This window comes from Sciurus carolinensis, chromosome 13 (assembly GCF_902686445.1).
Source record: "Sciurus carolinensis chromosome 13, mSciCar1.2, whole genome shotgun sequence".
Classification (NCBI taxonomy): domain Eukaryota; kingdom Metazoa; phylum Chordata; class Mammalia; order Rodentia; family Sciuridae; genus Sciurus; species Sciurus carolinensis.
In genome coordinates, this window is record NC_062225.1 from 92,025,771 (window position 1) to 92,097,859 (window position 72,089).

Below are 72,089 nucleotides of genomic sequence, written 5' to 3' on the forward strand. Positions count from 1 at the left end.
CCATCTTCTCTGTTTGATCAACATTATTTTCAAGATTAAATATTTTGTCTTCAATGTCTGAGGTTCTGTCTTCCAGGTGTTCTATCCTATTGGTTATGCTTTCTATGGAGTTTTTAATTTGGTTTATTGTTTCCTTCACTTCAAGAATTTCTGTTTGGTTTGTTTTAAGTATCTCTAACTCTTTCTTGAAATGATCTTTTGTTTCCCACATTTGCTCTTTTAACTGTTGAGTGGTGCAATCATTCAAAGCCTGCATTTGCTCTTTCATCTCATCATTTGCTTCTCTGATCATTGTAATTATGTACATTCTGAACTCCTTTTCTGATATTTCTTCTGCTGTGCTCTCATTGGATATTATTGATGTGACATCTAGGGATATTTTCCTCCCTTATTTGGGACATTTTCTTCCCTTGTTTTCTCATATTGGTCAGGTATCTACCCCTTGGGTAGTGAAACTCTGAGATATTGCAAATTTCCTCTATTGACTTATAGTGTCCCTGTAGATTTCCAATAACTCACCTCCTAGCCTTCAGTAGCCTGAAGTCTTGGAGGAACTTGATAATGCAGTGCTCCACAAGGAGGCAGCCCCTGTAAGGGTGGTGGTCTTCAGGTGGGGTATATTCCCTGCTATGGGCAGAGGCACCTCCACTTGTTGACTGATAGTCAGTCAAAGGGGGACTAGACTCTGGGCTGGGGCATGGCTGGTCTGGACCCGTGTCTCTGGTTCTACCTCCGTGGTGGGAAAGCCACAGCCAGCAGGGAAGACTCACCTAGTGGGGAAGTCTCATTGGGCAGCTCTCCTCCGAGAAGTTCCCTTTGTTCCAGAACTACCGCCTGAGCTGGGCAGCCCTCCTCTGTGAGGTTCTCAGGGGTCCAGACCTACCTCCTGGGCCAGGGACCCTTGCCCTATGCCAAAGCCTATCTCTGAGTGGCCCTCCTCTGAGAAGCTGCCTGTGGTCCAGTCCTGCCACCCAGGCCTGGGACCCTCACTCTGTGTCAAAGCCTCTTGCTGTGCGACCCTCCTCTACAACGCTCCTGGTTGTCCAGGTTCACGGCTCCAGTGAGGGAGTCTCGCTGGGCAACTCTACTCCACGAAGTTCCCTGCATTCCAGGACTACTGACCCATCCAGGGAGCTTTGCCCAGTGGGAGAGACTCACCCGGCAGCTCTGAGTTGGTCCCAAGTCTCTCAATACCTCCTCCTCTTGATTCCTGAGTCCTGTCAAAGGTCCTCTGTCCTCCTGTAGGTGTCTCAGGAAGGGAGCTGCCCTTCCAATGATGATGGGCACGCCCTCAGGAATAATTCAAAATGACTGCACCGGCCTCCAAAGAAGCTGGGGAGCCCCAACAAGGGTGCACTGAGTCAGCACAGAGGCAAGTGCAGTGTCCCTCAGCAGTGGGGGGTCAGGCGGGCAGGCTCAGCAATGGCGTCCAACCTCGGTGTGGGGGCCGGGCTTGCTCCATGCAATAGTGTCTGACCTCCTCATTTTTTTCTCTTGCTCTTACTTTTGTATTTTGCTGATTTTGGCACTGTATTAAATCTCCCTCTTGTGCTTATTTTGAGTTAAATTCACTTTTATGTTTCCAGTTATTCAAATTGAAGGTTGATATTGATTTGAATTCTTTCTACTTTGGTAACATAGGTATTTATTATGATTAATTTCTAATTAAATACTGACTTAGTTGCCTATGATGATTTTGATGTATGTGTTTACATTTTATTATTTTCAAAACTTTTTCTGATTTCATTTTTGGGGGCACAGATAATAAAAATGTTATTTAGTTTCTAAAGATTAAGGGATTTTCTACTTTTTCTCTCAGAAATACTTAGTTTAATGCCATTGTGGAAATCAATCATGCAGTAATAACATTCACATGTTCTCTTTTTATATGATGAAAATTTTATTATGCTGCAGAAATATGGTATGTCCTGGTTTAAGCTTGAAAGGACTATGTTTTCTATGGTCATTGCTTTGAATGACCCATAAATGTCTAGTAGGTCAATTTGATTGATAGGTCTATTCAGCTCGTAAATGTCCTTGGCTAATTTATATCTAATTTTTCTATCAATCATTAAGGGAAATATATCAAAATCTCTAATCATGCCTATTTTTTTCTCACTGTTTCTAATATATGTATTTTGAAATTGCTATTAGATGCAGAATAATTACTATAATGTCCTCTTCATGAAGTAACCCTTTTGTCATTCTAAAATAATCATCCATAACATTCTTTGCTTTGAAGCCTAATTTTTCTGGCTGCTATTGCAGCTCAAGTTTTCTTTGGATTTAGGTGAACATGCATGTTTTCATCCATCCTTCTATTCCAACCTATTTGTGACTTCATAGTTCTATGTGATTCTTGAAGATAGCATTGATTTGGATTCTCCACTCCTTTTATTTAATCTGATTATCTCTTCCTTTAAATAGGATGTTTAAAGCATTTAAGCTGAATGTGATTATTTGGTTGTGTTCTTATCTACCATTTTTATTTGTTTATGGGTTTTTTTTTTTTTCCAAAATCCAATCCATGCCCCTTCTTTCTCCAGTCTGTTTGAATTAACTGACTTTTTACGATTCTGCTTTTTTCTGTTGGCTAACAACTTGGCAGAGGAAATTTTTATTCTGGCTCTGCATTTCAGAGGATTCCAAGATGGTCAGCTGGCTCCAGGGCAGAAGCATCATAGCAGAGAGCACGTGGAGGAGGACTTCCCAGCTCATGGCAGCAGGGGAGCAGACGCAGAGGAACTGGGCAGAAATAAGCCCTTCCAGGACACCCCCCCCCCCAGGGACCTGCTACTGCTCAGGAGTCTATTCAGCTGTCCATGCATTAATCCATGAAGTAGAGCCGTGTGAAATCCATCCGATGGATTAATCCAGTGGATCAATCCACTGATGAGGTCAGAGCCCTCATGATGCACTCAGTGCCTAAGAGCCACCTCTGAACCTCGCTGTCCCCAGCCCATGCTCCCACACGTGAGCCTTTGGGACACATTCCCATTCCAAACTACAAGAGTTGTTATGTACAAGTGTCAGTCAGCGGGATGCCCTTAGCAGGTAGTGGGCAATGCCAACTGCATATATCCCGAGAACGTTACAACGGTGCCCTTCTGTTCTCTCCAGACCATCTCCTTCCCGTAGTTTCCAGTTAGATGTCAGCTTCATTCTTTCTTTGTACATGATATTTTCCTCCTTTCCCTAGGGAGTTCTATAAAACTCTTCTTTATCGCTGATTTCAGCAATATGATTACACTGTGTCTTGGGGTGGTTTTCTTTATACTACTTCTCTTTGGAGTTTGTCAAGCTTCTGCTACAGGGGTTTATAATTTGTCTCTTATTTGGAAGAATCATTTATTATGATTTCTTCAGATGATATTCTACTGTTTCCTTCAGTTTTCCCTCTTCTTTAAGGATCTCATTTATGCACATATGTGAGGTCATAATATTTTTCTTCAGCTCATTGGTGCCTTTTTCATCTTTTTCCTCTCTTTGGGTGTTTTCTGTACCTCCAGCTTCACTAATCTGTGATGTTCCTTCAGTCTAGTATTCATCTATCAAGCGTCTTTCTCCTCAGGAACTTTCTGTCCGGAAGCTTCACCTGGGTCTCTCTGTATATCTTCTACATTTCTGACTAGCATAAGTATGTCCTCTACTCTTTGAGCAAATGGAAGATGGGTAACCGCTGAACATCTTTCCTCCTGAAGCGGTGCTGAGTGTGCTACTCTGACTGTTTCTCCTGCTGTGCGTGTTCTGTTCTGCTGGGCCCTTTCCTGGCGTCTTTGGATTCCGTGCACTGTGACTTCCACCCTGTAGTGTGCCAGGTAAGTTTGTATTCCCAGAACTACTTTTGGACTTTATTCTGGAGCAGTTACTGAACAGTTTGATCCATTGGGGTTATTCTTCTGAAATTTCACGTGGCTGGGCTGTGTCAGGACCCCAGCCAGCCCAGGCCAGAGCAGCGGGCCATCACCCGCTGGGCAAGATGCCCCTCGGCTCCCACTCCGCATCCTGCTTTCCAGAGTGCCTGCTGAACGTGGCCTGTGTCCTCACTGAGTTCTGCCCTGTGCACCTCTTTTCATTGTCCCTTTTTTTTTAACTCTGGCTCTGGGGAGTTTGCTCCTCTTGGTACTCAGTTGACTGTGAAGAGGACCCTCTGCTGGCCTCAAGAACTGCCCTCCTCGCTCCTCAGGCAGCTCCCAGCATGGAGGCCTGAGAATGCTGTCCAGGCAGCTACTGATGTGATGCTGTGGTTCAGCAGGCCACCCCTGTGACCCCCGACTCAGCAGGCCACCCCACGCTGACCCCCGGCTCATCAGAGCACCCCATGCTGACTTCCTGATCATCAGGCCACCCCCACGCTGACCCTGGCTCACCATGCCGTCCCCAGGTGGCCTCTTGGGCATTACCTTTTACCCTCTTGTCTAATGTCTGAATAATTTTGATTCATATATTCTTCAATTTTTAATCATTTAATCATCTCAGATGGTAGGCTAAATCTGATTCTTGTTATTTCTGAAATGCAAAGAATTTCAGAAATGTTTTCAGTTTACTTATTTCAAATATATTCATTTTTTGAACTTTTATATCCTCTTAATCCCATGAATATTCATCTGATATTGCATTAGATGTATATCGTAGATGAGGGATCGGCACACAGCTTTCTGTAAGCCACGGTCATTGACCGTTCCAGGGATCCCAAGCCCACACTGTCTATTGCACTTACTCAACTTGGCCACATAGAACAACCTAGAGCGTCCACGCATGGCAAGTGGATGCCACGGGGTCCCTGCAGAGCACGGCCTCAAAACGAGAGCGAGATGGCTCTGCAGTGACGGTCCTGGTGCTATGAGCTCTGATAGAGGCCAAACCAGATTCTTGGAATCTCCTGATCTGGCACTGCTCTTCCCCCTTGCCGGGTGGTGTAATGGGTTCTTTCTCATGTTATTGGTCTTGTTCATCTTGAATAGTTTTGCACTGTGAACTGAATATTGATTGTGTGAGCTGGAATATTTGCAATTTATCAGGATTTTCGTGGTGGTCTAAGGTTTAGTTTTGACTCATGCACATTTCGTTGAAAGGATTTATTTTCTATTATTGGGTTTTGGAGTTCAATTTATGATTATATGACTTACTTTGTTAATTATTCATTTTTCAACAATTTTCATCCTCTTGCGTTCTCTGACAATGGTAGAGGTTTGTTTGAGTCTGTTCTAATGTTGCTCTATTTTTCCTTACGTCTATTGTAGTTTTGGCTTTATAAGTGGTTCACTGTAGAATGTGTCATCATGGTAGCTTACACAACAATTGTGCCTGGCTGTAGCAGCATGACTAGGTGATCTTTTCCATCTTTGTGATGGACTGCGTTTTACACGGACTCCTTCGACACCTTTTCAGTGGGTTTGCTCCTATTAAGTGGCTCATATTAGCCTTTGCTTTTTCAGCCATCTGGAAGTCTTTTATTACAATGGTATCATTGTCATACATAAATTCAGCTGTTTAACACATTTAATTTCGTTCTTCTGCCAACAGTGGACGCCATGCTCATGGTTTTTGTAACACAACAGTTACCCCCTTTTCATGGAACAATCATCTGCTATATCATTACCAATTTTGAAATTGGCTGGTAACGACTTCTCACCTCCTCCTCTCTCCTGCCTGAAGCAGCTAAATTGAAGGAATAACCTTTCCTCCCCATGAAGTCTCATGTGGTAATCAATGCAGCATTTATACCTTGGGCTATGCAGATATGCTCCTTGAACTTCCTGCCTTTTTTTTTTCTATAATAAATAAATTCATTGTCTTACAAAGGTCATTGTCTAGAAATATGAGAATACAAGAAAAGATATTTGCAGTCAGGGGTCTGGTGGTCAAAAGCCAATATAGTTCATACAGGGGGAAATCAAAGATTCTAAACCCATGCGACAAATTATTCCTAACACATGCTTTTAACCCAAATTTTTATGTTTTCAAGCACATTGCAGAGGATCAAGGATTTGTAATTAACATTGGTTTGTCACTGAATGTTAGTAATACCACTTTGACTACAGAGGTACATGAGATGAAAAACTTAACACATTAAATTATTATAGAGGCAAATAATATATTTAATACTGTCTTAGTACTGTAGAATCTAAGACACTTTCTGTAATGTCAGTTTGCTTAACTATCCACCAAAAACAGAATGCTAAGTGTTCATTGTAACATTGTCCAAAAGGAAGGGAAAAGGAAAAATGAAAAAGGATTCACACCCACAAGCATGTCAACATTCAGGCAGATGGAATCTGTCCTAGGGTCCTCTGAACCTCATTGACAAACTTGTAACAAGCCTCGGACACAAAACCAATATTCCTGTTTGGGGCTTGAAGCAGTAACTGAATTTGCAGAGTCAGCCTGACTTCCTGACTCTTGACGTTGTATTTACCTGTCTTAGATAAGAGTGTTTTCTGGTTTTAGAGTTATTCCTTTTCTTGGTTTTGCAGTTTGTCTCCAATGTTTCTTCTAGATGGTTATATTCTAGATTTCTGTTTCCTTCCCCTCTTTATATTAAATATTGCTATTTATTGTTTCCTTGCACATATCGTTGCCATCAAAATTTCTAATGTCAATCAAATCTTCTCCTTATAACTGACTTGGTGTTTTTGTCTCAGATTTCCAAAAGATCTATAATGTAAATACTAATGAAGTAAAGGAATGAAGTAATAATGTATGTATTTAAACTCTAATATTATAAAACGTTGTGAATAATTTTAGTTTGAATGTCCTAGATCTCATAAATTATTCTTTTTTCTTATAATTTTAAGTCTTTTATTTCACTTTATTTCAATAATGTTTTCTTGACATATTTCCTGAGTTACTAAATTGTTTTTTGAATTAGTCCTTCAGTTTTCTCCTTTACTGATTCACATATACACTAGTAATCTCCATGTATCCAAATTTACTTTACAGTTTCAGTTACCTGTGATCAACTGCTATGTGGAAATATTAAATGGGCAATTTGTCAAGTCTTAAATTGCACGCAGTTCTTATTAGTGCGATAAAACCTTGCACCATCTGCCTCCATCCCACCCGAGGCCTGCATCATCCCTTTACCCAGCGCATCCACCTTGTATATGCTACCCAGCTGTCAGTCACTTAGCAGCCCTCTGGTTCTCGGGTCTGCAGTAGTGGTATCCCAGGGCATGTTTTCAGTGTGCCTAATATGGGCCCCAATGTGCAAGGGTACTGAAGCAAGGGAGGCACGGGCATCAGCATGGAAGGACAGATCAACCCCAGTGCTTCCTGCGGAGCAACTCCAGAAGACACACGAGAAAAAACACACTAAATGAAGTGGAGAACAGTCCTATTTGCAGCTTCTGGAATTCTCTGGGTGTCATGAACACATTTCACACACATAAGGGGGTGTGTTCTCTCCCTCTCTCTCTCCCTCTCTCACCCCCCCCCTCTCTCTCTCTCCCTCCCCCATCTTCTCTCTCTCTCTCTCTTTCTTTCCCTCTCTCTCTCTCTCTCTGTGCATGTGTCTGGATTACTTCCTACTTCACTTTTTCATATGCTTCTTATTCTTGATGTCCCTCTTACATTGTTATTTCTATCATCTAATTTTACTGAGACATAGATCATGTCGTTTTCTTATTTATTTACTCGTGATTTCTTTCTATTAATTTATTTTCAAGATAGTTATTATATTTATACATCAGCTGGACTATCACAAATATTTGCAGGTCCAATCATCTGAGTTTTTCAAATCCTCCATAATGCATTCTTACAGATTACACCATTTTCTTAAATTTATTTGGATTAGTTTGAAGTATTTTGAAAAAAGTTTCATCTCTCGTGTCCTGATATGACTTCCAGATCATTTTCTGCCCTATTTGTTGCACAATAATTTTGCATTGACTTTTACCACAATTTATTTTGCTATCAAGTTTATGATTAGTCTTCTTGTACTAACATTTCGAGCTTTGTGGCTCAAAACTCCATTTTCCCTTGATACTGTGAAAAGTTTTAGAGATCAGCTTTCTTTATCTTCTCCTTAATGAAGTCTCCCTTTTTGGAAGGGGGCCTGATAATTCTGGCTACATGCCTTTGCTTACTTTTATCTGTTTCTTCTTTTATTGGCGAGATATGGCAGTTAGTTTTGATAGTTCATGCGCCCAAAATCTTTTAAAGCTACCCAGGCTTTCCTTGACTCACTGTAGAGTATGGACCCTAAAACAAGCCCTCCCAGCTTCAGCTGATATCTTCAGGCGACACCACTGATGTATCCATCGAGGGATGGTAGTCAGGTTTGAAGGTTTTTCTCCTGGATTCAAAGGACCCTGCGCCCCACCTTGGCAAATCTCACCCAGGGCAATTATTTCAATACATTAGTCTGTTAAGGAAACTCTTCTGTGCTTTCAAATAGCCATGCTTGTGGTTGTGGTGTGTTTGTGTACCTGTGTGTGCACTTTAAAATGACTGTTTATGGTAGTCATCTTTTCTTCACTCTGACCAAGATAACCTACAGGAACAACTTAGAGGAGAAGAAGTTTACTGTGAGCTGATGATTTCAATGGTCTCAGTTCATGGTTGGCCAACTCCATCGCTGTGCTTCTGAGGTGAGGTAGAACATCATGACAGGTCATGGTGGAGGAGATACTTAGCTTATAGCACCTGGGAAGGTAAGAGAGAGAGAGAGAGAGCAAACAGGTATGAGATACAACCCTCTAGGGCATTCTCCCAGTGACCTACTTCCTCTAGTCATGCTTCACTTGCCCACCTTTACCACCAAGTCATCCATTCATATTATTAATCCATCAAAAGCATTGACCTGCTGATGAGGTCACAGGGCTGATGACCTAGACGCTTCACTTGAACACTGCTACACTGTCTCATGACAGGGGTCGAACCTGCTATCCAGTCCATAACATGATCTTTGCCAGGAAAAAACTATTTCACCAGTACCAGAAGCAGAACCACCCAATTTCTGAAACTGAATGCTATTTCCTTATAATTAATGGAAGCTACTAGTTTAAATTTTCTTTTAGGTTCTTCATGGAAAAGACTTTCCCTGATATCGAAGCTCAACAAAAACATGTAAATGAGCAGGAAGTTTAGAAGAATTCCTTCCCTTTTGCCTTGGAGGCCTGCAAGGACCGTAATGACAACCCCAACCACAGGTTTGGGTACAACGCAAACACTGTTTTACTCAGAGTGAGCTGCTCATACAGAGAGGAAGACCGGTCACACCCTCAAGGAGCTCAGAGCCGTGACACATCACACAGGTCCAAACCCAGGCTCATGCTTCAGCACAGCCTGAGCTACCAGGACGCTGGAAGGGAGAGAACACAGCTTCACCAGGACAATGAAGTCGCCCTTTGCAAAACATGGCAGAGGTCTGGGCTGTGACGGAGCAGGAATGGCAGTTTGAGAAGAGCAGTCTGGTCAAGTCCCACCAGTTCATGGTGACCGTGGAGCCAAACCTTGAAATAATGCGGAGGAACATCAGATAAACCTGGACTAAAGTCCATGCGTATTTTTTTTTTTCAGTTGACCTTGAAGAATTTGATTAACTTCCAGAATCACCATTTACCTCATGTTAAAATTTTTGATGAAACCTGGGTCTCAGCATTGGTGCCAAGTAAACAAAAGCATGTAAATGTAGGTGGTGCACCACTTTCTGCCCCAGGTCTGAGTCTCCCCAGCACTGTGTGGACATGTGTGCAGCCAGACAGGCGGCAGTACACATTAGGGACCCACAGGCAGCAGTGCACACTCAGACGCTCACAGGCAGCAGTGCACACTCAGACACACACAGGCAGCAGTGCACACTCAGACGCACACAGGCAGCAGTGCACACTCAGACGCACACAGGCAGCAGTGCACACTGGGGGCCCACAGGCAGCAGTGCATACTCAGACACACACAGGCCGCAGTGCACACTCAGACGCACACAGGCAGCAGTGCACACTCAGACGCACACAGGCAGCAGTGCACACTCAGATGCTCACAGGCAGCAGTGCACACTGGGGGCCACAGGCAGCAGTGGACACTCAGATGCACACAGGCAGCAGTGCACACTCAGACGCACACAGGCAGCAGTGCACACTCAGACACACACAGGCAGCAGTGCACACTGGGGCCACACAGGCCACAAGTGCACACTCAGACACAGGCAGCAGTGCACTCTCAGACGCTCACAGGCAGCAGTGCACACTCAGATGCTCACAGGCAGCAGTGCACACTCAGACACACACACGCAGCAGTGCACACTGGGGCCCCACAGGCAACAAGTGCACACTCAGACACACACAGGCAGCAATGCACACTGGGGGTCCACAGGCAGCAGTGCACACTCAGACACTCACAGGCAGCAGTGCACACTGGGGCCACACAGGCCACAAGTGCACACTGGGGGCCCACAGGCAGCAGTGCACACTCAGACGCTCACAGGCAGCAGTGCACACTCAGACGCACACAGGCAGCAGTGCACACTCAGACACACACAGGCAGCAGTACACTGGGGGACCACAGGCAACAAGTGCACACTCAGACACACACAGGCAGCAATGCACACTGGGGGCCACAGGCAGCAGTGCACACTCAGACACACACAGGCAGCAGTGCACACTGGGGGCCACAGGCAGCAGTGCACACTCAGATGCACACAGGCAGCAGTACACTGGGGGCCCACAGGCAACAAGTGCACACTCAGACACACACAGGCAGCAGTGCACACTGGGGCCCCACAGGCAACAAGTGCACACTCAGACACACACAGGCAGCAATGCACACTGGGGGCCACAGGCAGCAGTGCACACTCAGACACACACAGGCAGCAGTGCACACTGGGGGCCACAGGCAGCAGTGCACACTCAGACGCACACAGGCAGCAGTGCACACTTGGGGCCCACAGGCAGCAGTGCACACTCAGATGCACACAGGCAGCAGTGCACACTCAGACGCACACAGGCACAGTGCACACTCAGACGCTCACAGGCAGCAGTGCACACTGGGGGCCCACAGGCAACAAGTGCACACTCAGACACACACAGGCCGCAGTGCACACTGGGGTCCACAGGCAGCAGTGCACACTCAGACGCTCACAGGCAGCAGTGCACACTCAGACGCACACAGGCAGCAGTACACTGGGGGACCACAGGCAGCAGTGCACACTCAGACGCACACAGGCAGCAGTGCACACTCAGATGTGCACAGGCAGCAGTGCACACTCAGGCATGCACAGGCGACAGTGCACACTCAGACGTGCACAGGCAGCAGTGCACACTCAGGCGCGCACACGCTCTTGCAGGAGCAGGAGTGGGGAAGGGGTCGCTGCTGTGGTTTGCTCCCTGACATTCCCTAAACCTAAGCCTCCCAGACTCTGCACCAGCCCCACAGGGCACAGACCAGCTGGTGATGGACAGGTTCGTAGTCACAGCCTGAAATCTGCACCGGGCGGATCTGCCTCTGTGCGGACCCCTCTGCATTACCAAGAGCAGCACGCGAGCCTGCCTGAGGCGGCTGGGCAGCCCGGCTCCCGGCTGGGCAGCGCTCCGGGAAGCCTCTGTTCTCTCCTTCTGCAGGCCACAGGCACCGCTCTCAGCTGGATACCATCATGGAAGACTAATGCCCGGGGACCTGGGGATCGTCACTTGATTTCGTCTACTGTGAAGCTGTGTTGAAATGCTTTGACAGAGGCCTCTTCTCCTGGGGCTCATCAAGTACCGCTGGTGGGTCTGCTCGCTTGAAGCCCTTCTTTCCTAGGTAACCAGGAACACCATGTAATTTGTAATGGTAACTGGGATAATGAATGCACACTGCAGTCAGCTATTACCAGCGGTAATTGGTGCACCTTTCATCTCCCGTCAAGCAGAGTGGTTAGGATTAGGACCAAAAGGCAGCTATCATCTCTCTCATTTCCTGACTCAGACAAAAGGCAAAAGAAGGTGCCTGTCTGTGCTGATAGGTGTCTGATCAAAGCAGCCGAGAGCTGTCAGAAGCCAGCCAGCCTCAGCAACCTGACTGCTCCTTAATGCAGCTCTGCCTTTGATCTGCTGGCAGCCCAACTGGGTTCTATTTATGTACAAAAATAATCATCAGTGTTGTAGGAGAACAGAAGAAAATGCCGTTTTCTATTTTGATGCTACTTTTGCAGTCTGATAAGGCTAGGAAATGTGTGCTAATTCTGTCCTGGGTGTGTGTGTGTGTGTGTGTGTATGTATGCATGCACACTCACACATGCACACAAAGCTTTCTCAATAAAATGCCTTTGAACCTTCATCAAATAAACTTGGCAGTAAGCAGGAGTCAGAATGTTGATAGAAATAAATTATCCTCCTTGGAAGGTTAAACAAAAAGCATAAGTAAAACAATGTTGGCATCTGTATTTTGTCTCTCAGCAAAATTTATAGGTTATAGATTTATGGATGTCAAAAGGTCCTAGGTTTTAAAGATTTGGGGTCAAGCCCAGGTCTTTTGCTCCACCAGGTGAATTCAGGCGCATACTGATCATACGTGCATCTGACGTTCACGCTCCGCAGGAAGGCTGCCTGCATTCCTTTGTGTCCGGGTTACCCTGAGCCCTGAAGATGCCTGCCACTGCTTCTTCTGAACAACTGAGGAAATGTTTGGCCAAAGAGTTAGGAAGACAAGTACCTCCTTTCATCCCTTTGTGCCTGGGTTTCCAAATTTGTGAAAGGAGTATAAGACAGTATTAGTGAGCTTATTACGTGATTGAATTAAAGTTCAAAAGTAATTAGGTCAATGTCCAATCCACTGTAGGAAATCATGAGTGCTCCATGCTTTCTGGTTGCTGCTGTTAGTTACCTCGTAAAAGGGCTTCGAATGCATGCCCTGACCCTTAGGGAACCGTGGCCTGGCGAGCCCCTCAACCAGTGCGGCCAAGGATCTCTCGCCCTGGGGTGAGTCCACTGCCAGCGTGGACGCATGCCTAAGGGCGAGCAGGCACCAGGCGCGTGCGTCTGGCTTGTGGACCCCCTTAGAAGAGGGCGAGTTCCAGCAAAGCCACATCGGCCACCTGAACAGCAGTTGCTGGTGCGGGTTCTCCACTCAGCCTCAGGCAGGAGTGTGCACTCGCACACACAGGTGTGCAGATCTTAACCAACGTCCAAGACCCAGCAGCTTCACATCCCGCAAAACTTCCATTCTTCACCCTCCCAGATGGAAGCCTTAGTCAGGCAGCTTTCAGTGGACTTTGCCCACAGTGTTGGAGATCACTGCATAACCAAGGCGTCTCTTCTGTCCGCCATGAATCAGGGCGTCCGACAGAGGTGGAATCAGAGTCGCAGGCACAGCTGAGACCAGCACCGGACGCTGTTCTAGCACTCCCAGTCAGAGCTTCGGCCCGTCACTCACTCCCTCCAGCAGGGTTCACTACGCACCAGGCTTCCCCCACGGCTCACTCTGCAGGAGCACAAACTCCAGGCCAGCACAGAGGACAGCCTGAGCTCCGGTCAGAGCTCTGCCTTGCAAGGATCTGGCACGCTCCCTGTCTCCTGAGCCGAGACCAAGGCTCCTGCCCTCCACTGTCTGCCCAGCTCCTAGCAGTGTCGGCCAAACAGAAATCACTAGCTGTCCATGACCTCCCCTAAGTAAACACAGGTCCAAAGTGGTAAGTTAAGAAATATAAATTAAGCAATATCAGAGAATTACTGCATAAAACAATAACTAAAATGTATATAATACACAATAAATGTATCACAAGAGAATCAAACATTCTTCCTTAGTATTCTGGAGTAGGGAGGACTCCAATAAAAGAGATTTTATTAGAGTTATTTGGGTTTATCTCTAATCTCTATATTGAAATTATGCTTTTTAATATCAAAAAACCTGAAATTTATACTGTCTGGAGTACTAGGTGTTCAGTCAGTGTCTACAAAGGGAATTCTAATACCCATGAAAGCCACAACTTCTGAGATAAAATTTTCTGTGACACTAAGAGCCTGGTCAACTCTGCTTTGCTATCATGAGGTCCACACACCACCAAAGTTGAATTCAGAAACTTTCATCAACATTCAGTACTGCTCCAGAAAGCCAGTATTACCCGATTTCTTCATTGTGAACAGCGTTATCAATATAAACTTCTGCATCAGCTTGGTTTATTTTCCAGTTGATCCACTAGGACATGTGATCAGTAGCTACGTTCAGCAGAATTTTTGGCTATCTGAGCTTATGGAGAGATTTTAGGCTGATGCAACTCTTGTGTGCATCGTTGCTATCCCAAGGAGTTCAGCTCCACACACCCCACAGGGATCAAGCACAACTGTGAGGAGAGTGTCCCATGGAGGTATTAAGTCCCTGTTCCTAACTATTCTTCTGGCTCCAGACCATCCACAGTGGTACATGAGAGAAGACTCAGCAATAAATCTCTTAGAATTTATTTCTGATATGATTGAGAAGAAAAATGAAACTTTTAGGAATTACCACCATAATACTTTATTGTCTAAAGTTCCATGAGGACACTTAATTTATTGAATGTGTACACATGTGTATACATTTAGAAGAATCATACCACATACACTGTTTGAGGATAACCCCTTATGCATTATGCTAATGATGTTCTATGTGAGAAATTATCACTGACCACAACATATCCTGGATCAGACATCTATTTAATAAAAGTAGCTCCTGAGCTTCTTTGCTTTCTTTTTGTTCTTTGGTTAGTTATTAAGCTAGGGAGGACTTTATTCCAGGGGTAAGAAGCTCATGAGCTCATAGAATTCAAGAGGTGGCATAACAGAGCATGCACACCCCTTCTAAGAACATGCTGCTAGCAGAGTGGGACCATTGCAGCCAGGTCTTTCTCTCCCTTTACCTTCCTCTTGCTTCTTCTCCTCACTGTTACTTCAAAAGGTCACATATCCTAAATATTAATGTAAAATCTGTTTTCTAGATCTCATCAATATTTTTAGTCGTGTAAACAATACTCCTGGGTCAATTAAAACAGCCTTGGCAAGGCAGGTCACGGTAGCCATGGGGTTTGCTTTGCCCCTCTGGTCCTCCCAGTGGCACCAAGCCTTATCCTTCACACTGTCGGAGTGCATGGTGAGTGCCTGGGGGTGCCAGCTTTCTCTGGCGAGTGGCCCTAGCAGATGTCGGCACTAACTGCCACTACTTTGACTGGGGAAGAGGAAAGGCATTTGGTGTGGGGCAGTGATGGGCTCCAACTGGGTAAGCCTTGTTGAATTCATGCCAGAACGCTCGGCATCTGCTTTTCCAGATTTCCTGGCATTTGTATCCACGGGAGGTCATTCGTGGCTCAAGCAGCATTAGATATGGACAGAAAAGACTACTTCTAACTTCTCCTTTTGGTGGAATTGGTTTTTTAAAAGTTCTCTGTTCAGCTTTAGTTTTGTTAGTTGGCTGAGGGTTCTTTTGTTCAATCTGGAGAGAAAGCTCAAATACACAAAATGCAGCTCACTTAGTGTTAGCAGCTCTGACTTTTGAATGGCAGCAGCTCTCAGCTCCTCGTGTTAGCGACTCTCCCCATTACTCTCCTGACAGTTGGAGCTCACAGCTCCTCTGACTAGCTGCTGAATGGCAGCAGCTCTCAGCTCCTCGTGTTAGCGACTCTCCCCATTACTCTCCTGACAGTTGGAGCTCACAGCTCCTCTGACTAGCTGCTGAATGGCAGCAGCTCTCAGCTTCTCGTGTTAGCGGCTCTCCCCATTACTCTCCTGACAGTTGGAGCTCTCACAGCAGCTTCTCCTGACGCTCCAGGCAACTCTCTGCAGTTCTCTGGCTTCTAGCTGTTCTCAGGGTTACCAGTCCTTGGTATTATCATTCCTGGCTGCTGATAACTCTCAGTGACAGCCACCCTCAGGGTTACCATCTCTTAGTACAAGCACTCAGTCAGCTCTACTAGAGATAGAAACAATGAATAGACAGAATAAAATCATTCAAAAGAGGCTTTATTAGGACTTTTCTTGCAGCATAAGGGGAAGACTGATTCAATAAGGTTGAGAAGATGGATGCTTATATAGACAAAAGGTGTGAGCGTATGCATGTGCAGTGTCCTGCACCGGACTCAGCTGAGTCATGTGTGAGGGAGGGCTCCTGGCAGAATGAAATGGGGACAGCTGAAGTGACTGAAGAAGCGCAGAGTCCTCCAGAAAGTCTGCAGAGTGAAGTCATCTAGAATAATTGAGAGGTGTCTGAAAATGCCACGAGTGAAGAAAGTTCCAGAATGGTCTTGGGGCATCTGATGTATTCAGAGAAGAGTCTCCTGGAGGGACAGAAAGGTGTTTGGAGTAGTCACAGCTGTCATGGTGGAAGCCTGACCAGATCCTCAGGAAGTGGTGCCTAGCTGTGCTCCAGGGGGCCCAGCTGCAGCTGAGCAGCCAGACGTGCATGAGGCATGTGATGGATGTCAGCAGAACACTTCTAGTAATCTGCCTGTATAAAGAAGAAACATGAAAAGGGCAGAAAAAACCCCTTCAGGGAAGATCCAGCCTTTCTAATCTATCTCAGTTTCCTTTGTTTATTTGTTTAACTACCTTTTCTTGAGTTCTAAAGTGGGCAACTAAAACTCAAATATCTTCAAAGAGTCCATTGGGGTGACTTTTGGCTGATTACAACTCTCCGTGATTAAAACAAGACAGGATTGTTTTGTAATACTTCCTAGTCCTAATATTATTTGGAATCAGAGAAAAAAATATTGTCTCTGCCCCTGATCCCAAAGAAAAGACTGGATGGAGAAGAGAACAGATGTGTGTGGGGAGGGAGAGAGAGAGAGAGAGAGAGAGAGAGAGAGAGAGAGAGAGAGAGAGAAAGTAAATATCTGTCATAGAAGTGTTGTGATAATGGATTGAAGATGGCTAAAACAATTATTTTGTCATTTGGTATATGATATATATACCAAATATATTTGAAATATTATTCTAATGTTTCTGTGAGGATATTTTTGAATGAAATGTACACTAAATTGGTAGATTTTGAGTAAAGAAGATTGTGCTTTGCAGATCTGCAGATCTCCCCAGTCTCTAGATCACACCAGACAGACAACAGACAGCTCCTTATGTCTCTCTCTCTCTCTCTCTCTCTCTCTCTCTCTCTCTCTCTCTCTCTCTTTCTCACGCACACACACACACACACATACTCCCTGTTGGTTGTTCCTCTGGAGAATCTTGACTAATGCACTGCCCTCTATGTAGAGATTTTGTGCGTTGTTGCTCTGCACACTACCTACACACCATCAGCACAGGAAGTGTCAAAATTTCTTCCAAGATTTGATCTCTGGTCCCTGAGGTAGGGCAGGGTCTCTCTTGTCCCCTGAGTTACTAAATTTCAAGGTCTGTGTTAAGAAACACTATTGCTTGGCTGCCTAGAAGGAGCAGGAAGCAGTAAAAAAGATTGACTAATACCATGGAAACAGGGTTAAGAAATGCTGGGAGAAAATCTTGCAAGTTTACCATTCCAACAAGGTCTGAAGTCAGCTGTCCTATATTTCCCTGTTATGGGGGACAAGCATTTCTTTTTAAAGTTTATTTGCGTTGAATTTCTGGCACATATAAATAATAACAATTATTGTTAGGGATTTTAAAAAGGAGAAAGAACATTTGCTCAGGATGTTAAGAAAGAAGGAACAAGGCATTTTGGATTCAGGTTGGCTTTGCACATTAGAAAGGTCTATCACTGAAGCCATTTGTAGAGGCTCCTAAAAACCAGGTTAGAGAATTTTTTAAATTACATGATGGTAAGGAGAAATTGGCATACCAAAGTTACTTAATTGGACTCATGTTTTGAAGAACTTAACTTTGAAGAAATCTAGAAATTTTTTGCAAGAGGAAAATTAAAGTGAAAATCTTCAACTTAAGTTTCTTCTAATTGACCCAATTTCACTATTTTTGCCACTATGTTTCTTATAGGTGAAGGTCTAAATTTTGAAAGATTGACCCAAAAGGCCCCCAAACACCAGAGACAATCAACTATGAACTACAATCTCCAAAACTGAGATAAACCAGCTGAAATGAACCTTTTCTGTTTGTAAGTTGATAATGTCAGGAATTGGTTAGAGTAACATGAGTATGACTAACACATCCACTCTCTCTGGTATACCTACCCATTCTTTGCTTCTAAGGCTACCTCTAACATACTCTACCTAGCTGACATCCGTCTATACACACACACACACACACACACACACACACACACACACAGCCCTAGCTTAAAAATAGTCCCCATATCCAATTCATTCATTTTCTCTACACACAAGTTCAGGTAATTCAGTTTTTTTAGATATATTTCAAAATTAACTATTTTTCTGTTATAAAATTGATACAATCTTGAAAATATTTTTAACAGTATCTCATAAAGGGAAATATAAATTATACCAGGAAAAAAAGTACTGAGCTGCTTCTCAGTTGCTAAGTTGCTGGCAGTGTTTCCATAACCAAAGATTAAAGAATGATTTGCATTGTCCGGCACCAGACCTCAGCTGGTGACATGAGGACAGCTTATATGCTATCACGGTGCAGTGCACAAGAGTGTCCCCTGTTCCAAATTGATGCTAAGCATGGTCTCTACTTGCAGATGGAGTTGCTAAGCTCCAAGAACCTATGTGGTGTGTTTGAGAATGTGCAGCAAAAGGGCTCCAGAGCCGGGACCTGAGTCCTGACTTCTAGCCATCTCTTCCCACTACCCACTGTGCCGTGAAATCAGAGCCAGGAACGGGTGATTTTCTAGTAGAAGAATCTCACCCATTCTTCTCAACAAGCTGTCATAACACCAAGGTGACTGCTATTAAGGTGTCAGGTGGAAACTATCTTTCCTTCCAATCTGTTTACTCTTCTAGAAATCCAGAGAAGCTACATTATTAGACAACGTTGCAATGTTGAAATGAGTTGGCATAAGGCAAACAAGAGTGTTTGGAGCAAGAACTCAGTCCATGTTGGCTCACCTAAATGAGGCACCCTAGACACCCAGTAACTTCAACTTAGCCAGAGGCCCCGTAATAAACAGGCTGGGAAGGTGGGCTAACAGGAAAATGGGCGTTCGTGTCCAATGCTTGGGATTGGGGCATAAAAGAAGAAGAAGAACTGATATCTGCAGAGGTGATTATAGACCCTCCACGAGCCTCCTTCTGTCCTAAACCACTGGCCTCTGCAACATTTCCTCCAGTAGTATATGTGAAGAAATTAATAGTATTTACCAATGCAGAAGCCTGTGAAATTCCTTTAATTAGCATGTGACCCCAAAGGTGACACATGTTAAAGCTGGAAAGCACACATTGAGATCAACAGGTAAGAAAATGCTACAGTGTGGAACCAAGGCTTTGGGTAGTGGTTTTGACTTCGTGTTTGCAGAATTGGACGTACCTTTGCAGGCATGTCCACGGAGGGAACTCCTCCTGTATTCTGCTCTCGGTTCCTTTCAGTTGGTGCAAAGCACATTCCCTTCCTCGCCCACACTCATGGGCTGTGATCATCGTGGGCCACACAAATTCTTCTAGGTAATTCCTCAAGCCACAGCAAGTCAGTAAGCCTAGAATTAATAGCTCTGAACTTCATAGGAAAATCAGCACTATAGTGCAGAAATTGTCCAGGTTTAGCAATCCATGTTCTTCTGGACATTCTTCCCCCATACCACCAGTCTTCTCTCCAAGCAGTGCATCCTCTCCTCCAACCATCCGCCCTGCTGTCGACACGCAGCACCCCAGGTGCTCTGTGATCTTGGAGACCGTCCTGCTCTAGTCCTGTTTCCTGGCCTCTGGTTAGTGAATGCTGAGCGTGCCTGGTGCCTTGGACATCATACTCTGAACAGCTCGCCCTTCCCTCTTCTCACTTCTTCCACCTCGTCCCCCACCCCATTCTCCCCAGCCCTTCCCTCTTCCATGCTCAGGCTAGGAGACTAATTCCTTCAGCTTCATTTAGTTGGAAAACCCTGAGCCATTGCTGCGATTCAGTGACGATTTTCTCCATAATGTGCTGCAGTCTGCCGCACGCATCCACTAACAGAGACGCTCAGAAGCCGCGTTCACCTGCAGGCTTTTATTTACAAAGGGCATTTTAAAGACCACATCTGGTCCCAGGTCCAGTTCTATCTTGTCCCTTAGCCTAGAGCACTTTACAGTAATTGGCATTTATACTTGGACTCCAAAACCCTGCGCCGCTCGACACAGTCAGGAATGCATCTTGCTGAAGAGGGCTTTGAAATCCGCGCTCGTGGCCGCCTTTCCGTTCTCTGCAGTACTCCAGGTGTAGTTCACCTGCTGCTCTTCACCTGCTTTCCAGGTGATGGCTGAGCGCGCCTCAGCGATACACCGAGGCCATGGTGAGTCTGACGGTTGACGGTAAGTGGGGACCTGGAAGCCACTTGTACGTATGGAAGAGGGTCTGCTTCTTTCAGTTTGGATGTTGGTCTCACCCACAGCCCACTCCTGTCACAGCAGACCAGCCAAAGAAAGTTCCTGGAGACACGTGGGAGACGTGGCTTGTTGAGAAAGCTGACGAGAGGTCAGAGACTGCTCCAATGAGAGGCGGACAACAGCTGGGTCTCCCTGAGTTGCCAAGCAGCACCTCTCCGCCCTGACAGCATTTTGTCCAGTGGTGGCCGGCTGGACGGGCAGCACGGTCCTCTCCACAGCGCCCTCGGGTCCCCACCCACAGAGGGGTTCAAGGGCCAGGCTGCAGCAGTGACCAGCACTAGCTCAGCTTGCTGGCCTAGCCGCATCCCGAGGAGCAACTGACTGTCCTGGTGGACATGCAGGTCGCTTCCTGCAGAGGACTCGGAGGCGCCCTAGTCCCCGAGCGCATTAGGGAAAGTCAAGGATGTGTACCTGACGTTCCACCCCGGCTTGCTCTCACTGTTCCCTACCTTTGAGGCTCTGGGAACAGAAAGGAGGTATTCAGGGACGAGATGTTTTACTGTCCCCCTCTGCTTTAGGGATGATGCACTGCTAACAAAACACACAAAGCGGGCAACTCACAAACAACAGAAACTTGTTTCACACACACAGAGCCTGGGTAGTCTGCCCTTGCAGATTCTAAATGTCAGGCAGGTTTATGTTTGGAGTCTGGTGTTCAGTAAAAGTGATCCCTCCACTCTCTCGATCTCCTGGGGACAATATTGCCCGTTAGGGACAGGCTAGGGAAGTCTCAGACCTTTCCTCCTTCTCTCATCACCTCCAGAGTGCCCAAGAGGCAGTGCCCAAGCACTAGCTTCCCTCGACTTCAGACTAAGTACTCATGAGCAGCAAGTGGTGGCAGGGCCCCAGCCGCGCAGACCTGGCCACCGTGTCCAGGGCCACGCCAGGCTTTGCTGGGAGTGTGTCCCCCCACGGACACACGGAGCTTGGTTTTGTTTTACTACTTATCTGCTGCATGCCTGGGAGACAAAATGTGTGTCAAAACAGGGTTTTTATTTGTCGTTTTACTAAATAACTTCAGGCATTTTGATTCTATGAAGTTTCAGGAGAAATATATAAAGAACCTTCCACCAACGATCAGTTAATCTGCTCCTTTTTCTATCCAGTTCTTCCACCAGTCTTGATGGAGCTCACACTCTCTTGCCTCTGGGGCCTTCATGGTGAACTAAGCATCCACTTCCACAATCTGCTGATGCCCAAATTCCAATAAAGGGAGACCAAAAATAGAAAAGGAAAAGGAAAAAAAATGAGTTTCAGCTCCATCGGCGACAGCTGCCCAGAGCTCTGCCATTCTCCAAGCTCACCCTCATCTTCACACATGGCCTGAGAGCACCCCTGGTGGTGGACAGCTGAGGGCCAGCTGCTGGCGAGCAAGTCTTACCTGTGAGCCGTGGTCAAGCCCTGGGACCATGCCTACCCCACATCCAGGGTAACGCAGGCCTGGTCAACCTGGTCCTCGTGGTTGCCATGCTAACTGTGAGTGTGACCAAGTGGCCATCATGTGGACATCTCCAGTCAGGGAACAGTGTGAACGGTGCTCTGAGAGCCAGGCTTGAAGTGGTCTTGACCCTCAGTGTTCTGCACCTGAGGAACGAAGGCTAGTTTAGGCAAGATTATTATAGACTGTCTGTACTTGGTTTTCCATCTGAAGGAAGAACCATTCAGCACTTGAACTTGCCTGTCATTAAGCAGTCCTGCATCGTTGGTGACGGCAACTTCTCGCCTTTGTTACCACTTCAGAGTCCTGGCCAAAGAACCCAGAAATCAGAAGGAGCATTCCCAAGCAGCTGTTCTTAAAACTCTTCAAAGATAGATGGTGCTTTCTGCGCTTAACAACATTTGACCACTGGTGACTTCTACGAGGCCATCTTAGTTCAAGGACAATGGCATCCAGCATCAACACAGCCACCACACTACCCTGCATCTCTGACGTGGGCCACAGGTTGTAGACAGTTTTCAGAGGTGATTGACAGCCTGGTGGCAGGTGTCTGGTGACAGCTGTTTGCCTCCTTTGCAGTCACTGGAGGATGGAACCAGCTCTGGGTGTTTCCGTCATGGGGTCATATGAGTCTTTACTAATCATACTCTGTGTACACAGGACCGTGCTAGGCCCTGGAGAGGGGCCCGTGTAAACAGAAGTCATTCGGTGTGACCGTCAAACCACTGAGCTGTCTTCCTGCATCCTCACCAGCATCAGGAATGTGACCTCACACACCTCACTGGCTCCCTAAAGCCGCCTACTTCACACTCGGGAGCTGGGGCCATGAGCTGTGCCTGTCAGCAAGCGACTCCTCAGCTCCTCTCTGGACTCTCTCCAAGGACAACAGCTAGTCCACTAGCCATGAAGAGCCTCTCACCCTTTCCGTGGCCACACCCAACTTGCCATCTCTGTTTTGTCCTCTCTGGTTCACAGACAGCACCACATACAGGTCCCCTTACCTGGGCACAGGAAACCCTGCCCACGGTCTCACACTGACAGTCACTGTTGAGGAGTGGCCCTGCCCCTGTGCACTCCCCAACTGTAAATCTAGCACCTGATGCACACCCACTGACCTCTGTTGAGTCCGGCAGGGTGTGAAGGTCTAGTTTGTGAATCCAGCATGATTCATGGTGCAAACAGGAATCAGTGTGTGGGGGATGTCAACTCTGATTGGCTCACAAGGCATGTGGCAGAACTGCATCAGTAAAGACCTTTAGAGCAGACCCTGCCTACACAGGTCCAGACACACCTGCCTACACAGGTGCAGACACACCTGCCTACACAGGTGCAGACACACCTGCCTACACAGGTGAAGACACACCTGCCTACACAGGTCCAGACACACCTGCCTACACAGGTCCTGCCGACACAGGTCCAGACACACCTGCCTACACAGGTCCAGACACATCTACCTGCACAGGTCCAGACACACCTGCCTACACAGGTCCAGGCACACCTGCCTACACAGGTCCAGACACACCTGCCTACACAGGTCCAGACACACCTGCCTACACAGGTCCAGACACACCTGCCTACACAGGTCCAGGCACACCTGCCTACACAGGTCCAGGCACACCTGCCTACACAGGTCCTGCCTGCACAGGTCCAGACACACCTGCCTACACAGGTCCAGACACACCTGCCTACACAGGTCCAGGCACACCTGCCTACACAGGTGCAGACACACCTGCCTACACAGGTGCAGACACACCTGCCTACACAGGTCCAGACACACCTGCCTACACAGGTCCAGACACACCTGCCTACACAGGTCCAGACACACCTGCCTACACAGGTCCAGACACACCTGCCTACACAGGTCCAGGCACACCTGCCTACACAGGTCCAGACACACCTGCCTACACAGGTCCTGCCTGCACAGGTCCAGACACACCTGCCTACACAGGTCCAGACACACCTGCCTACACAGGTCCAGACACACCTGCCTACACAGATCCAGGCACACCTGCCTACTCAGGTCCAGGCACACCTGCCTACACAGGTCCAGGCACACCTGCCTACACAGGTCCAGGCACACCTGCCTATACAGGTCCAGGCACACCTGCCTATAGAGGTCCAGACCTAAATTTTGTATGCCTGTGCAATTGACCAATGGCATTTACTAAGAAGTTATTTTATCCTAACTGCATAATTTTTTAATGGAAATCAGTATATTTATCCTTCCTCTCCTTTTTATGACAATTATCATATGGCTCAAGTGTTAAATTTTTAATCAAAGTCTAATATTTGGACAAAGTCACATTATTTATAATAGATATTTTAATATCATTGCAATGGATGAGCTAACATTTTTGGTTTTTTTTCCTATATTCATGAGAGATACTGTTTCCAATATTGTTTAAAGTCCTTGGAAGAACTGAAATTCAAAATTATATAGTCTTGTGAAAAGGAAAATTGAAAAATATGGGTATATTTAATATTTCTTAAAGGATTTTCCATGAGGAACCAGTTTATTTAAGAATATACACAATTACTAATATTTTCTAGTGTTTGCATTTATGTTTTTATCTGACAATATTTAATTGCTATTATTCCTTATTTTTAATTGAAAAACAAATTGTATATATTTATGGTACACAGCAGAATATTTTCCAATGTGTATTGACTAAATCGAGTTAATCAACATATGCATTATCTCACATACTTACTTTTTATGGCATCAACACTTAAAATCTACTCCCTTAACAATTTTTAAATATATAGCGCATGCTCATTAATGAAAGTGACCATGTTGTGTAATTGCTATCTTAAACATTTTCCTACTGCCTAACTGAAATTGTGTGCCTTTTGACCAACATCTCCCAAAACTCCTACTAATCCCTTGTATTTTGGAATTTATAAATACATTTTTCCATAATAATTATTATCATTTCATTATCTGTAGGGACTGTAGGGACTGTAGTGATGTCTGACTTTGCTTTTCTGTAAATAGTAATTGTGCTTCCAAATTGTTTTTCTTTTAATTGAAGTAAAATTCTTTTAGTATCAAGTTAACCATTTTAGAGTGAACAATTAGTTTTCATTTAAAATATTTGCATGCAGTAGAGTCACAGCATTGTATGACTTTCTTATTGGCAATGTTATTTTGTGTGTGGGTCATGGCATTTTTATGTGAACCTCAGGATTAGTATTTTAATTTCTATGAAAATGCCCCTAGGGCTGACCCAGTCCTTGAGTAATCTTTAGATTGCATTGTGAGTGATTGCCAGACCAGCAATATCAATTCCCCTAATCCAAAAGCACATATTGTCTTTTCATTCGTTTAAATCTCCTTTTATTTATCTCAGCAATATTTTTTTACTTTTCACTGCATACGTACTTAGCCTCTGTAAGTGAACTTATTCCTTGGTATTTGTTGTTCTGGGAACTCCATTTTCATTAGAGTTCATCTTATTGCTCTCTCTTCAAATTGGGTTCCTTTTATTCCTTTATCCTGCCTGATTGTGATGGCAGAATTCCTGGTACAATGTTGAATAGCAGTAACATCATACCTTGTACCTTGTAACATTCCTTATCTTAGGCAGAAGCTGTCTTTCTCTCGTGATGGACTCTGAGGTTAGCTATTGGTTTTTCTCATATGTCCTTTATTGCGTTGAGGAAATTAGTTCCACTCACAGCTCAAACATGTCCACAACATTTTTGCTTGAGATGCTGTATGTTAGTATGTCATAGAAGTGCATATAGACAATTGCAATTCATGAAACAGAGATGAGTAGTCAAGGGCCAAGATTAAACACTGATATTTCACACAAGGTGTATTCTGGAGTGAAGCTGGCTTTCCCTCACCCTGTGAAGAATGTAATGACTTCAGGTACAGTTTGCTACAGCACGTGCTTGTGCTAGGGTGCTTACAGTTTCTCCCGTTTCTGTTTATGTGACAGTATCGAAAATGCCTCCACATTGAAAAAAGCAAATAATAATTTTGTATTATTAGAAAATATTTTTGACTTCTCAGACACTGGATACTCTCAGTGGGACCTAGGTTTCTAGTGACCTGCAGACCACAATTTGAAAACTGCTGTTTTTGCGGACCAAGCCTTGTGATGGCCAAGCGTGTGGGTGATATTTTCTGCATTTGCTCTTTGACTCCAGAGCTCATAAACAAAGAGCATCATTCCAGAACAGCGGTCTTCTGCCTACTCATTTATACTTTTAAAAAAATTTTGTCAGAGACCCAATGGCTGTCTGTAATATCATTAGTTACAAAGCTTGAAAAGTTCACCTGCCAGAGAGAGGAAGCACCACGGCCAACTTCTCCAAGGTATAAATCTATGTTGCAAATAGATTTTTGTTCTTCCTTTTCTTTTGAAAGTACATTTTGCAAAGATGAAAAGAATGGAAAATGTTATAAGGAACTCCAGGGACAAGTCTTACTATTTTCAAAATATGATTGGAAACCATCTCTGTTAACATACACATGAGAACCTAGGATGTGTAGATACTTATTTTCCTCCTGAGAAAATTTCTCAAGGTTTGGTGGAAACTGTTTCCTAGGACTAAACAACCCCCTAATCAGTGACATGTCTTCAGGCACCCAACACAACAGAACACTCTGCTGGCTCAAGTCAAGCTGGATGGCCAACAGGCTAGTCCTAGTTCTAGGAAGGTTTAATAAGTGGTGTGTATTCTGGTAGGAGTTAAGATTGCAGAGGTGAACAAAGCGTGTTTTGCCATTGTGATGTTGTGAAATGTGTGTTTGCTTCTATCCTGTTCCCTGGTGTGGAGATCCTAAATCTTAGACTCTCCAAATTGATGAGTATGTTTTATTTGCTAGAATGACTACTGGAGTCGGGCGGGCTGACAGGTAGCTTCAGGATGGGGACTGGTCACTGAGTACCAGGTGGATGAGGGGAGAGAGTGGACAAAGCTTGAGCTAGTCACCCACGGCTGACGATTCACTCAGTCGCGCCTGTGCAATGAAGCCTCTGGAGGATCTAAAAGGCTGGGTTCAGGAGGCTCCTTGAACCCAGGACACATGGAGGTGCATGGGATGTGGGGCACCAGGAGAGGCAATGGAACCTCTGTGCCCTTTCTCAGCGTCCTGTCCTGTGCGCCTCCTCCATCTGGCTGTCCTCTGCATCCTTTGTAATGTCACTTACAATGAGTGAGGGAACATAAGCAAAGCATCCCCCTGAGCTCTGTGATCTGCTTGAGAAAGTCAATCAAACCAGAGCAAACTTACAGCCAGTCAGTCAGGAGCACCCATCGAACCTGGGCTTATGACTGGCATTTGAGGTGGGGGACCCCCTCCTGGGATTGACCCCTCCACCTGTGGGATCTGATGCTGTCACCAGGTAGGAAGTGACAGAATCGAATGAAAGCAAAGGACGCTCAGCTGGTATCTGCTACAAAACTGATGACTTCGAGTGTGAGGAGGAAGTCACAGGTCCCTGGTGCAGAGGTGCTCTGCTCTGGGGAGAGTGGAGAGGAGGGAAAAGCATGTCCTGCCTCTCACACAGCCTGGGGACAGCTGTGGCCGGCTTGGAAGGACGCACTCAGAGGAACTTCACAAATGTTGAGAGAAGAAACTTCTAGCATTCTTCCTGGGAAGAGCACTGATTTACAGATGAAATACTGGGGACCATGACTTCATTCTGTGGCTTATTCCTTGTAACATTTTAGGTTAAATATGTACTTCTAGTTACTTTATTGAAAAATAAAGATATTAGAGTTTTGCTTATCTATGTTTATTAAATTTTCAGTCATGAACAAGAAATACATATAATTTAAATGCAAGAAATTATATGCTTTTAAGTAGACATATAAAGACTGATGTTAAACTATTACATAAACATCTTTAAATTCCAAATTATTAGATCAGTAATGTTTATTAAATAATCAGGATTTAGACTTATGTCTTTGCCTACCCAAGAATCTATTTGCTAATTCACTCTTACACATATTTTGTTTTTTGTTTGTTTTTGGGGGGGAGTTTTAAGCCTTATTCAAAATAAAAGTGTTTCACAGAATTTCTGGAACTTAAATGTCCGTCTCAGTCTCTGAGCCCTGACTGGGGAACTTGCTGCTGGGAAGGAGCTCCAGGGACACGGGACAGCTCACTCTGACCTTGTCCACCAGCCCTGACCTTGCTGGTGCATTCCTTTGCATCTTTTACTTAATAAAATTAAATTTTAATACAAAATAACTTGAATGGCTATGCCTGTTATTTGGAAAATGATTCTATCCCACCGTTTTCTTGTCGGAATGCAGGTGCTGTGGACGTTGGTGAAGCTCAGATGCAGCATGGCCACGAGCACACAGCGTGCAGTCCTCATGCTCATCGGAACCCTGGGGCAACCGTGTGCCACCTGGTCATGTTCTATGCACTAGCGTCATTCCACGGATACGGACACCCTGGGGCTAGAGCGGAGTCCTGGAATTGCACATGATTCCAGGACAGGCACCCGGGGAGCCGGATGGCAATGTCCGAGCAGGCTCCAGTGCCCGGCCACACTCTCGCTTCACTTAAACCTGCAGTTACTCACCTAGTGCTCTGGTAATCGCTGCTGTGACCACAGTGAAAAACCCAGGAGCGTCCCAGGAACCGCCCTCACACAGTCAGTGCCTGTGGTAGGGAAGGTCCAAAGGGCAGCCAAGGGCAGTGTGCAGGAGGAAGCCAGGTGGGAGCAGCCACAGGGACATCGCACTGCCCAGCAGGAGCATGCGGGCTGCCGTCTCCTGCCTGTCTCTGTAAGCCGGACGTGTCCCTTAGCTTTCCCTTCAAAACAAGTGGTGGACCGAGGCTGGTGAGGCTGTTAGGTGACGTCAAGGACAGTCAGGCCACAACCCTGACTGGCCCCCTCACCCCAGGGCACTGGCACCTCCTTCTGTGTTTGCTCCTTGACCAGCAGGACAAAGGTAAGTTTGCTGTTCTTTGTCAACGCAAGGGAAGGGGTCTCAGAGGCAGGTTCTGCGGCTCCCCGTCGGTTGGTCCTTCCGTTTTTCCTTCCTTCCTTCCTTTTCCGTTTTTCCTTCTTCCTTTCTTTCTGCTTGGGAGCTGGATCCATACCAGATTTCACATCTCTCCCTCCCTTGTTTTAGCTCCTTCTAAAAGAATGGGGAACAGGTAAACGTGTGGCCTCCGCAGGAGCTCAGTGCCTCCCTCTGCATGACTCTGATGGTGCAGAAGGGACAGGGCTCCAGACTCTGACCACACCCGAGTCTGCTCTCTCTTGTCTTACCGTGTACTATTTCCAGTACGAAATTCATTAAGTTTTTTCCCTGTAAGACCTTTAGTGTCTGAGGGGTCAAAACAATTTTAGAAAGTAACAGGGAAACAGACTGGAACAAGCTGTGGCTTTGGGGACCCTCCAAAGACCCAGAGTCCCCTCCTTTGCAGGTGGTCTTTTGGACACACATGATACTAACCCTCTTCCATGGTGGTTTCTAGTTCCTGGAAATACTTTCAAATTGTAGCATTTTGATCATTTTTACTTTTATTTTAAATCTTAATTTAAGCCTGGATTCTCTATAGAGTAATGGAAGAATTTTTTTAAATCATCCCTATTGTGTGTCCCTTGGAAAGTTCCATTAAGGCAGTCACATCCTTCCAAGCCTATTGACAAGAGCTTCTGAACACGGCCCATGAAAAGACCTTTTACACACTAAATTATGATAGTTTTCAAAAAGAAAGAAAAAGCGTGCTATTCTGTGAGCACAGGTGTATTCGCACACACCAGAAAATTGAAATCCAATTCAGAAGGCAATACTGGAAACAATTTGAGCCTGAATCCAATCTGGCCAGGGCTGAAATAGCACAAAAAAATGACTCTGAAGATGATTCTGCCATTCTTTTCAGTTCTTTCTGTATGACTGGAGCCATCAATATGGAATGAACTAGAAACTCACATTAAATTCCAATTTATGTTATTTCAGCCAGATCAGAGGCTGAACATTATTTCCAACAACCCCATTTAAATAAAAAGTCACAAAGTTACAGAATTAAAAGGGAAATAAAATTAAAATGTTCTAGCTTATATAGATATGTAAATCCCCCCAAAAAACACACAAGAATTGTTTACTTTTTCTAAAATAAAGAGTGATTTCTTATTTGAGCACAGTTTAAGCCTTAGACATTCTCTTAGATGGTTGCAATCTACATGTTGATTGTATAGTATGCTCCATTTTATGCCATGATTTTTTTCCTGAAGAGAAATTGTTCTCATTGTTTTGAGGATTGATTTTTCACAAAATGGAATTTGATATACATGCATTAAGTGCAAATATATATATATATATATATATTTAAATTATAATATATATAATACATTATATATATATATGGAAAAAAGAAGAATCCTTTTGGCACATAAATAATCAGTCCCTTTCTGACCCTCAGTGACCTAGACACCAACCAGTTACAAAGCTCAGGTCCTCTAGCCCCTGTTTTGCTTCTGCTCATCTAAACAATTTCAACAAAACTCATCTTTGAGAGGAAGAATTGTCTTAATGCCTGCCTCCTCCCTGCGGCTTAGATTCCTTGCTCATCTTCTGCCTGTGAGGTTGCACTGGATCTGTCCGCCACTCAACGATTCTCCTGTGTTCCTGGCCTCTGGATGCTCACTTTGCTGATCTCACCAAGACTGCAGCCCCCACCCCCCAGGCAGGTGCTATGCCTGTCCATCACGGCCCTGGGCACTACAGTCCTCAGAGCCTGTACCAAGAGGGTGGGAACTTGTTCTGGGGTAGAACACGGCTCGCCCTATGTTTAAAGTTTCCCCTGTGATTTTAATACTCAACCATGATTGAATGTCCCAGTGGAATTCGCTTTGTTATAATTCTTGCAAAATACTCTCTAACCTTCTGGGCAAAAACAAAATTCTGATAAATTGCAAAGCTTGCCTCAGATTTTCTCATTGGTAACAGAAAAGGACCTTTTCTACTCCACTTTGCGGAGGTTCCTCCATCCCAATTAATTTTTATCTCCTAAGCTAAACATCACCAGTATTCTGTTAAAAATACTCTTCTCTAATGATTAAAATTTGTGACAGCAAAATATGACACAAGGTGTCATGTGTATGCTAATAGTCTTTGCAGAGAAAGACCCTTTCTCACTCCCAGGCTCCCTGTTCTCCCCTTGCCAGCACCTTGGATGGGTGTGACCTGTCAATTAACATCAAAAAGCAGCTGTTGGCTAGGGTTGCTGAAGGGATGAAATACTGTTGATTCACACTAAGATAATAAGCAACAAACCTATAGTTGTCTTTGAGTTTTAAACTAAATGTAACCCTTGAGAAGTAGAAGGTTCAAGAGAATCGAAGGACTTGTAGTTTTAAGATGACATTTTCTCAGTTTTGCGGTGTGGTGGACCATGGTGAGCTCTTTACCTAGGTTTCTTCACTCTCTCGCCTCCCAGTGAAGTGACTTAGAACACATCCATGACGCCTTGTGCTTTCTTCCTTAATAACTGTATGTGGTTTTGATAGGAACTGAATTGACCTGAATCGATGTAAAATGTATATAATTTGTAATCTGTGCAGCCCATTCCAGTCATGAACGTGAGTCTTGGTATCTAGGATGCTCAAGGGCTTGGAAGTTGAACGCCATCCTTCGAGAAGATGGCCCCAGAGAGTACAAGACAGCCTTCCTGATTCATTTTAAGTTACAGACTGCTAGGGGTTGGATTTGGGAGGGCATTGGAGAAAGGACCTCCACTTTAGACCTATTTTTGAAACGTATCTGTGTTGGAGTCAGGCTTGGTAGGGACCCAACTTCTCCCAACGTTCCTGGTTTGGGAAGAGGTTTCCTTCAGAGACCGACTCCAGGGCTTACCTGTATTTAATGTCCAAGAAACTTTCTCAGTGGAGGGAAGGGGCCTAGGGGACTGTGTACCTGGGACTTACAGGTGGCAATGGGCATTTCTGGGGCAGACTCTGCAGACCTCTTTTGAACTTTGACCTATAGAGATGTAAAATGATGCACTTGTGTGTTTAAACTATCAAGTTTTGGGAAACACATACGGTAACATCTTCCTTGAGATTGGAGTTGCAGCATCTGTCTTCAGCATATGCATGGATAAATGCACACACACTACATTTTGTAAACAATTTTTGGTATATTCTCATATCTAAAATACTTACATACAGCTATAAATTCGGATATAGGTTGTTTAAAACAAATCGGAGTGAAATACAAACATGCCAGATGTGAAAGCAGAATCTTTCAGGACAGGACACGCTGGCCACCACTGCCAGAAGCACCAGCTACAGAAAAGAGGGAGCCCACCCGACAGGCACCGGCTGCTTGTGTACATCAGTGTACTGTGTACACTGTGTACTGTGTATTTGTGTACACAGTATGTACTTGTGTACATACTGCAAAAGGTGATAAGGGAGGAAAAAGCTCAGTGGTGAGGCGAAGCCTCTGACAAGGTACGGGAAGCCCAAGAGGTGCGGGAGCTCCCAGAAGGAATCGGAAGCTAGTGGACGTGTGGCTAGAGGGAGGAAGACCCCGCCCACGGGCAGATGCACTGAAGTGGGGTCGCCCCTCTGCTGCTGGAACAGGGCCTTGCCCGAGTGAGGGCGGCCTTCTTCTCTCAGGTACTGTGCACTTTTAAATTTTTTCTTAGTATTTGGCAGGAGTGTCCCAATTTCAAGGTCAAACTCAGCAGTTTAGTGAGACCCTGCCTCAAAATTAAAAGGGCTGGGGCTGTTGCTCAGTAGTAGAAAGGAAGGAAGAAGGGGGAGGGAAGGAAGTAGGGAGTGAGGGAGGGAAAGCAGGTAAAAGGAGGGTGGGACCCTATGATTGGCTCCTTCCAACTCACCTCACATCTGAGTGAGGGTGGGTGAGTCCAGTCTCAGCACAGGAGAGGGAACATTCTAGAAGGCTCCCAACACCACGCCTTGCACTGTGCAGAGCAGATGAAGCTCTCTCAGAGTGCGCCACCCCCTCGAGTGCGCCTCTAACAGGCCTCAGATCTCCCTCTGCAGGAGCGTCTCCCAGCAGAGCCGAGGACTGAGCAAGGCTGGCCCAGCTCCTCTGGCGGAGCCCAGGTCCCAGGTGCAGCCCTCCCACCCTGCCTGCCTTCCTGGAGATCAGCCATTTCTCGTTCTCTTGAAAATTTTCCGATCTTCAATTTTCCTAAGATTCAGATTTCTGGAAATAATTATTATAGGCACTTTCTCGGTGTTCATTTTCATCGAGCGTCATGCACCATCTTTCCCTTGACTGTAAAATCCAAGAGCGTGAGTTCTCCCTGCAGTAACGCGGGTCTCTCTGGCCGTGCTTCCTCACCTCCACGCCCGGTCTGTGGAAGTTCAGTCCTGGATTTGTGGTTGAATCTCCGAATTATCTAGATGCCTCTCTCCTCTTGCACACAAAATACAAATAAGACATGAACGACAATACCTATAATTTTTTGAATGCTCTCTAATAAGGACATTTAGAAACTTCTCAGGAACAGGTCTGTCTTCATGAGTTCCGCTTGCTGCCTCCTCCTGGGCGGAACTAGTGGGAGCGGCCGTGTTCTCTTCAGTTCTCTGCATTTGGCGAGGAGTCAGTGTCGGAACCTATCTGTCTTTGTTTTCTTTGCATCTTTCATGGATGGCTGAAGGCTGTCTGGTCACCACAGAGCCTCCATGACTCCGCGGTAGCTTCAGGGGGCATGTATTCATTTCCACTTCTCTCACTCCAGATTTCACTCTTCACCCAAGGGTTCTGAAAATGGGCACAACCCTGGTCTGTGGCTTTTTCTGGAGGACTACAAATTGTGTTAGGCGTTGTTGTTTTCCTTCCTCTGCCAAATGGCTGATTTATTTGAAAAGCATTTGTTTAAAAGAGTGGGTGATTGACAGGTCTTGCGTGGTGACCCAGTGGGATGTGATTTTCTCATCCTTAGTGCTGACGCTCAGTGCTCCTAGGCTGCAAGGATGTGAGCAGATTCCTCCAGAAAACTCAAGAGCGCCTCACATTTGAACTAGAATTTCCACGTATATGTTGTGGTGAAATACGTGGTTATCCAGCAGTTGACTGTAGTTTCTCTCAGCATGCTCTCTCTAGAGAAGAGCAAGTTGCTGAATGATGTTGAAGCTTGTTGTGAGAACTGTGTAAGAAGATGGTGAGAGAAGTGTCACTGGGCTGCCATCACCCAGCCAGACGACCCCCTCAGGCTCTTACTTAGGGAGTGAACCTCCTAGATAAGCGATTCCAACATCAAGCCTCTGCGTTCTCACGTCTTCTGTGACTGTTCCTCTGTTATTCCAGCCTTGGCAACGAGAATTGGGAAACCATTTCTTCCTTTTCTTCTTCCTTCTCCTTTGAGTGTATGTGCTCTCCCTCCTGGGCAACTTCTTCAGTCCCACAGCCCCAGGGTGCCTCCGGCCAGCTGCAGCCTCCTCTTGCTGTGTCCTTCACAGGTCCTCACCTGGCAAGAGCAGGCCTCGCCCAGGCCCCTCCAGACTCAGGCTGCCCAGCGCCATCCCTAGAGACGGCGGATGCAAGACCCGCTCCCACGGACGCCTGTCCCTTTAGAGATAGGTGCTCTTCACAGGACAGAGGAGGTTCCCCAAGTGTAAATGCTTCTCCAAAATAAAGACTGGCCATGCGTGGTACTTTTATGTTCTGATTAGGTTTTGGGTTCACACAGCAGGAAGAGCTCAGGCCTTGGGGACTGCCCTAAGAAGAAATTCCCTAAGAGAGCACGAGAAGCTTTAATCCACACGCTGTGGACTCTGGGATTTGATGCAATGGCAGTTGGTAATTTTGCCACAGCTTTCCTCTTCTGCATCAGTGACTTATTGAAATGACATTTACAATAAAAAATGCAAGAAGTTATTCTTCCTACTTTTTCTCACTTCAATTAACTCCATAGGTAAGCACATCAGCAACACAGAATTCCTGGTACATTAATCAGAAGAAAATCACTTGAATTCAGAAAGATTTATGGTTCCACTATTGGCTTTTGCACAAATGACTATGGTAATCCTAATATAATTGATATATTTGGTACATTTCAAATTTCAATCTCAATAATGATTCAGTACCATGGTTTTGAATTCAATCCATTTAAGTCACCGTTTCCCAACAGGGGAAGCAATTTGGTGATACATAAGAAACTAATATCTATTTTCTCCTCTCTATTTTTCTTCCTTCTTGCCTACTACTTTCTAGTCCACTGGCCTCTCCAGGCTGGGCTGACACTCCACCCTCTCCCTGAAACCCCCTGAACCTCCTTCACCCGAACACTGTTCCCTCCACGTGCACGTGACACGAGGGACATGCACTTGCTCTGAGTCCCAGTGCTTTCTCCTCCAGAGCTTGTTCCATGGCCTAGTCTCCTAAGTGGACCTCCAGGTGGCATGAACCTGACCTTCTGCCCCATTGCCTGCTCCCACTTGGCAAGAGGACAGATCCACTGTTCTTTCAGATTGATTGACTGGAGAAATACAAAGAGACCTCGTTTAGGGCAGGTTCCCATTGGTTGCTCGGTGGTCGTGACAGGTCAGTAGCCTCTATAAGAGCAGTATTGCGAATAGTTTTTATAACTTCAGTCATGTTTAGTCATTTGAGACCACTGTGTGCAGTGGTTAAGGGCAGCTTTAAAGCATAAAGCCAGACCTACCCAACTCATCTCAGCATGCAGATAAACACCTGCTCAGGCGTGGTTCCTTGGAATTGAAGCCATTATTTATACACAGCTAAATCTAAAATAATAATTTAAAACCTAGATGTTCTCACTTATCTCATTGTTCTTTAGTATACACTTAAAATTGATGTCATAAAGAATAATATGTTATTCTGAGTTATTTGGAAAATACTTTATTGTAAAACTTAAATTTGTCTTGCTTTATACAAACTGTAAAAATTCAAATTTAAATAAAATGTTAAAGATTAATTATAATGCTAAAGTTTTATCAGGTGACTCCATTTTTAGAAATTGATTTGGATCAATACATAAACACTTACGTTGCTGGGTGAGGTCCACATAAGAACTGCCCAGCACGGGCTCGGGGACACTGACGTGGGGACAGACTCAGCCCCTCGGCTGAGTGATGTGCTATTTGTATATCGTCTCAACTCTACTCGTAAAAGGAAGGAAACAACCCAAGTATCTGCTCCGAGGAGCTCACAGCACAAACGATTCTCATAGTCAAACAGAAAGACTAACGGATGCAAGAGGGAACAGCAGGCTCCACTCTGCAGCAGAAAATAGGCACGAAGCCACTGTGACTTCTGGGTGTAAACATGGCTGTGGCACCTGCCACCATGCCGGGGGGAAGTCGCTGCAGGGGACACCTGCGGAAGGACCCGCCTCCCACCTCCAGCCTTCCGCCCTTCCTCTCACCCGGCCACCGCTTCCACTCTTCCAATCTCCGAGTCCCCTCCCTGTGTCCTGGATCTATCACCTGGTGTCCAGCCTCATGGCTTCCACAAATAGTCTTATTGGACATCCTGGAAAATGCTGCAATGTAGTCTCACTTTGGATTCAGGTTTCAAGTCAACATTTATCTTTCATAAGCTTTCTTCTGTTTTTATTTATAATAATTAATATTTTAAAGCATAGATGGCCATTAAACATTGTATGAATACACTCACACCCCATGGGCAGTGATACTGATCAACCATTCAGATCCGTCAACAGATTCATTTGCTCACCTCTGATTTCCAGACTGAAAGGGCATCCTTTCCTACACAGATCAAGCACCCAGGTGCTCGTGCCAACTGCAAGTACTGGAGATGAATCGTAAAGGATGGAATTACCTCCCCACAGGGACAGATAATCCACATGAACATGTAAAGACAGCAGATGCCATGGCGTTGGGAGAAGCTGTTGATTTTATTGGGATTGTACAGCTTATTCAAGTTGCTTGTTTGCTCTGAAGACAGCCCTTGGTTTTCCTCCTGCCAGCCTTGTCCTGTGTTTCTAAATGGAAAGTGACTAAGGTATAACTTTCATGCAATTAAAATTATTTATCATTAAAAGGTAAAATGTTTCCATTTAGTATATGAAAATTGCATATTGGAAATGTGATTGTATCCCTTACAAACACACATTCACACACGGGTGCACACACACCTATGCAATATTCAGGCTCCTACATGTGCGATCTCTTTTCCTCTTGCAATCTGTGGTTGTGTCAGTCAGCTTTCCCTCACTGTGATAAAACACTTGAGATGATCATCTTATAACGAGGAAAGGCTTACCTTGGCTCACGGTTTCCAGACCACGGCTGTTTCGGCCGCCTGCTTCTGTGCCGTGGCCAGGCAGCACCTGATGAGGAGCATTCCGGGGAGGAAAAGCCACTTGCCTCATGAAAGCAAAACAAGGAAGAGGAAGGGTGTGGGATCCCAGTGCCCCCTGAGGGCTCAGCCCCAGTGACCCAGGACCTCCCTCCTGGCCCTTCCTCCCAGTGGGGTCAAGCTGAGGACTGAGCTTTCCACAAGAAGCCTTGGGGAGATTTCAGATCCAGACGGGAGCATCAGTCCATGGCAGTCCTCCCTATTAACTGAGAGCATGATCCTATCATCCACTCAGGTACAGTTGCCCACACGCAGGACAGTGCGAAGAAATAGGATTTGTTCAGTATTCACCACTGTCCTCGAGTTGATTCTACATCAAACCTATATGATGCCTATTCTTACCTACAGATAAACAAACTCATGTTCAGAAAGATAAGATGTCACAAAACTACACACGTCCAAATGAAAATGTGAACGCAGGTCCATTTCCCAGTTCTCTTGGCTACACGGTGCTGCCCGTAACTAAGGCTAGCAGCTAGCAGCAGGAGCCTCCAGACAGGCCAGGGTGGTTCCTGGTACAGACCCAGGGCAGAGAGGGCGGGAATGGCGTGCCTGCCCTGCATCCAGAGGCCTCTGGGAGCTAAGATGCTGAGTTCTCATCCCTACTGAAGGTTCCCAGAACACGCTGCAGAAGTGAAGGGAGTTCAAACACTAAACGTGTCTTTAAGCAGTTCATTTTCCCTGATCTTGACATCTAATTTGGTAATACTTCAGTTAACTAAGAAACATGCCAGCACTGTATTAATTATTCAGCCCTTCCCAGGGTACTGCAAGCTCTAATTAGTGCAAGAAGTTTTCAGGAAAAGTTATAATTTGCATGTCAACAAATTTGTTTATAAATTGCACAGTAAAGGTAAAATTTGGTAGTACATGGACTTCCTTTACAGAGCTGGTGTATTACTCAGCCAGATCCACGATGGTTTACACCTGAATGCACAGCCCAGAGCTCTCTGAACATCCTGTTCCTTTTATTTCTTTGCCCTAGACTTATAATTATGATTTCATCTGATTTTTGTTTTTCTATAAATTGCCTTTTTTTAAAAAATAATAGTGTCTCAATTCCAAAGCTGGAATATCTTCGTCCAGAAATTATACAAATATCGTACTTGTGATCTTGGTATTTTCACACCCAGGAAAAGTAGTTTTGGTGGGTCTAGAAGGGTACTGACCACTGAGGAGGTAGGAGACAGTGTATCAGATTCATTAACAGATTTCAAAAGTCTGGCTTATTTTAGGAGGAAATGAAAAGAGAAGACAAGGGAGTAAGTCTGCCATAGCACAAGGGCCCAAGATTTCACAGTGCTGTTTATCTTTTGTTTACTTATTTTAACATGAATGCATTTCCTATAATGCACTCTCATATTCTTATTCTGAATAAAATTGTCTATACCCATTTATTAAAGCATTATATTGTTTATAAGTTCTTCATTTCCTCATAAGAACTATCCAAAAGAGCTCATGTTCTTGATTTCAAATTATATTTTGAGAAATATTTTCTGAAAAGATTATACCCGAAGATGATCTTATCAGTTTCCACTAATCCCCAAACTAGACCTGATTAGGTAGCATGTTCCTAAGGTCTCAGTGCTCTCTGCCAGGCAGAGAAATGATACGGGACTAAGGACCTGGACATGAGGGACAGCAGACACCTCGCTAATGAAGACGCTGGACACCCAATTTCTTACATGTCACTGATATTTTGGAGGTTTGAGAAGAATTTCAGGTATTTCAGGGCCAGGAGATCAGAGCCGAGCCAAGAGCGCTGGAGAGAGCAGCGTGAGGCAGCCGGGTCTGGGTCAGGCCCTGGAGGGTGGCCTGCTCGGGACCCACATGGCCTGCTCGGGACCCACACGGCAGCGCTCGGCAGGAAGACACAGGCTCAGCGTGTCCCTCCAGCTGCTTCTTTTGAGAGGACACTCATGGGACATTTGGTCCAGAACAGAAAACAACCTGAAGGAGAGGCAAAGGGCCAGAAGGGAGGAGAGGAGTGACCAGGAGAGGACAGCAGAGGGAGGGGAGGAGAGGCACTGACCCGGAGGTGAGGAAGCAGCACCCCGCATTGTCCCAGAGGAAAAACGGGGCGGCCACGCTGGAGAGACTTGCCAGTTACGTTTAAAAGGTCTAAATTGTACAAACTTACCGATGACCAGCCAAGGGGAATGAAAGCTGCTGTCCAGGCCAAGACTGGCTGTTGGGGACAGCGGATGTGGGGGCAGTGCATCCGCCATCAGCCGTGAACCAGTGGACCACACGACAGCCTCGCAGTGGGACAGTGCTCACCAATAACCAGAAGCCAGCTGTCAACATGGCTCCAAGGAGGAAACAGCACGCCACACAGAGGAGCCAGGAAGGGGTCTGCACGTCACACGGTTCCTACATGACGAATCACGTGGACGTGCCCCAAGCCAGACCCAGGGATGGCAGGGCCACCCTGGCTGCTAAAGCCAAAAGCAGGCACAGGCCGCTGGATGGACCCTCCCTATGCCAAGTCACGAGGCAGACTGTTGTCGGAAGGTGGTAGGATGAGAAAGTTACCAGCCAGAGCTAGGACAGAGCGGGGTGAGGTGAGACCACCGGCTGCACGTTAGGGATCACTCTTCCTGTATTTCATGTGTGTTTCAAATGTTGCGTAAGAAGTAAAACAAAACCCAAAACTAACAAGCTCTGTTGTCTCTTTCCAGGAAACAGCAATAAGCAAACCAGCCCAGGGCAACGTACACACAAGCATTCTTGCTGGAGGAGAGACTGACTGGAGGAGAGACTGTCCTTGCAACCCAGCATTAGAGCCCACACATAATTAGCCGTCTTACCGGAGGAGGCCTATTTAAGAGCTGCTTCCAGGACGGCGGGTATGCAAATGAGGCAGACTGCACCCTCCGCCCCTTACAGTCAGACAATGGGCCTTATTGTCCCCAGACAGACTAATAGGCTCTGTGACAGGCAGGGCAGCGTTGCAGATGCTGGCTTGGAAGCGCTCTTTGACTGCAGGAGATTAGAGGGAGGCGCCTTTGCCACACTTCCCTTGTTCCAAGATGCTCCGGCAATTCACTCACCTACTCTTCATGGCAACAAGTATGTCGTCCACATGAGAAATTGAGAAATTGCAGAAGTAGGTTTATCACCATCATCTTTTCCAGTTCAGATCAAACTGAGTTTCACACAAGTTGCCCCTCTTCTAAAATCTCTTGAATGATTAAATGGCTAATTAAGCCAAAGGTGGGCTGAAATTTTAACATCAACTTCCAAATCAAGTGGTTTTGCTAATACCGACAGACAGACGCACACGTCCAGTGTGACCTGTGTGCACAGATAGATGTGTAGGTGTCACCAGTGCCTGCCCGACGTCCTGCCCACCTTCAAGGCCTGGGCACTGCTGGGCTGAGCCTCCCACCAGGTGTCTCACTACTACCTGCAGGGGTCCACAAGAGTGTCCAGATCTGCCATCTTCCCCAAAGTCTGGGGGGAATCATATCGTTGCCAGAGCCGCTGGTGTTCTCCTGGCATCCGAGAACAGCAAGTGCTGTGTGAGGGGCAGGGGCTGCATGGAGGAGGGCCACCATGTGTCCCCCTGACCCTGAGGATCTGCGGTGAGCGTGGGCTCCCTGGGGCAGGGTGCGGCTCTAGAGGTCCTTGACCACAGAGGACAGGGAGGGCTGGGTGCCTGGAGCTGCAGAGCCTCCGCATCAGACAGAAGCAGAACCTCAGGCAGGACAGCTGCCCCCGAGGCTGCCCAGCAGGTTAGAGCTGAAGGAGGTAAAGCCCGTGTGCAGAGGGCGGCACCCGGGCCTTCCGCGGCCAAACTCCTGACGCGGGCATGTTTGTCTGTGGCTCACACAAGTGACGGGGGACAAGGGCAACGTGACAGGGCCCTTCGGGGGGCCGGCACCTCTGCGGCTTCCTTCTGTTCTGCAGTCACCTGGACCCTTAGGCTCTTCCACCCTGTCTGCCTTTCCAGAGCTTCCTGTGGAGCTGCTGTCTCCCCATCGGAGCGTGTTCAGGGGCGTTAGACTGCAGGAAGGACTGACAGACCTGAGCAGGTCTCTGCAGCCAGCACCTCTCACACCGAGCAGCTCCCCAGGAGAAGCCCCCATCTCTCGATCCGGGCAGCACAGGGGGCAGAGGGAAGCATGGAGGACAGAGGGCAGCACAGAGGGCAGAGGGCAGCATGGAGGGAAGGGGGCAGCATGGAAGGAAGGGTTAGCATGGAGGACAGAGGGCAGCATGGAGGACAGAGGGCAGCACGGAGGACAGAGGGCAGCACGGAGGACAGAGGGCAGCACAGAGGGCAGAGGGCAGCATGGTGGACAGAGGGCAGCATGGAGGACAGAGGGTAGCATGGGGGGAAGGGGGCAGGGTGAGGAGAGGCTTGATTCCCCCTCTGGCTGTCCCAGCTTCTGCTGGTGCTGCGCCTGGCTTCCTGGGGACCCGAGAGCCTCTGCCCGCCTCTGCTCTCCTGCCCGCTCCCGCCTCCCTGGCTGGTCCTCTGCCTGTGGTCCCCGCCTGGCTCAGCTCTGCCCTGTGCTGCAGCACCCTGGTTCAGCAGCAGGAGCCCGTCCCGGCTCTGCCCTGCCTGAGGCAGCAACTGCTGTTCTGGGCTCTGCTAGCAAGGCTTCGAGTTTCCTTCAGGGTGGGAAATGTGAAATGTGAAGAGGCTTAGTAAACCTGCATGACGTGTTTCCACTTACACAGACGTAGCACGTTGGAGAGGTTGGGAGTGCGGCCCAGTGGTGAGCACCTGTCTGCTGGGCCGGACCCTGGGTTCAGTCCTTAGCCACACACAGAGGCTCACACACCCACACGCACACACACACACACATGCACACACCCACATGCACACACACACATGCACACACGTGCATGCACACACACGCACACACGCACACATGCACACACACACGCACACGCACACACTATTAATGCTCATCGTCTATGTGCTGTTATGAGGACTTTCCCTCCTCTCCCTGTGCTGCCAAGTGGCACGGACACAGCCCTCCAGCCACACCCCCTCCATTGGCACTTGTGACCTCCTGCCAGCAGAGCCAGCTCTGGATGGGGGCACTGGCAGATGCCCACGGCAGACCCCTCCTCCCGAATCTTCCGTGTGTGGACTGGTAGAGAAGGCCATCGAGAAACAGGAAGCATAACGCAATGACTCCAGTCACGGTGGACATCACCACGTGCTACAGGAGCGTCTGATGCAGACTGTTGCCTGGTTTGTACTGGGACCCACAGAAGAGCTTGTGGGCGGCATCGGATTCACTCATTGACGAGGAGCATCCTCTGAGTGTCTGCACTGTGGTTTATGCTCCCTGATCCCAGGAACACAAGTAGGAGGGAAGGCCTTGGAAATTTTCAAAATCTAACTGGGATACAGAAAAGTGAAAAAAAGACTCACAAGTATCCAAGACTTGTGTTCAACTCATTGTTATCCTGTATTTCCAAGAAAATGGAGAATTCTAGGAAAAGCTCCACTGGTAAGAATTCCAATAACTATAAATTTCTATTAAATTTCTATTAACAAGCGTGTTAGCTTTCTGTCACTGTGACAAAATACCTGAGATAAGAAGCTTAATAACTACCTGCCCCTACACTGAAAAGGTCTGTCATGTCTCATGGCTTCGGAGACTCCAGTATGTGCTCGCTCGACCTTCTTGCCGTGGACCTGTGGAGCCATGGTACACATCTGGCAAGGGTGCAGCAGGTCTGTCCACCACACAGGCCTTCAGAGCAGGTCTGTCCACCACACAGGCCTTCAGAGCACGTCTGTCCACCACACAGGCCTTCAGAGCAGGCCTGTCCACCACGCAGGCCTTCAGAGCACGTCTGTCCACCACATGGGCCTTCAGAGCAGGCCTGTCCACCACACAGGACTTCAGAGCAGGCCTGTCCACCACGCAGGCCTTCAGAGCAGACCAGTCCACCACACAGGCCTTCAGAGCACGTCTGTCCACCACACAGGCCAACACAGGCCTTTGCAGCGGGCCTGTCCACCACACAGGTGCTTCCTCAGGGAGCAGGCAGGGGACCCCACCTTCGTCTACACACACTGCCCACCTCTTCCCCTCTCAGTCTGAGGCGGTGCTGGGCCGGAAGCATAGTGACAGAGCTGCGGTCCCTGAGGAATGGTTTCCCTAATGCTATTTTGAGACAGGCCTTTCCATCGTAAGGAGTCTGCTGACAAATTCAGGACATTTCACTGTAGATCACTTGAACAGCCCTCATTTTTATTCTAAGATAGACTCAGCAAGTAGTTGATGCTTCTCAAAGTTGAGAATCAAATAGAATAAACACGTCTCCAACAAATGTATCCAGGTAATAGAACAGTGCCAAGTGCCCAAAGCATCAGTTTGACCCACTCAGATTATCAGAAGTTTGTACCCTAGGTCCAAAAGTGACAAGGGTCCCTCCCTCTCCCGAGGAATGTCAGACTAATTAACAGCACACACCTTACGTGGAAGAGACTACGGGTTCATTTCAATGTTAATGAACAATCAGAGCTTTAGAAAGGTATAAAACCTTCTTCACTTCCCCAGTAATTTATAAGACCTGAAGGGGCCTATGCAGGTCAGTGTGTCTTCACAGAAAAGGCAGTGCTGCTGACTGTCCTGGGCTGGACGGAGCTGAGGCTGCCGCAGCACCGTGGTCCCCACACATGGCTAACGTGACCGCAAGCCCTGGCCACACTGGGTTGTTCTTTGAATTTTCCTAAGTCTGGAGATACAATTTAAAAAACTGGTAACCGTGGGTATTTATTGATTTCATGTATCAAAATGATTTTAGAAAGGAACAACTCCAAGGAATCAGGACATTCTGGTGACATTGAGAGTACTTCTGATAATGAAGTCGTTAGACAAAACAGGCCTACATTTACATGACCTTACTTACGTCACAGAAACAGTGAGACAAATAAAACACTGGGGGCGTTCAGGACTTTGGTTCACTTGTCTTTTTCAGTTGTAGAACTGAAGAATGGAATGTTGGGGCTGGACTCACTGAGGACTTCTCCCGAGGCCATCTAGCCATGTGTCTGCCACCTCAGATGGACACAGCTGCACTTGAGGATTTTCTTTCAATTCCCTCCCTCAGCTTATGAGAGTTCCCCCTCGAGATGATAGACATGCTGCAATATGCTATTTCTAATAAAACTGATCATGTAAAATAAATGGAGTAGTTACAAATTTAACAGGGCAAAGAGGACTCAATGACCTCATCCTAGCAAAAATAAATATTTTTACTTTAGGCCTCCACATAAATCCATATCTTTTAAAACTTTTTCTATTTTATCTGTTCTAATTAGTTGTACCTGACAGTAGAATACATTTATGCATTTTGATAGATCATGCATAAATGGAGGGTCAGCTCTCATTTTTCTGAGGATCCCATTGCAGATCCCATGGGTCATGCGGTCACACATGTGCATGAGGTGATAATGTCTGTTCACTCTACTGTCATTCCTTCCCCCACACCCTTCCCCTCCCTTCACTCCCCTCCACCTAATATAAAGTAACTATTCTTCCCTACCCACCTTGTGTCCACTAATGAGGTACTATTCATATGTTTATGTTTCCCAGTTATCACTTTGATATCCTTTGAGTAATATTTTTGTTTTTCAAATAAAATTTTCTGAATCTTTAAAGTTCATCATTCTTATCGATATTTTCTCTCAGAAATTATTATTGTTAACCGAAAAGCAATAGCTACTAGGAGGTACGGTTTGACACAATATGTTTAACAGTGTAACAGCTGAAGTTATATTCAGAATTGAGAAGTTTTCTAAAACAACAGATATTCAAATAAGGGTAGGAATTATTCAGTCAGCAGAAAAAGTCTTATACACTGCAAACTATAAAAATTGACGAAATAACTTAAATAATGCTAAGTAATGGAAAGAAGTCCCATGTTCATGGATTGGAAGAAAATATTGTTGATAACAATATTCTACAAAGTGAACTACAGATTCAATATGTTTCACATAGAAATTTCAATAGCTTTTTAAAAAGAAACAGAAAACCTAATCTTAAATTCATACGGAATTTCAAGAAATAATATTTTGAAAAAGAAGAATAAAGTTAGAAGACACAGGCATGCTGCTTCATATTTTCTACGACTCCACAATGATTGGGACTGTGTGATCCTGGTACAAAGATAATCGGATAGGTCAGTGGAGCAGAATCATTGCTAAACACACCCATACGTCGTCTATGGCCAATTGTGCTTCATCAAGAAAGCCCAAGACATCCAGTGCAGAAGGGACAGCCTTGCCAACAAGCGTTTCCGAAACAAGTGGATGTGCCATACCACACACAAAACCAACTCCGAAAAGATAAACAGCCTAAGTATAAATGACCAAAGTATGAAACCTTTAGAGGAAAACAGATTTTCATGACCTTGTATTTGATAATGGGTTCTTAAGAAGGACAGCAAACCCAGGAGCAACGAAGGGAAGAGACAAGTCTGACCTCACTAAAATATTACAGTGGAGGGACGGAGACGGCAGCTAGAGGTGGTGGCACTTCCCAGCTTCTCCCTACCTGGAGAACAGCTCTGCCGTGAGGCGAGCGACTGAAGGAACACACTGAAATGCAGTATCAGACAATGTCAGAAACCCGGAGAGACCCCGAGATTCTGGTTATTGAAACAGGGAGAAAGTGCCTCAGCTCTGACCCTGCAGCAGATGCGCTGGGGCACAGCAGTGCCGAGGGGCGACACGAAGGGAAAGAAGGAAACCTGGTGGATGAAACTGGCAGGGCAACTGCTGCAGAGCAGAAAGCTAGTGTGGGCTTAGCTGCTAAGTGGGCTGGCACTGAGAAGGGCTCCGCCTGTCCTCAACATGGAAGGAGCTGGAAGGGAGCTGTCTTGTGGAGGTCACGCCTGAGCTTGCTGCTTTGCAAAATGCAATTCCTGCATTTTCCATTCCTCTGAAGATCGCAACAAACATTGTCACGCTGCCCAGCCAGCCCACACTTTACGGCACGGTGTGGCACTGACAGAATACAACTGAAGCAAGCCCTTTGAAGAGTACACAGAAGAAACGGAAGACCCCCAAGCTCACCCACTGGCCTAGGCTGCCTCAGATCTGGCGTTCCAACTTCTGGGCATGTGATGTTTTTATCCACATACCAAGGACTCTCCTGGCACACACAGGAATTCCACTTGTGTCAGGGAGGAATCTTGTCATCAGGCCAGAGACAACCTCTACACTCTCAGAGGTCCCTTTTGTGCCCAGGCCTACCTCCAGGTTAACAAGAGATACCTTGGCTACATCAGAGGAGGGCATGGAAAGGACCTTGTGAAAGCAGGATGCTGATCTAAATGTGGGAAAAAATAAATGTATGAGTCCACAGCTTATTTCCAATCGAGCTGGCCTGCTCACCTCCTCCAGGTTCAGAGTGATTCAGAGGATTCACTTCTGAAACTTGGACTAGGACCAGGCAGGTTCTAAATATAAAGTTTCTGAAAGAAGTCTTTTCATTTTAAACAACTTGACAAGGAGGAATTTTAGCACTTTTGTTTGCTTTTACTTGTATTTGTGTTTCCTCATTTTCAACAAGATAAACATGAACTGAAGGAATTCATGACCATCAAGTCAGCATTGCACAAGAGACTTAAAAAATTCTACACATGGAAGAGGAAGAGCATAACCACAGGAGCAAAGGGAAGAACAATTTGCATTCAAATAGTAGAAAGCAAATGACAACTAGGAAAGAATCAAATATTAGAAAAACAATAAAAGGACAGTACTCATCTTCCTAAAATAACACTGTGTAAGTGGGATTAATTCTCCTATTAAAAAGCACAATTAGTGGATTCGATTAAAAAAATACCAACTGTGTGTTCCCTGTAAGAAACACACCTCACTGGCAATGTCACACACAGATGGAAAATGAAAGGACAGCAACTGATATTCCACACAAATGGAATATGAAAGCTAGAAGGGATAGCTACATTCATATCTGACAAAGAAGACCTCAAACCACAATTATTCAAAAGACACAAAGAAGGTCACTACATATTGGTAAAGAAAGCAATCCATTAGAAAGACAAAGTGATTGTAAACATATGTGCCAAATGTCAGTATAACCAATTTCATGAAACAAACCTACTGAATGTAAAGAGACAGATAGGCCCCAACATGATAATTACATTGGGCTATTTCAATATCCCCACCACAATAATCACAAGCAAATCTACATCTAACCATATATACAAAGGAATCAAAAACAGGTTTCCAAGCAAAAACTTACATTCAGTGGTCAGAGCAGTTCTATTCACGACAACTTATAACTATAAATAGCCTAAATATCCATCAACATTTGACTGAGATATAAAATATGGTATATAGTTTATATATATATATGTGTGTGTGTATATATATATATATGTGTGTGTATATACACACATATATATGTATTATTCAGCAGTAAAAATGAACAAATTACTGGCACAGGATATAGCATGGATTAACCTTGATGATATTCTGCATAAAATAGGAAAGGACAAATATTACATGATTCCACAGACAATGAGGCACTAGAATCATATAGAAAAAAGTAGAGAGTGGTTTTGAGGACTGGGTGATACTCATTATCATCTACCTTCCCCTAGATGGAAGAAGGTACTGACTGGAAGAAACACCAAGACAGTCACTTTGTTATTATAATGAATGATGACTAGTACGGCATTTCTATTGTTGGAAATGTAGAAGAAAGACACGTCAGGCAGGGAACACGACTCAGAGTGGAATGCCACATACATGTAAATGTGCAGGCATGAAATGAACTTATGTAAAGATAGAGTCAACCCAATGAACTAATGTCCACTAAGATAGGAGCGAATAGTTTCAAAATGCTAATCGTTTTCCTTGCAATCCAAACAAGTGCTCATGACTATTTTTTTTTTAATTTACAAAAGCAAAACTGCCTGAAAAGAGATGCAGCAGTACTTTAACCCCAGGGCATACAATGCTAAAATCTGATTTTCAGCCACTGTTTTTACTGTGTTTTGAAGCAATCAACATCGACAATAAAGGCCCAAGTCAATTTGATGAAATGGGTCTTCAATGATATACTAAGTTATTTGGATTTCATGCTCTAAGGAATGAAAACAATTGAATAGTTTTATGAACAAAAGTAACCAAATACTTTTACTCAGCTTTAAAGAGTGAAATTCTGGCATTTGCTGGTAAATGGATGGAGTTAGAGAATATCATGCTAAGGGAAATAAGCCAAACCCCAAAAAACCAAATGCTGAATGTTTTTCCTGACATGCAGATGATGAGTCACAATAAGGGGAGTGTGGATAGGGAAGAATAGAGTTACTTTATGTATACACATAGGTATACATATATGTATAGGTAGAGGGAGTGAAGGGAGGGGAAGGGAGATGGGTAGGAAGGGTAGTAGAGTGAACAGACATTATTATCTCATGTACATGTATGACTGCATGGCCAATGTGATCCTGCAATACATATAGAGAAATGAAAAATTATACTTCATTTATGTATATTTCATCAATGTATAAATGCATTCTACTATTATGTACAAATAATTAGAACAAATTTTAAAAATGAATTAAAAATGTAACCAAATGTATATTCAGTGATTTCACTGTGGTGATGCGCAGGAAATAAACTAAGACATATTTAGATGCTGTACACTGATTAACTGCCTGAGGTGCTTTAAAGTTTGGTAAAGGAACAAAAAGGAAACACAAATAAATCTAAACAGACAAACATGTGAGCACATACACTCTCAGCTCTCCATATCTGCAGGTTCCACTGGAGTGGATTGAACCACCTGTGGATTGAAAATACTTGGCAAAAAAAATGTGTCTGAACATTCACAGACTTGTTTTACCAAATTTACCTAAACAATATGGTATAATAAGCATCTCCACATTTACATTGTATTAGTTTTTGTTATAATCTAGGGAGGGTTTGAAGTGTGCAGGAGGAGGATGTGTGCAGCTTACTTTTGTAAGCTTACATGTGAGGGACTGGGCAACACAGATCCTCACATCTGCAGGGTGTCCTGGAGTCAGTCCCCAAGGGACACTGAGGGGCAACTGTATTCCTCACACTTTATAGTCAGTATCTTAATTCCAAAAGATTCAGAAGGTCTAGAAGAATATTTTCCATTTTATGAAGGTCATCTGGATTAAAGATTTTAAATGGCTTGTGGAAATGCATTCATTGGAATCAAATAGAGGCCTATTTACCACCAAATCCAATTTCAGTGCATCATGTTATCTGAATCATTTTATGATTTTTACATGATATATAAGGATTGCAAAATTAGTGAGGAGAATGCAAAGGCATAGTCTTTGTGGTTTCAACTAACTTCAATGAGAAATATCATCAACAGTGACTGTGATAAAAACTTTTATCTTCTATTCCTCTTTCAAGTATCAAAAAACCTAAAGAACTAGCATCAATTTATCTCAGACATCTCCAAAAAATTGAAGAAAATAAAATGTTCTCTAAATAATTCTATGAAACTAGCATTATCCTGACTAAAGCCAAAAAATGATCCCACAAGAAAATTGTTCCTTGTGAACATTGCTGCAAAAATTATCAACAAAATGCTAGCAAACTGAATTCAGCAGCATAGTAAAAGGATTAAGGATAATAGCCCAGTGAGATTTAATTCTGGAATGCAAGGATAGTTCAATATATGCAAGTTGATCAATGTAATGAATTTCATTGAGAGAATGAAGGAGAGTGAAACAGATAATCACATAGAAAAGTTATTGAACAAAATTTAACATCTATCATGATTAAAAAACTCACTAAACTAGGAAAATAATGAAACTGACTATAATAAAAATCACATATGAAAAACTCATAGTGAATGGTATGTTCAATGGTGAAAAACTGAGACTGTTTCCTCCAAGACCAGGAATAAGGCAAGTATGTCCACTTTTGACACCCCCATTCAATACAGTACTGGACGTCCATCCAGAGCTTATAGGCAAGAAAAAGAAACGAGCTGAAATGAAACCATCCAAATTAAAAGGAAAGAGGTTAAACTATCCTGTGTTGTAGCTGGTAGGGTAGTAGACAGGTTATATATTGGAATCCCTAAAACATTAATCCCCCAAACTAGTACAATTAATAAATGAATTCAGCAAAGTAACAGAATACAATGCAAAAATTATAATTAAAACTCAGTTGAATTTCTGTACTCGTAACAATGAACCATCTGAAAAGAAAATTATAAGAACATTCCATTCACAATAGCATCAAAAAATAAAATCATTAGCCTTAACAAGGACATGAAAGACTTACAATTAAAATTATAAGACACTTCTGCAAGAAATTAAATAACATGTTAATATATTGAAGGAATACCATGTTCATAAATTGGAAGATTTCATATTATTATATTAGTACTCCTTAAAGATCCACACATTTAAAGCCATCCTTAACAAAATCCCAATGATTTGGGGTTTTTTGTTTGTTTGTTTTTGTAGAAAGAGAAAAAATTATTCTAAAATTCATCTGGAATGTTGAAGTCCCCAGAATCATTACAACAATCTTCAGAAAGAATTAACAAAACCGAATGCCTCATAATTTTTTATTTCAAAATACATTATAAAGTTAGAGTAAAAAAAATCATGATCCTTGCATAAAGACAGACATATAGACCAACAGAAAAGAAAAGACAAAGTGAAATAATTTTAATGAAAGTGGCAAGTTTGTTTGGCAATTGTAGGACAGTCTTTTCAACAGAAGATGCAGAGAACGCTAGAAAGACTTTCAAAAGAATGTTGTTGGACCCATACTTAACATTGTGTACAAAACAGCTCAGCATGAATCAAGGTCCCATGTTTGGGAAATAAAACTGATATTTTTAGAAGACAACAGGACAGAACCTTCTCAACGCTGTACCTGACAGTGCTTTCTGTATGTGCCACTGAAGGCCTGGGCAACTAAAGAAAAATCAGATGTCTTGGACACCATTTAAAAAATGAATTTTGCTTTAGAAGATATGATTAGCATATGGTTAAAAAACTACCTTGTAAAATGGGAGGAAATATTTATAAATTATATGTCTGAAATGGATTTTTATTCTATGGACAATTCTTAAATATCAACAATCATCAAAACAATAGTTAGTTCAGAACTCAGCAAAGGACACAAGGAGATATTTATTTCTCCAAAGGAGGTAAACAAAGAGCAATTAGCTCATGAAAAGATGCTGGCCAAATCCTATAGACAGGAATGCTGCAATGTGTTGCTACCTCACACCTGTTAGGATGATTACTCTCAAAAATCAAACAAAAACTTGATAAAATAACAAGGATTGGGAGAAATAGAAACTGTTGTACACCATTCATGGGAGTATAAACCTGATGCATCTGCTATGGGGAACAGAGTCCAGTTCCTAATAAAAATTAAAAATGGAATTGCCATTTTTAAGTATTCTATTTTGGGTATATACTGAACATTACTGAAAGCAGGGTCTCAGAGACATCTTAATGATATTGAACGTTCATTTAGGTCTTTGTAGCAGCATTGAATAACAGCTAAAACATAAAAGCAACCAAAGGATGGATGAATAAGCAAAACGTGGTCCATTCACATGGGAGAACATTATTCAGTCTTGAAAACGGAATAAAATTCTGGAACAGGACACACCACAAGATAAAACTTAAGGGCATTTTCATAAGTGAAATAAGTCAGTCACAAAAAGACTAATACTATACAAGTCACTCATCTGAGGTATTTTGAGTTCTCAAAATCATAGAGACAGAAAGTAGAAAGATTTTTGCCAGGTGCTGAGTATAGGAGAAAATGTGGAGCTATTGTTTAATAGGTTCAGAGCTTCAGTTTCACAAGATGAAAAGAGTTATGGACATGGGATAGTGGTGGTGACTGAACAACATCTAGATACATTTAACCCTATTGGACTTCACTTTTAAAAATGACCAAAATGGGCCAGGGATGGTGTCTTGGGAGTCTGAGACAGGAGGATCAAAAGTTCAAAGCAAGTCTCAGCAACTTAGCCAAGGTCCTAAGCAACTTAGCAAGAGCCTGTCTCAAAATAAAAGATAAAAAAGACTGTAGATGTGGCTCAGTGGTTAAGTGCCCCTGGGTTTAATCCCTGGTACAAAAAAAAATGGTAAATATTATGTACATTTTATCACAAAAAATGGAGAAAAAATAAAACTTTGCTATGGTTGGAATGTTGTGGCAGGAATGTTCCTCCAAAGAGTCATGTGTTGAAAGTGTGGTCACTCAGGCAAAAATTTCAGAGGTGGGGTGTTTAGGCAATCATTGATTCCTGTGGGCAATGACTATGACATTTGATTGATCCATTTTATGGAATGATTCATTGATATATGACCGGATTGCTGGAAGTTTGGACCTATTCAGGGAAAGCAGATCACGGGGGTGTGCCGTGGGTTTATCTTCTCTCTATCCCTTTTTCTCCCTCCCACCCCGACCTCCTGACTGCCAAGAGGTAAGCAACTTTTCTCTACAATCACCTTCCACCTTGATGTTTCTGCCTTGGAGCTGGCCATTCATGGACTGAGTTTTCTATAAACATGAATTAAGTAAATTTTTCCTCCTTTAAATTGTTTATGTCTGGTATTTTGGTTGCAGTTATGAAAAGTTGACTAATATAATCTCTAAGTCAAGTAGAAAGAGAAACCTGTTAACCTAACAACAGTCATTCACACAAAAACAGACAGGGACAGCTTTACTGAGGTGGAATGCATCTTCTAATGTCAGGAAGGAGACAGACGCTTGCCTTTATCTTTTCTGCTCAACATTACACGGAGATACAAACCAGTGTGATAAAGTAAGAAAACCATAAAATCCTTAGAGATTTAAAAGGAAGGATACCTATCTGTGTTCCCAGTCAATTTGAATGTCTCTATAGAAATTGTAAAAGTTTGTAAAAGATCCCAGAATAAGTAAATTTAACAAGATATCAAGACACAATGCCCTGATACAAGAATTTATTTTATTCCACTATACGAGGAATACATTATTTGAAAATGAAAATTAAAAATCACAATGCAATGTATGGTAGCACTAAAATAATTGAAATATTTATGGGTAAATATTATGTAATATGTATGGAATCTGCAGACTGAATACTATGGAATTGAAGGAAGTCAAGACCTAAATGAGCTAAAGGAAATGAGATGTATATCACATTCATGAACTGGAACACTCAATATTGTGAAGATATCATTTCTGCCCAATTTTATCATTCTGCTCAATATATTTCTAGTAAAAACTCCAGAAGGTGTGATAAAAAGGAAGGAGTTCAAAGGAAGTAGACTAGTCGAGAACCTTCTAAAACAAGATCAAAGATGGAAGACACATTACCTGGTTTCAAGGCTTGGTGTGGGTATTCATCAGCTTTCTGTGGCTGTGCAAAATAGAGAAAGTCAACCTAGAGTAGGAAAGATGCACTTTGGCTCACAGTTTCAGAAGTTCCAGTCCACGGTCAGCGGGATCCACTGTTTCTGGACCACTGTTGGCAGCAGTGCCCAACTGCACAGCTGCTGTGGGCAGGAGAGGCTCCTCCCGCCACACACAAGCTTGGCGTCCAACTGCAACCCGCTCGGGCACACGCACGGTGAATGTAAGACCCTGTATTCACACAGACCCCTGCGCTTCTAGCTCCTTCACTCAGAGTGGTCAGAAAATGGATGAAAGCAAGATGTCCATTGGCAAGTGAAGGGACAAGCAGAGCTCTGGCATCTGCCTGCGTTGGAAGGCTACGCAGAGACAGCAGCAATGGGCTTCTAAACCCTGCAACAACACAGATCTCAAGTGGATTTTGCTAAGTGCAAGAACAGGGATATTTATATAACATATTGAAAAAGGGAAGGCAGGAAATGATCACTCTATTTTGAGGAGAAAGGAGAGGAGCTGACAGTAGAAAACCCCAAGGACATCTTAGGGTGTGGGAGCATTTGGGTATGGTGCTCAGAAGTTTATTAATTTGTCAGAACATATAGAACTATACCACCAGAAAACTGAGTTTAAAAATAAATTTAAAAATCAAGATTTTGGGGAAAGTCAGAAGGGAATTCAGCCTGCCATAAGTTAATATAATATACTGAAAATATATGACATAACTGTACTGAAGGGTTTGGCGAAAAAAGTAATCCAAAACAATTTGGGGAATTTGTCTTGATACAAAATCAAATGTATAGAAAAACTGTGTTCTTGTTGATGAATTTGCCCTGCATATGGGCACAGATTAACAATTTTGAAACTATTTCACAATTATACAGAGCTAAAAACTAGTTAAGTCTATTGTACAGCTAGGTTATCACCACTGCCAGAGAGAAACTGCACAATCAGGTGAGGCAGGAAGGTCAGGATGGATCCCAGGTGCTGAGGTGAGGTGCCAGTGTGAGCTCCTGTTCACTGGATGTGTACATGAGTAGGAGGGTTGCATACCTGCAGATGTACCCGCAGGTTAGGGCGTGCAGTTATTTTCTAGCTCTGTGTTCTGAGAAGGCAGAGACAGTGGCAACCCGGCCACCTGAGCACACCTAAAGCTCTCATGTTGATTCCTAAAGGTCATTCTCTGACGAAAGGCCTCTGAGTTCCTTGCAGAAGAGACTGGTTTTAGAGCTGGGGCAGGGAAGATCCAAGAACAGGCGGGGTGTCTTGTCAGGCCAGAAAGGAAAAAAGGGCCAGGAAATGGGGGAGGGGATACCTTGGTGACATAGGGCACAACTTGTGGAATACCCAATCGCTACATTGTAACAATGTGAACAAAAAAATGAGTAACAATAGCGTACTTGCTTATACCTTACAAAACAGAATAAATATCCAAAAATCCAAACTGATAGAAATGCATACTTGAACGAATAATGAATGGAGAGGAACGGACAACTTTTTTACAGAAATCCAACTAATAATTGTGGAAGTAATGAGGGAAGTAGAAAATCACTCTTAAAACATCATAATAGTAACCACTGCAGGCAGAATTTAGCGATGAATGCTGAAACTCAGTGAATAACACTTTAAGGAGAAAGTCCAATTCCACAGCCCAGAGCTTCTCCCCAAGTATGCTGATTGCTTTGGGCTCTGGCACAGGTTTGCAGGTGTTTCCACGTTCTTCCTGAACGAGGTGGAGCCTAATGACCCTCTTTTTGGTGTGGGCTTTCCTGGCATCTCCTGGCTTCTAGCCCAGGCAGTGTGCAATGAAGGGGAGGTGGTACTTTCCAGTGGAGGAACCAGAATTAAGGTCTCTGTTAGGCTGTGTTGCTGAAGGCCATCCCTGTGGTTCTCCTGGTCAGTCGTGGCACTGTCCTTAGAAACCCAGGCCTTCAGTCTGATTAAGAAAAAACAGGGGCATGGATTCCATTGGCAGCCTAGAGGACACCTGACCCATTCTCTGCAAATGGCAAGGTGATAGACAGCCACGCACTGCACCCTCCCATTCAGTCCTGAACTGTCTCTTGGGAGGGAATAAGATACTAGTGCAAAAAAGCTGGGGAAACCTGATTAAACCTGCAGATCAGTTAATATTATTGTGCCAATGTTAATTTCTTAATTATATAAAATAATGGTGTGAGGGGTAAACAGGACTCCCTATTGGCCTTTCAACATGTCTGTGATAAAAATGGCAGATATTAAGACTGTTGAGTCCATAGGTGTGTAATTATTCATTTATTCACTTAGTCATCATTTCTGTCACTCAAAGTGTCTCTAAGTACCTATTACATGCCAAGTACATGTATGCAGAGTTCTGGGTCCAGAAGATTAGTATGCAAAGAGAAAGTAACTACCATAGGTAAGAATCAGTGTAGAAGCAAAGACTTTGAAAGAACAGAGAGCTCTTTGCTTGAGATTTGGGTGGTCACGGGATGGCTGGTCAGTTAGGTGTGTGCGGAGGGCGTAGTGCAGTGGAAAGTTCAGCGAAGGGTGAGTCCACGTTCACAGCCACTCCTTCTGATCTTCATCCTATTTTCCAATGTTTTTTCCTTCTTCAGCAACATTTTAATCCCCCCTTCGGATGTGCACCTGGGGTATTGGGAAATGTGTCTTAGGATGCCATTTACCGATCATTCTGGATTTGGAAGCATAATTACTTCCATTTCTACTGCTCTGGGAAATGGTCAGGAGTCCTAGCTACAGCTCACTCTTATTAGTTTGCTCACACTGAAACCAGTTCCCCCGAGGTTACTGCTTCTATTTCAGCCTCTAAATTAGTGGAGAGAGTTCTCCCCACCAACACCCCTGTCATGCCTTCAGGAGCCTGAGACTGTCACAGTGCTTAGAAGTGAACGCACTGTCAGGAGTATAGGTAGGAAGAAAATCTAGGTTTGTGTCTTGTTAGTTTTGAATTAAATCTCTGTGTGTGTGTGTGTGTGTGTGTGTGTGTGTGTGTGTGTGTGTAGATGAGATGGATAGGTAGATCATGTGGACGAGTGAAATGCAATAGCAAAATAAAACAGAAACTCGCACACGCGCGCACACACACACACACACACACACACGCATTAGCGTTCAAGCTCCAGTGAACACTGTTGTATTAAGTCGAACTTTTCTACAAAGCCAAATTCACTTGCCCAGGAGTCTTTCTGGAGCAGGGACTTTGAGGTAGACATCTGCCTGAATGAAGATAAACTGGAGGTCAACCACACTCCACCAGCAGACTCTGTCTGCGGTCTCTCTAAAATCGATTTCTGGCCGATTGGCTCAGTCGCCTTCCAGGTGACTTGCTCACACTTCAATTCTGCAACAACACGGTGCTGAACTTGCTGCAGAGACCTGGCTTTGAGGCACATCAGGCTGAAAATGGCCGAGCGGGCGCACACGGCTGGATGGTGGGCTCTGAGAGGGGCCAGGACCATGAATTTCCACCCAGAATGCAACGAGACCCCAGGCGCTGTGCACCACGTTGGTGGCGACTATCTGAGAACATCCAGTTATCTAACCTGGTCCATTTTTTTTCACCTGTAAGTGCACGATGTTGCTTTGGCAACGTGAGAAGTGAACCTCAGTGAGAAGAAAGTCTAGTGGAAAGAAGGTCTGTCCCCAAAGTCACTTCTGAAGCAGCCCTCAACCCCGCAGCTCTCTTTGTGGTTCCCTCGTGTCTTTGAAGCACACCCTTGAAGTGCCCTTGAAGTGCCTACTGGACCTGGGGCTGATTCAAGGACTTGAAGTCCAAAGCCAAACCCCCGCATTTAAAATAAATAAACCTGTATTTCCAGGGCGATTTTTAAAAGTAGCCACCATTGTCATCACCTCTTCATCTCTGTATGTTCACACGTCCAGCCCTCAGATAGGAAGGCACAAAGGCCGGGGAATGACTGAGACGGACTGAAGCAAAGGTATAACCTGAGCATGGGAGGCGACACCTCTGTGAATAGCAGTCTTGAGTCTAACACCGGACAGCGGGTGACGCCAAATATACATGTATACAGTGGAGACAATCATGGCACTCCTGGTGGTGTTTGGGGTTGCTAAGGTGGAGAGTGGCAGTCAGTTGTGAGGCAAGGGGGTGTTGAATGGGGTTCAGGGGGCAGGGTCTGTGCCTTTAGCGCCCTTCCACCACTGGAGAGGTGTGGCTTCTGGTCACGCGCATGGTTGGGCTCGGCGTGGCTTCCACGACTGTGGACTGGGACTGTCACCACCGTATGCTGTCTCATAGCATTGTTAGGGCTGCCCGAGTGACTGCGCGTATGTGAAATGTACCTTTGGATAAGATGGGCACATAATGGGTATTAAATAGACAGCTGCTATGCATTTGTTAGTAACTAGAATTTTTATTACTCTATTTGTCCAGTCTTCATTAATGAGTGGTCTTCTGGTTTTGGTACAGATGGATTTATGGCTTTTGATAAGAATAGCATTTAAAGTGTTGGTTTAACATTCTTCCAAATGTTTACTTGAAAATTTCCAGGTTAAATTTTTACCTTTTCAATAGGGAGAACCTGCCTGCGACACTGTCGTGCAGGTCTGAAGAGGAGTGTTCTGAATGGGAATGGCACACGCCGACAGCTCGGGAAAGCATCTTGTCACGCACTCGTCTGGACCCAAGTCCCGAGGGAGCTGCCTGAGAAGAACTGCTTGGTACATGGGAAGGGTGAGGCCAGGGCGCCAGCGTCTCCATCTTCGCCGCCGCAGTGTGCTTTCTGAATTGGAAAGTTAGGCCCCGCAGGCCCCACGGTGCCACCGAAACACAGATTCCTGAGGCAGCGCATCACAGCTGCTGGAATCTGTTTGTGACTGAATTGTAAACAGTGCCAGATAACCTTACGTTATACGACAGCAAGAGTCACCAGTGGGAGGGAAATGCAGTCATACCAAGGGCGGGACCGACCAACGATGCACGTGAAGATTAATGCCAGAGAGTGCTTTGCAATTTCTGCAGCAAAATCCAAGTTGTTGATGGCACAACTATTTAAGACTTTTAATTAACCAAAAATTTCTGTACTATATTTGTGAAGGCAATTTAAGAGCATATCATGAATTCATTAAAAATGATAATGGTATCCAAATTCCATTTAGCCTAAGCACACATTCCACCCACATCTTCATGTTTTGCATAAATGACAGCCGGGGTCATAATTTTAGACTTCGATAATAATAAAATAATACTTATTTATGGAAAAAAGTAAACAGAACAATATTCCCTTTTTATCTATACTGTAATTGTTATGAAATGAAAGTGCATTAAAATATTTTAGAATTGTCTTTTGAAAAACAATAGTTGAAACAGAAATAATAACACTGGGTACCATAAGTTTCCTGATATAATTATTATCCCAAATTGGGGATATTTGAATTCTACTCTTTGCGAAAACTAAATGCCATCTGTTGATCCACGTATCAAGTATCATGGATCATTAAGTATTCAAGTGATCATTCAGTTTTTAGTAGTACAACACAATGAACCCGGAAGGATAAAAGATCGTATTGTAAAAGGCTATAACCATGGGCAGAATGTGATGGACATACTGATACAAAAACAACTTACATCACCATTTTCAAAGGATACAATAGAAGAAGAACAAAAGGGACGTTAAACTGAAAAGTGGTGGATGTCATGGAAGTTACCTGCTCCTTTAGATTCAGACACACGTAGCTGGATGTCTACACTCCAGGACGCTCCCTTCTCTTCAATTTTACCATCACTGGTGTGTTGCTCCACAGCCACGCTGACTGCCAGAGGAGCTGTTTGAGCAAGGAAGAGTGCCACACAGGCGGGCACACACGGCAGACGGGCGGGCACATGTGCCACACAGGCGGGCACACACGGCAGACGGGCGGGCACATGGTGGCCTACTCTGTAGAGACCTGCGAAGAACTGCATCTTGCCAGAGGTTCTGCAAGAACGTGAACTGAAGACCACTCATTAGTCAGTTTTGTGTCACGGGACAAAACTCCTCCTCAATTTCAGAGGAGGAACAGCTCCTTCTGGCTCGGGTTTCAGAGGTTTCAGCCCATGGCCCTTGACCTCTTGCCTTTGGCCTGTGGCGGCACAGTCGTCACGGCGGCAGCACTTGGTGGAGGAGGCCTGCTCCCCTCCTGGTGTCTGGGAATCACAGAGAGACAGAAAGGCCGGGCCTCCACAGGCCTCCAAGGGCAGGCTCTCAAGACCTAACTCCTTCACCAGGCCCACCTCCTGGAGCCCTGAGTCCCAGGAGGGCAACAGGCTGGGGACAAAGTCCTTAGCATGTGGGCCTCTGGGGGTAGGTATCCAAACTCCAGCACCGGTGTTGGCAATGCCCATTCTGCACATGCCGCAGACGACACCCTGCCAGCAGGCATTCCCCAGCCCCCTCCATGGCCTCCAGTTCTCATCAGCTCACTGCCAGGACGCCGGACAGAGAACAGCATGTTTCCTATGAGAAACTGCTGCTGGTGTTAGGCAGCACTGGTTTCCACACAGCCCTCTGGCATCAACAGAATGCCTACTGTGTGCCTTCCTCCTGCACATGCTGGATCCTTGGCATCAACAGAATGCCTACTGTGTGCCCTCCTCCGGCACACACTGAATCTTTACCGTTCCTAGTGCAGGTACTGCCAACTGGACCTGACCTGGGGGAACCTGAGGTAAGATGGGTCACCGACTGACGTGGAGCAGTGATATCTTTACATGTCTGGAGTCCAGCTGGGAAATGCACAGCCCAGGTTCTAGGTCCACCTGGCTCAAAAGCATGGGCTGTCTTACTGGAGATGAGACTGCATAGCTAAGCACAAATGATTTATTCAAAAGAAAGATGTCATTTAAACTGAGATTGTTGAAAATGCAGGACATTTCCTCTGGAACTCAAGTCAAACAAATACACAGACTGAGCAGGGCCCTGGGCCAGAACCATCTAGCGTAGCCCTTCAAGTGATCCCGCGAGCAGCAGGAGCTGCACTGGCCTTAGTGGAAGGACAGATGCTCAGCCCACCTAGAACCTGCAACCAGGGGACAGAAATCTGCGTTGACATTCTGGTGGTCCCCAGCACTTCTGGGGTGAGAAACACGGGTCTAGTGTATCACAGTATCTGCAAAACCTCACAGCGTGCGTGTCAGGGGAAACCAACCTTGCCATAGCCGGGAAGTGGTTGTCCTTCTCCAGAGAAGCAGAGGTGATGGCGTGGGCACGCACACGCAGGGCTTCTGGACTGAGCAAAGGCATGTTCTAAAGTAGAGAAGCTACCCGCCTCGATGGCTATGGGGACATGCTGGGTAGAACCACCCACGGTCATTGACAAAATCTAAAATGGAAAGAGTAGGAGAGAAGCTCCTCTGACCACCCCTAGCCGCCACTCTGAGTCAGAGCTGCTCTTGGACTCCAGTCCGCCCGTGCAGGGACACAGCTGTGCTGCATCAGAGGAGTGCAGGTGTGCCTCCCCCGCCCCTGCCCGCGGGCTCGCTTACCTGGCTCTGCCGCAGGCTTCCTTCTAGTGAGGAGAGTGACTCAAGCTACAAGGAGTGACCTCCTCTCCGTGACGCCCCCGCCTTCCCAGGTCTCACATCAACTTTCGTCATCCTGGTATTCTGTTTATTTTTCCCCCTCACGAAATGCAAGAAAAATCCTTAAAAAGTCATGATGCTGCCAAGGCTATGGTATAAGGCAGTGGTTTCCAAAATTTACAATTGTGTACACATTCGGAGACCTTGCTAGATCTGATTCCGGCACTGATCTAGGGATAGGATGTGGATTCTGCATTTGAAGAGACTTCCAGATGTGCAGGTTCTCTGGCTGCACTGCGGACAGCAGCTCCTACCTTGTGGTGAATAGACACCAGAGAAGGCTGTGTTTGGGAGGAGTAACGGTGAAGCGAGTGTCATTCTCCTTTACAGATGGATGCTGTCATTGCCTTGGTCATGAACTCATGCTAACAAATATTCAGGAAGGTAGACAAAGTTTTAGGTAAAAGAGTACTGTTTACATTTTTATTGCAATAGCAAAATAAAAGGATAATATCTTTAATGTTCACAAAACAGGGATTTGACAAAAGCAAGCAAACATGTTTCCTACGTGTAGTCTGAAATCAATTAAAAGTAGATCATGAGCAAGATGTATTGGCATGAAAAAGTACTCAAAATATAATCTAATGAGAAAATAGGCTCGAAAGTTGTATGTTGGGGTAAATCCCATATTTTATTACTTTCTGTGAATATTGAAAAACTGTATGTTTAGCAGTATCAGAAGACTATGAAGTAAAAGTGACACACAAGTGATATTTGGACATGTACTTTGGGGACAATTTCTTCTTTCTTGCTCACAGTCTTTTTCAAAACTATATGCAAAATTTATTAAAATAAAATCAATAGAAATAAAGTATCTAAATTGCTTTTTCTGTGGAAATCTTGCTATTTTAAATTTTCTCTATACTTCATATTATCTACAAATAACTGTGTGTTATATGCTTTATAATTAATAACTCACTCCACAAATGAATAGGATCAAAGCAGCCAAGCCCCTCCTTCTTCCATGGAAACTTCTGTCTCATGAATTTGTTTTGAATATTATAAACGTGGAACCCTCAAGCCAGTATCGGTGAGAATACATGTTCCTGCTGTCATCTGCACCAAGTCACAAAAGCAGGTAGATTCCTGGGTGGTTGTGTATAACGTTTATTTCCAAAGTTACTTTGGAAAAACAACGGTCAGCATGCTTCTCCCCACGTCTTATGCCGTGGACGCTTTCTCTGTGATTCTACAGGTGACATGGAAGCCCCAACAAGACTCTGAGCTCCTGAGCTCGGGGCTGCTGCTGTCTGTCGTTTCCCTTCAGGCTTTTCGGGTAACTTGGTGAGTGCTGGGGTCCAAAACCAGGGAAGGTCACCTCTTCTTCCACCTGGCCTCAAAGCTGCACCTGACAAGCACCTGTGAGCAGGTGGAAGAATGACTGGACGGTGGCGCCTCTGTGCTGTCCTTCAAGTCCAAGATCTTTAGGATAAAGGGCAACTCGGGAAAGTGCCCACGTTGGGAGACACATGTAAAACTAGAAAAAGCAGCGATGACATCACCATTTTCTCCACACTAGTGGGAGCAGCAGGTCAGAAGAAAGCACCCAACCCACCTCCCTGTCCCCAGGCTCCTGGCCTGCCCTTGTGGGATGGGTCCCTGCCAGGCCTCTGCCCCAGCCCCCAGGCTTCAACCCCTGGGAGAACAGCTACTTAGACCTGGGTGTCCTTGACACAGAGCAAAGACTGTTCCCCAAGGCTCCTTCCTGAGATGAGAGCTTTTCCAAACCCCAAATGCTTAAAATCTGACTTGGAGAAAACCCTGGTCCTTTATGTCCATGCCATTGTTGGTCAGCTAGATCCAGCTCACCAGCTATGAGAGCGGGTAGTTCTCAATTTGCTTTAGAATTTTGTGAACCAGTTGCTGAACATAATACTGATTAAAAATAAAACTCTATAACCTTTACTAAATAAAATACATTAAAAACAAACATAATGAATATTTAAAATACAACAAATTTCAATTATTTTAGTATTTTCTACGCTTTTCAGGTTATTTGCATGTTTTCCATCTATAGAAAAAAATGGGATGTCATGTTGTACCACTGCACAGCTCTTCCCAGTTCTTCATTTAGTAATTTCCTGTTGGTAGATCCAATGTAGCTAAGGTTAGAATATTTATGCCACAGCAATTAGCAACAGAGACAAATGGAGCTGTTTTCTCCTGGAATTTTAACTGTTAAACATTTACTAAAACAATCACAGTAGTGTCACCTCCAAATGATCTATGCTTGTGGAAAATAAATGAAGTGCTGACTCTTCTAAACAGCTGCTTCACAACAGCCCTGGCTGGCTCGGGGAGGAGGTAGAGTCCAGGCTGCTGTCTGGCTGCACTCCGTCGGCCGCTGGCCTGGCAGGTGCTCACACAGCACCAAGCCAGGACTGTGGCTGTGCCTAGGACCCTCCCTGGGCTGCCCCTTTTCCACTGAGTGGATTTCCACTTAGGATCTGAGCCCTGGCTTGGCTGGCACTTTTCCATGAGCACATTTTCCACCCTTCAGGGACACTAAAGTTCAGAGCTTTGAGCTACATTCCAATGAGCCCTGCCCTAAAACTCTACTTAAAATTGCAAGTGGCCCCCATCACCATCGGGTGCTCTGCCCTGTGCTGCTTTATCAATCTCTGTTCACAGCACTTCACACCTTCTCGCCCACATAAAAGTGCTTTTTAAGAATCCCGTGTGAGTTCTACCAGGGCAAGGCCTCCTGTCTGACTCTCACATATCTCACATGACAGTTATGTAGTAAGCACTCAGCAAGTAGCTGGAAAGCAGAGCCACACTTGGGAGACGCAGTGTGGTTCCAAACTGAGAGAAATCGCCTGCCCATCTGCAGCCTGGGCAGGCGACTTGAACCCTCCGGGCTTATTTCCTAGAGTAGTTATGATGTACAAAAATAACACATAACATGAGATAACACACATGACATAAGTAATACAGACTAGCATCCTGTACAACATAATGCCTGTACAAGACAATATGCATGCTGTGAATAATATTGACAGGCACCATTTACATGCTCCTGAAATGCTGTTGCCACCTCCTCTCCCTGAGCATGAGTCTCCTTTGCTCCACCCTAACTCATGCTGACGAAGTACCGCAGCAGCACAGGCTGCAGGACAGGCTGCTTGTCTTAGTGGTGAGCCGCCTTACCCTCTGCCAGTTGGATGGAGTCAGGCCCGACTACACTGGGGATCTCAGGAGGAGTCACTGGAGTGTCATGAACAACCTGCAAAGAGAATAACATATTTTCAGCCAGTACGATGCAGTACTTTGCAACCAACTGTGATCTGGCCCAGTGCTGCAGCCCTGCCGATCTCCCAAGGAACTCACGTAGAAAAGCAGCTCACACGGCGATTAACCTTGAGATTTCAATTACCAATGAACTAATGAAATGCCTGCTGACCTGTTTTTTAGACTATTAAACATGAAACACCCAAACATCAAAAGCATGCATTAAATTATTCAAATGTCAGCATTTGGGAGTTCAAGGGTTTGAAATCTTCTCTGTTGGATGGTGTGGTGAGGCGATGTGCTAGATGCAGTGAGCGCCGCATCCTTGGGGAGAGGTGTGCTGGAAGCATTTTGGGGTATCCTGTGTGCCGAGTGACTATGCACAAGAAAACCACAGATCTTTGTCAGTGGCTCATTCCTGCCTGGAGATGAAATTCTCCTGAAGCGCCTCATGGAGTTTGGCCTTTCTGCTCATATTCATTCAAGATGAAGTTCTAAAGACAGCTTCATGTCCCGTTCTGTCTACTAATAGCCAGGAGGTTTGTCTGTGTGATCAATGGTGACATTTCTCCTGGCCTGGTGATGATGATACTGCATCAGAGGCACCAGTCACACGAACATATTCAAAAATACACCCTCGGAATGCCTGTTCCTGTAAGGGAGAAAGACAGGGCCAGAGGTAGAGCTTCAAGATTGTACAGTTGGGTCCTTTTGTTCAGACACACCCGTAGTGAGTTTGTGAATCGGAAACACTTATTAAATAAAACATTCAGCAATGCAAGGATCCCGGGGCTGTCTGTGGAGGACAATCAAGGGAAGCAGTCACGGGCACTGGCCATGATCTTGAGCCTCCCACTCACGCTCTGGGAAGTCTCTACTGTCCAAAGCAAGCACAGAACAATCGGATCCTGTTCTCCTTAAGCAACACGGCAGCGAAAGGGAAATCTGAATTGGAAAAATGAAACACCCGTCGCCTTTGCCCATCGCCTACAGCCGCGGCAGCTCTTGAGACTGAGGTGAAGCAGGACGCTGGAGGCGTTGGTGGAGATCCTATCACAGCGTGAACTTCAGGTGCACGTAGGCAAGGAGGGGAGGTCAGCGGCAGGCCCCAGGCCCTCCGTGGGCTCCCTCGTTGGGGCGGTGGGCGCCCAGGGAGAGCGCAGTTCCAGACGGAGTCGCGTTTCACAGCTGAGGTGCTTGAAAACCGAGCTCAAGGCAAAGCCAACAACCTATCAGCAAGAATTCCAGGCAGCTGAGGCAGAACGGATCCGACGCAGGGAGTGAGGAGACGAGGTGGCTGATCCGGGCTCGGAACCACAGCCCTGTGACTGCTGGCTCTCAGAACTAGTCCCCGGCGGGCCACTCCCTAAGCCTGCGTCGTCCTGCTGGGCCGGCGATCCACTCCGTCTATTCCCTGAGAGAAGAGAGAATTCTACAGAACGTGCGAGGCCTTCATTTTTCAAGAAGTGCTATCATCCTGCATGTGCCTTCCCCTCCGCTGTGAGCCCCGTCTAAGCTCTGGTTGGGACGGAGCTCTCCCTGCTCTGAGGCCGGAGGAGTCCTGGACAGGAGCTCTCTGCTTCCTCGACTGCTGCCCCTCAGCCCTCAGCACTGGAGCCACACTGAGCACGGGTCCCCTGACTGCCCAGAGCTCTGCAGCTGCTGAGGCCCAAGCCCCCTGCCTCTGCCGAGTGGCGCTGGGGCCACGCATCCCTGCCTCTGGTCTTCACTTCCACTGCAGAAGCTTCGTGTTACTGGAAACTAAAATTGCCCTTTTATAGGGAGAAAGTAATGGTATCCATCTGTTGACGTAACTCAAGATTCCCAAACCCTGAGATCCTCAGCCATTTGAGCAGCACAATAGCAACGGTGATAAAAGGCTCCTGAGAGTGAGCCTGCAGGTTCCTGTGCTAAGGTGCTGCTTCATGAGCTGCCCCCGTCCCACAGCAAGTTGCTAATGTAACGAGAGCTACTTCAGGTATCATTGTGACCAAAGTTACCACCAGGACACACGGCTTCCCACCCAGAGTGTAAGTTGCTAGAAAAGAAAGAATTGCTCATGAATTTTAAGCATTGCTTTAGTGCCAGGTTCTGGTAGATGTTCAAATATTTGTGAAAAGATAAATTGAAAAAAATCATGCCTGATCCTCCTCATCTTACTTTATCCGTTAGCAAAAATTGAGAAAGAATGTCTTTCATCTCTGAATTATACATAATCCTTAAAAGGGATCCGAGGAAGTGCAGGATGGTTTTGTTCTCCTTTCCCATCTCAGTCACTTGAGGAAAGATCACTGAATCGCAGCCTCTGTGCAGTGTGGGTGGAGCCCCGGTGTTTGGGGACTATTCCTCTTTCTGGGCACAGCTTCGATGAATTAGTATGTAGAAATGAAAGTTGCCTGTGTAATAAATATGCAGATAGTTACGTCAATAGTTCCATCATTTAAGTGATGGTGTATAATCTGAGCCTAATTCAAGTACAATTCTTTAAAAAAAAATTAATAGACTTCAGTAATAAATTTGTGATAAGAATCTTGGAGGAAAACCCTTGTAAAGAGCACAAAGTTTAGGAAATAATTGGGAAATTAAAATAGCAAAACTGTTTTCTGGTATTTTCTTATTCTGGTATATGGAGTACAGAGGTGAACTTACTTCTGAGCACAGAGAGGCTGACAGATTTTCCTATTTATATTCTGAGAAAGAAGAAAACAAATCACAGAAGTTTTACTATTTCTTAACCGGGAGTGTTGGATAAAAATGAATCATGAGAAATCTCTTTGTTCCTTGCCACAGGAAAAATGCTGATTGAAAAATGACATTTGGAGTTCCCAGAAATTCCAAACGTCCTCAGTGCATAAAGAACATGGTTCAGGTGTTTAAAAAAAAAAAAGAAGTCACCTCTGACACCTCTGACAAGGTGAGTGAAGAAGTTTTCACGGACACCTTGAAAGGAGGTAGAAACGTCCCGCAATAGCTCGTTTGCAGTGGCTCTTGCCACAGAGCATTATTTTTGTAATTTTTGTAATTCTTGCATATTTTTTAGTGCAGGAATGGAACCCAGGGTCTGGTGTACACTGGGGGCAAGGACTCTACCACTGAGCTACATGGCTTTCTAGTAATTTTAGACTCACCTGAAAGGTACAAAATATTCTGGGGACCTGCCTCGCAGCCGGCACCAAGCCTTTCCAGGCACTAACACGGAATCTGACAGGGTGCGATCGTCACAGCAAGGAACCAGCATCCACAAGAGCAGGAACTAAATCGCAAACTGACTCGCGCTTTCCAAGTCGTCACGGTGGCCTCTTTTATTCCGTCCCAGATCAAGTCCTGGGTCCCTCCTGGCAGGTAGGTGACAGGTGTCTTCAGAGTCCCACCTTCCACAGCCGGTCTCACTGCCTCAGCCTTGTGCAGCCTGGACACGCAAACGAACATCCACTGGGTATTTTGCAACACATTCCTGAATTTTGGTTGGCCAGATGTTTTTCCTTGAGTGAACCGAGACTACATTTTGGGCAAGGCAACAGGGAACAGATCCTGGGTGCTCCTCAGGAGGGTGGAGTGTGGTTCACGTACCTCAGCCCTGAGCACGTTAACTTTGATCACTATGGTGGTGTCGGTCCGGTTGTTTCTTTGTGGAATTACTGTTTTTCATTTTTGTTGTTGTTGTTGTTGTTGTTGTTGTTCTGGGAATCAAACCTAGGGGCACTTTACAATGAGCTACAAGCCCAACCCTTTTTATATTTATTTTGAGACAGAGGCTCACTAAGCTGCTTAGGGTCTCTAAGTTGCTGAGGCTGGCCTCAAATTTGCCAGCCTCCTGCCTCAGCCTCCTGAGTTGCTGGAATTACAGGTGTGTTCTACCAGGCCTGGTCATGCTTTCCTTAGGAAGTGCCTTATGCAGAACACATCTTTCTACTACTACTTTTGCCTATAAATTTTGGCATCCCTCAACAATTCTTGAGTGAATTAATAGTACTGTTAACAAAGGGCAATTTCTTTTTTCAAAATCCTACTGCATTAATTAAGTGAATTGCACTGTAAGGAAGAGCTATCCTTCTCCCAGATTTGTTTATACAATATTTATTTGCTTCACTATGAACTCGTGGTTATTATTTTATTCTGTGGACTGTCATCTGTATCACCATGCCTATTTCATGACTCATTCCATCACCCTTCAACACAACTCCATCAGTTTGAGGAGACCATTTTCTTACTTTCTGATATCACAAAATATTCTGCACGCATGTAATCCTTCTCGGTTCCTGCTCCTGGAGTTAGCAGACTCTCCGAGGATCCCCTGCTCCACTCATTGGATCACGAGATATAAGTCATTAGCTCTGGTTATTGGAGATCAGATGGCTACATCAAAAATAATACAGACTGCTATACGAGTTCTCCAGCTTTCCCTCATAACTGCTTGTACCATCATTGATATTCCAAGTCCTCTACCACCAAGCCATCTGTGTAGAGGGACTCGTCATATCTGTCCTATTAAAAATGAGCATGTTAGCAGAAAAAGACTTCCCAAATTTGTTAGGAGCTTGTTTCCACGATGGCTGTGGGAAGAAATGAAGACCATGCAGTGAGTGCCCATGAGCTATTTGGCCAGCGCTTGCTAGACCAGGGAGCTGGCCACCATCACTGGCATTTGACAGAGGCAGGGGCAGAGGCAGAGAGAGCCTCGTGGTGAGAGCAGAGGAGGGGAGAGTTGGGCGTGGGAAGTGGAGGTGCGCGAGCTGAAGAGGGACATCCGTGACTGGTTTGGGAAAACATTTGACTTTAGTTGGGGACAAACACCAGAAATCTGCAGTCACTGACCAGGTCCAGACAGTCCACGGCTGAGGACAGCAGAGCTTGCCAGCTGGCTACCTGGGCGACTGCTGCAGAGGCTGCTGCCCGAGGTCCTCATCAGCCCCTGGCCCAGGCTCTGGCCATTTTCCACACACAGATGCAGGCTCCCCAACTGGGATTGCAACATGCCCTGATGAAATGTTAAATAAAGCATGAACACTGTAGCAACGGCTGTATTTAATGACCCTGCTGTCAGAGGATCTGCTTCTCCACTCCTCTCTCCAGTTATCCATAAACTGTGTTAGGGGCTACTGTGGATAGAGCGACCCCACCATGCTGTGGACTTCAGGTCTTAGTCCTGCCAGCTCACAGCCCACAAATGACGGAGGCAGGAGGCAGGAAGCAGACCTCGGGTCAGCAAGCTGTCCTTTACTCTGCAGCGAGTCCACGGGAGGGCCCATTTTCTGGGTATGGAGCTGGGCCCCGAGTTGCAGAAGGAGTATGGGTTTTATAGTCTCATTGGAGACTGTGGACGTGCAGTTTGGACAGGGGCTTGTTGTACAGGTTAAAACTCTAACTTAGGAGGGTAGTTGTAAAAAGGTTGCAACTCTTTATTATCTGGAGAGATAGGAGTCCAGCTCTGGAGGGACGAGTACTCAAATCTTGCCCATTGTCTTGGAGGAATATTATTTTCCATAAGCCTTCAAGTCCTAAGCTCTAAACCTCAGGTGATGCTAAGGAGTCAGAAATGTTAATTCCCCTAATCTGATCAACGCATACCATATCTATGTATTGAAATATCATACTGTTCTCCACACACATATACAATCATTACATGTTAACCACAATTTTTTTAAAAAAAATATTAATAGAGTTTGTAGCATTTACTACCCTGGCTTGATGATTACACATGGTGTATTCTTATCAGATTACAACACGATACCCCATAAATTTGTACAATTAAAAATAATAATTATTTTAAAAATAAAATCTAACTTTTCTTGTCTCACTTTTAATTGATGTGAAAGATGAGATGACTCATCATAAATGACTTAAAACAGTTCATGCTAAAACTCTTGTGCTTTTATGCTAAATCTTTTTTAAGAGGGGAATTTCCTCTGAATTGGGTTAATCCAGTGTTTCCTTTTCTCGAATGCTGTAAGTATAAAGGATATTTGTCTGCAAATGTTTGCCTGCGATGATCTGGGTGGGGTAAATCATTTTGCTTCCCCATGACTAAATGAAAATTGAAATTGTCCATGAAATCCACTGGGATTAACTTAATAACAAGAAATTAAATTGTTGGCAGGTGCCATCTTTATGAACTGTTCTGAGTTTTCAAGATTTGCTGGGGACTTTTCCCATTTTAAAGATGAGGTTGTTGAACTCGAAGCTCTTCCTTGTTCGAGGCTCTTCCGGTGCAAGCCCACTGGTGCCCAGCCCGACTCCAGCTCATCTGCTTTGTCCAGGGCCTCAGTGTGTGGCCCATCCACTGAAGAGCTGATGATGGGGGCACGTGAGTGACTTAAAATGCCTTCCGTCTCTAGGGATCAATGTCAGAGCACCAAAAATAATGTGAAATGTTCGATTTAAGAAAATCTAACCTGATACCATTAACACTTTCTTTTTTTCTTTTTATTTATTTTTATTTTTACAGACTGCATTTTGATTCACTGTCACAAGTGGGGTACAACTTTTCATTTCTATGGTTGTGCACGATGTAGATTCACACCATTCGTGTAATCACACGTATACGTCGGGTAATGATGTCTGTCTCATTCCATCAACATTTTCTTAAAAATAGAAGTATTTCTTTTTCCAAAGCTTATCTATAAGATTTCCTTGGCAAGATGCAATAGGATACACCAAAAGAAATTACCTGACTTAGATTTAAAGGCTATTAATGTATTTTAAAGATTTTTTTCATTACTTAGGATATTCTGATAATCTAACCTAAAAAAAAAAAAAAAAGAACTTTGCCTCCCATTTAGAAAATCTATTACTGGAAACAAAAGTCTTTTAATTGCTTCTCGGATGATAAGTCAGAGCATGAGCACCAGCCCTCCCCAGCCCTGATCCTGGAGGGCCTCCTCTGGGATGGTGGGTCCCACCTGCTCTGCAGCTGACTCTTCCTCTCCTTTCCTGTTCCTGACTTGCTCCCCATTAGTATTTTAAAGAAATGGTCTTTTTGCTATATTTGGATAGAGATGATCTTAATGAGTTTTTAGAAAAACCCATATTTCAAGCACTCAGCATACATTAAACTATCCTTTAGGATACACTTCAAGTATTGAAACAGCATTTATTACTGCGGCACATTTGAAAAAAGAACCCAATAGCATTATATGTTCATGTATCCATCTCTCTAAACATCACTCATTAATATTACCCAGATGTCATTTATATTCACATTAGTTTAATCTTTTTCAGTTATGCAGCTCCTAATGATTTCTGGAAAATGTTTTTGCCCATCCAAGAAATAAAACTGCTGGTTCCATCAATATTGAAGCATAACCACTGTAGTTCTTGCAGCAGAGTGAATGTTATTGTTATTTTTTTTTGCATAACTGCACTTCAATGTTCACAGGAGAGCTAGATCAACATTGCCCCTCTAATTCCAATTTCCATATTGATTTCAAAGAGAAAAGTAATTAATGTTGTCATCATTAAATAATCTCAGCACTTTCTCCATTTCTACTCACTGCTCAAGCATTAATTTTTTTCTGAAATATGAATTTCACAAAACACGTTGGAACAAATGTGTTTTATAGGCATAGAAAAGAGATTGCCACCTAGGGTTTTTCAAATCATTTTCATTAGGATTTTTCATTTAACCCAAATGCAACATTAATGACCTTTATCATCAATCTGCTTGATTTTTATTAGTGGAGTTGGAGGAAGAAAGATGAGAATTCTCTAAAGGGAGAAGGGGAACAGACACATGAATGCCTAAGGTAAGTGACTTTTACCTGTCTCTGGTGACAAGAACTCAATATTTCTGAAAGCATTGTTTATT

The 72,089-nt window shown here is 44.9% G+C and overlaps 2 long non-coding RNA genes across 2 annotated transcripts; one reads left to right on the forward strand and one right to left on the reverse strand.

Moving 5' to 3' along the window:
* Positions 1-15,907: 15,907 nt before the first annotated feature.
* LOC124962754 (uncharacterized) lies at positions 15,908-28,638 on the reverse strand. The gene is made up of 3 exons (XR_007104580.1): positions 28,346-28,638; positions 21,741-21,943; positions 15,908-16,219 (listed from the first exon to the last, which is right to left on the reverse strand). It is a non-coding gene; the product is annotated as an uncharacterized LOC124962754 (long non-coding RNA).
* On the forward strand, positions 28,441-44,637 carry LOC124962755 (uncharacterized). Its single transcript, XR_007104581.1, has 3 exons — positions 28,441-28,718; positions 39,779-42,571; positions 44,052-44,637. It is a non-coding gene; the product is annotated as an uncharacterized LOC124962755 (long non-coding RNA).
* The last annotated feature ends 27,452 nt before the right edge of the window (positions 44,638-72,089 follow it).